This window comes from Chenopodium quinoa, unplaced genomic scaffold (assembly GCF_001683475.1).
Source record: "Chenopodium quinoa cultivar QQ74 unplaced genomic scaffold, ASM168347v1, whole genome shotgun sequence".
In the NCBI taxonomy this organism is placed as follows: domain Eukaryota; kingdom Viridiplantae; phylum Streptophyta; class Magnoliopsida; order Caryophyllales; family Amaranthaceae; genus Chenopodium; species Chenopodium quinoa.
In genome coordinates this window covers 4971282-5043370 of record NW_018743850.1, presented here as the reverse complement: position 1 = coordinate 5043370, position 72089 = coordinate 4971282, and the positions used below count along the sequence as shown (strand labels likewise).

Here is a 72089-nt window from a genome sequence, read left to right as displayed (position 1 = left end):
TTTGGAAGATGGATTATTGTGGATACATGGGCATGGGGATACTTTGACTACTGTTAGTGATTTATACATAAAAAAATTTATAGTCTTGTAGGTAGGGGTGACAGTAATACGGATTAAATCCGCAAGTCGAACCAAACTGAACCGAATTAACAATTCGGTTTGATTTTTTTTTTTATTTTTATAATTCGATTTGGATTGGTTTGAGATTTTGGAAAAATATGAATTGCGGATCGGTTTCGGTTTCGGGCTTCAACAAACCGAAAACCGAAATTTATAACCGAAATTCTAATAAGCCCAATTACCTAGCCCATTTCCCCTTCATATATAAGCCTTTTAAATAGAAACCCGAATCCCTTTTCCCTTTCTCACTCTTTCAAACTCACTTGTGGCAACCCAAAGTCCTAATAATCTCTTCTCCCTCCTTTTCAATTTACCCTTTCTTACCTCCCTTCCATCCACCGGCGTTCATTCTCTGACTTCTCCGGCCACCGATCAGTCTCAGTCTCAAGCGCTCATCCGCTAAGCACCACTAGTCAGTCTTCTCCACCGCTCTCACTACTCTTGGTCTTCTCCACTGCTCTCACTCTCAGTCTTCTCCAACGATCCACCACTCTCGCTCTCAACTTCGATTTAGTTTGTTTTTATTTAAAATTTGGGGTGGTGGTGTTAGATTATATAGAAAATCTGTTAAGGGATGAATGTGCTTATTATAGTTTGATTTTTCTTGAATTTGGATTAAATTTCCCAAATTTTGTTCACATTCTTTATAATTTGGTAATTGCTCTTTGTTTTGCTGGAATTAAACTAATTATATTTTGAATTTGCTTCTTTGCTTGAATTTGCTTGAATTTCTCTAACAAAGTTCGGTTCTGTTTGGATTCAATTTTCAAAACCGAATCAATACGGTTTGGATTGGATTTGACTGAATCCAAATTCGATTGGATTCGGTTTCAAAAATCCAAAACCGCATTAATTCAGTTTGGATTCGGATTGGTGTAAAATCCAAACCGCAAACCGAACTTTCACCCCTACTTGTAGTTACTTGTTGGACTCGTCTCACAAAATAGTTTATTAATATTTAATTTTTATAATTTTTACTTATTATTATTTAAAGATATTATTAGTCAAAAGCATAAATACCTAGAGAAAATGATTCACTTAGTAAATAGGGAGGGAGTAAATGTTGACGTCGTGAGCATTGACAAATACTTTATTTGTAAACCATAGAGAAAGAAGCATAGGAAATAAAGCATAAGAGGGGGAATGGCGGGCAAATGGGCAGTTGATTCGAATGAATGCATAAAAAAATTAAGCTCAAGAGCAATACAAATACAAATGCTATATGTAGCCCTTAGCTAGGGCTAAGAATAAACATTTAATTTCTTTCACAATTTGGTATTAATTTAAGAATTAATGTTAAAATCACGCGCAAATCAGTATAAATAAAGTTATATTTTCATTTTTTTTTCTTCCATTTTTAGCTTCTTATATCTAACCCTAAGGGTTGTATATAACATTTTCATTTATATTTTATTTGAACTCCATGGGAAATTGTATAGTTAGTCAATTTAATCATGAGCATCCACAATGGTTGATAAAAGGATCTAGCAATTTAATTATAAATAATTGGAGCTAGTAGTTTACCAATTTGGAGCTACAATGGTCGTTGCTTCGTTGAAACAACATAGCTCTACAAAGTTATGTAGTTTTACAAAGACCAATGCTTGTGCTGTTCAATTTTTAGCGTGTGATTAACTTTTTTGCGTTTGATTGATGTAGCTTGTCATTGTGGAGGTTGTAGCTTAAATTGATGTAGCTTGGGAATAATGATGTGGCAAACCAAAGTTATATCTCTTGTAGCTATCCATTGTGGATACCCTAAAATCTTTTTAAAAAATTGTACAATTATTTTACCATTTCCAATTTTTTTTTAAAAAAAGTAAAAAATGATGTCACTAATAGTTTAGACGGGAAAACTTTTTATGTGAAGTTAACTAACCATGGATCGGACGATAATAATGTCAGCTATAAATACTTAAATTATAGTTATAGATTATAGCTAATAAGTTATGTAAATGACTATAGGTTATATGTATGGGGTTCAATTGCACATGGATGGTCCAATCCAAAGAATTTTCCGTTTTCACTTGGGGTTTGGTGGAATAAGGGTTTTTTTTTTTTTTTTTTTTTTTCTAATTAGAACTAATCTTTATTAGTTGAACTACTTTTTTATGAATAAATTAAAAGTTGTAGACACCTACTTTTTGCCTCCTATCCCGATGGGAAGTGCAATGATGTTACAAAAATCTATTCTTCATGCTAGATCAAAGTTGAAGCATTTATGGACTCTAAAATACATTATGAAGTAAGTTAAAATCTGTATTTGAGACCAAATTATCTTAGAGCCTAGTCCTATTTCTAATTAGGCCTAAAACGTGCTCATACATGCTTAATCTTGATTAATAACGGACCTAAATGCGTTAAATGCAATGATAGGATCAAATGATCTTACATTGTTGAAAACCGAGCCAATAAAAATAATTAACCACCTAATGTCTGTTCAAAGCCTATACAAATGGATATACCTTTCAAAGAGCTTTCCAATGGTATATTATAATCCCAATTCCGAGTTAAAACGAAGAAGTTATCATCAAAATACTAAATCGGGCCCTAAAACCGACATCCTTGCACTAAAACGGCCATGTCTTTTGGTCCACAATAAATTTTAACCTAATTCCAATGGAATTAAAAATTAGAAATTTAGAGCTTTCCAATGATATCTCATTTCCCTTAATTTGACTTCGTAATTAAAAGTTATGGAAGTTTTCAAAACGCGTTTTCATATAAGGCAAATCGCGCTGCGCGCAACTTTCAATGTTGCGCGCGACAGCCGCGTGCAAGTCTTAAAGTTGCGTTCGGCACTCCAGTGCAATTTTGAGAGTTGGGCGCACCCCCTGATGCCGCGATTCTAAAATCTAAACCTAGATTCCTGCGTCTATAAATAGGGGTCTTTACTTAGACCTAAACACAACAGAAAAATCAGAAATCAAACCCTAGCTAGCATTTTGAAAACGCTAATCTCTCAAACCCTCTTACTATCATACTACTTTTCTCCTCTCTTCCCAAATACTCTCCAACCCTAATTTGTTCAATCGAAGTCCTTGGAGGTACGAAGAAGAAGGAAGGTCCATAAACATCCAAAACAAAGATCTAGCAAACAAAGGAGAATATTTATTTTAATTTCCTGAGCACTTAGATCAATAATTTTTTCTTCTTGTTTTAAATAACTTTAATCAATTAATTAGTGTTGTTTGATCACTTTAAATAAACTCTAATTAACTTATTCACATAGCATTCTTACGTTAATCAAAGACTAGAAATTGAATAATTAAATTGTTGTTTTATCACTTAAGTCAAAGCGAATCTTGTTTTATTTCTCGTTCCTTTCACGAATTTGAATTAAATATGAATAACGACATTCGTTGCAATGTAGACTTTTTGTGATTAATGTTTGTAAATAAAATCAACTAACTTAGGTTATAGGAATCGCGCTGCACATATTATTTGGTAATGAACTTGTGAAAAAGGAAGAGCTAGTAGAGGCCGTACTCATTTCTGGTTTAGTAGACCAATTTGGGCATGGGTAAACTTATGATTTGTGTTAAATATCCCTTGAACTTTAGTTAAGAGAAAGGCATGAACGAGGTTTATGAGTTTTCCTAAAACTCATTGACGACTCTCTATTGGCTACTTATAAAAAAAATTAAAATAAGTAATGACAGACTTAATTTTAACTCATGGTCTCCCAACACATTCAAGAATTCAAATTCTAACACACCCTAAAAGGTGTAAAGTCCTAGGCTTTTTAAGGACCAAGGGCATAGAGGAAATGAGATTTCCAACGACGAGCTACCCCCTCACAAAAGTATAATAATTCAAATTTTTGTTTGAAAGAAAACTACCAATTAATTTTAAGCATCAAAGTTGTTTATTGTTTATTCATGAAAAAAAATCCAATTAATGATAGATTTATATGATTCGAGTAAACCCTACTTTTCTTTTTGAAATTAAAAAAAAAAAAAAAACCTACTCTTTCTTAATTGAATTTGAATCCAACAACTAATTATATTGGTAAATTTTGTTCCTACATAAACCCGTATGTTTTTTTAATTTATGTAAGGAGAATGACCTTACTAAGTCGACACATCTCACATGTTAGTCGTCAGCTACACCGATCAATGCTTGAGAATATATTGAAGATTTGAAGCCCTAACTGTAATGATCGATATTGATTGCCAAGCTAGGGAGGATAGATGAATCCTATACTTCTAGACAAAAGTAGGTAGTGGGGATGTGGGACTTAAACTTGTATTTTTACCGTCACAAAATGAGTTCCCAGTTTCCCACCATCTCCACTAAGCACCTGTATTAGACTTATAACCTGTATATATGACCGTATCTTAAAGGTTTTAAGGTGTCTAAGCCAAGATAGTACGCTTGTCCAGTTGACTCGTGGTGTATGAATCCGTTAAAGAAAGGAGCGGCCGTACTGAAGTTGTCGAAGACCGGAAATAAATTGAAAAAGAAAAGAGCAGCTTAATAAATAAGACTCCTAAATACGAGAATTATTAAATTTAATAAAAATCTTAATATTAATTCTAAACTTAATGGACTGTCGTTGCTCTCTTTCTCTCATGTCATTATTAGTTGGCCTTGGGACTTGAAGTCACGTCACAGTTACCCAGACCCTTATAGAATTATGGAATCTATTCCACACTTCTCCTTTCCTATTAATTACACCTTACCATAAATACGAGTAACAATTAAATTAAATAATTGCACTTTAAATTCAATATTTTCCTTGTATCTTGCGAAAATCATTTGCTTTGATTGGTTTAGTTTCACTAGGTACTAAAGTTTATGGGAAATATTTATTTAAATAATGGGTGGATAACCTTTAATTATTTTTTTATTTTTAAAAAAAAATCTTTTATTTTTTCAAGTAAAATTATTAAAAGGTAAAAGCTAACGAGTGCCCTCAGGACATGAGATAAGAGATTTAAAAGTGAAAATATTAAAGTAAAATTAATACTCCCTCCGTCCCCGAAATTTCGACCCTTATGGCCTAATTTTAGTCCCAAATTGTTCATCCCATTTGCATTTTAATACCGTTTAATTTGCAATAATATTTGTGCAAAATTAGCTTCCCCATGCAAATTTTGCTTTTTCTATATACTTTTATTATTTTCTCTCTACTTTTTTGCAATTCCAATGTAAATTTCCCTTTTCAATATACTTTTCTTAGTTTCCCCATATACTCTTACACTTCCAATTTAACTTCTTAATACCCGCGAAATCAACCCAAAAGGGTCGAAGTTTCGGGGACGGAGGGAGTATAAATTATATACACCGATCGACGCGTGACTTTGTCATGCATTTTTGTTTAATAATGATGTTCTAAAGGTGATCATAAATTCGGGCCGGGCCATTGTTGATCACCTCTATGATGTTCATGTTTACATAAATTGATGCAAATATCTTTTTTCTCATACTAGCAAAAACTATACTCCCTCCGTCCCTTATCTACATATCTATTTCTATTACTCCCTCCGTTTTTGAAAGTTTGAGTCACTTTGCATTTGCGCGATCTCCAATGAACCATTTTGACCATGAATATCTTCGGCTATGTATAAATGAAAATTATAAAATGTTGATATTTGAAAATAATATAATAAGGGCAATTTAATAAGACCCCTCATACTAATTTGTTTCTATTGTATAAATCATAATATGTGGTCAAAGTTATTTTATTTTGACCAGATTAATAGTAAGTGAGTTGAACTTTCAGCAATGGAGGTAGTATTTATTACTCACATAATAAAGAGAAATAGGCATGTAGATAAGTGACGGAGGGAGTAAAATTTATACTCTGTACTACGCATATTAATAATATATTCACCAAAACGAATCAAATTAGACCCCATATGACTTTGTTTGTTCTTATAGATTGAGAGATATTTAGAAGATTACCTCTCATTTTTAATAGTTAAAAGATTCCAAACGAAAATATCATTATAAAATAGAGAGAGTATAATAATAATAATAATAATAATAATAATAATAATAATAATAATAATAATAATAATAATAATAATAATAATAATAATAATAATAATAATAATAATTACGGAGTATAATAATTAATATAATAATAGATACTATTATATATAAAAAATTATTATTAATAATAATAATAATAATAACAATAATAATAATAATAATAATAATAATAATAATAAACTAGAATAGGTTTTGGTATATCTAGAGGAGTGGGGGCCAGATTGTATCTCAGCTTCTCACTAATTTTTTTGTAGGTTGTATGACTTTGTCTATAATAATAATAATAATAATAATAATAGAATTAAGTTGAATTGAATTGAAAAGTTTTGTAGTGAAGTCCAAAAAATCAAGGTCGCCTTAGATGGTTATAAAGTTGTGCATGCATGGGATAGGTTGGCAACTTGGCATGCGAGCCACTTAATTACACGACATTTTTATCATTGTTATAAACTTATATCAGAGTACTTTGCATTGTATTTATATATACCATTTGTATTTCGATCGCTATTTATAATACTTACAGAAAAGCTTCTAATTAAATTATATCTTTATAATAATTATAGAAAATCTTATAATTAAATGATATATTGCAATAACAGGGAATAGGGAAAATATTGCATTTATACATGTGAACATTTGTCCAAAAATCAGTTTTATTATCTACATATGGAAACGTTTTTTCTCTTCGGACTAAGTAGAAAGGCCTTGCTCGATTAGGATCTTACATACTTCAGCATTAATCCTAAGGTCGCATCACATATCATTATATAGGCTTCTAGTTTTTGGTTTCAAGAACATATGGTGATACATCAACCGATATAATGCTCAATTTCATATCCTAATGCTTAATAGAGAAGATCCACTCTAATATTGGAGCATGCACTAGCTACTTTAACTTATAATACTAGAAAAGTAAAGAATCCACTACTTCGCCTGTACATGTACATGTCTTCCTCACAACAAACTCGAGAATATACCAACAAATCTAAGACTTTTTAGCAAAACATGATGACATGAGAATATGCCTTTGATACGTAAATGGTATCTTCTGCCTTGGAATGCTTGCCTATATTGCTTTAAAAGTCATCAGTCATGCATGTAGTATATGTTTTAAAACCAAATAAGGTTCTTATGCCTCTTAATTTTACAAATTTAGGGTTCAAATCTTTTTAATTAATGATTGAACTTTAATTTTTGTACATGATCAGAATCAATTTGTAGGATTATAATAGATGCACTTAGCGGAATTTCAAGAAACAGTTTCTTAGCATCTAAAACAGGATCTCATGCATATAAATAATACGAATCACATAAAGTAGTTAGATATACCTTTGATGCGTGTACTCCTCGTTAGCCTTAGATTACCCTCCTTTGGAGATCCAAAACCTCAATTGTGATTCCTCTACTTGGTCCACAAAACCCGAGATGAATCCCACGTATGCTAGTACGGAAGAAGGAGGAAGACATTTTTCACTCTTCTCACTTTTAGGGAAGCAGTTATATGAGAAATTGTGTATCTCATACACAGTAATAGCCCCAATATATAGAAGTTATTAGGCTACAAGAGCAGAAAACCTAACTGATTAATGACTCCTCATATAACCGCCCACTTAACCTTTATTGGGCTTAGTGTGTTTTTCATCTCGTGCTTTTATGTGTGACCTTATAGGATCCGATTAAATTAGCAGCAAGCCCACTAAATAATAGGCCTGCAAATCGTAATTGGTTTCTAGCAAAACATTACGATTCCTAAAATAACCGAATTAATAATCTCCTTAATTAATCCTATATTATATTTAGTAATTGCTATACTTGATCGAGGACACTCCTTCACAATTTACTTAGGAGCTATGTATTTACGTGTCCCGGCCTATTCCATTACTATCAAGATAGTTTAACAACATTGTTAATAACTTACAAACGTAAAAATTAATTTTGAACGAAGAGATCGAGTCTATTGGATAAGAGTATTTTTACAGTAGACATAATAGAAAAAAAAACCATGCATGAAAAGAATGCAAATGCTAGTATAGTCCAAGAAAGAAGACAATAAAAGAAGACACCTACCACTCTTGTAGTCCTGTCCTTAGTTTATAAAAAAATATAATAGAGAGATGGGGGGGTGGATCCAAATTCTTGGTTTACATCTGATATATTAGATTAGATTTTATGAAGCCAAAGATATGGGCAAATGGGGATGTGCCACGTATCAAAATTGTGCTTTTTGTAAGAGTTCATATTGATTGGAGTACTATTTCTATATTATCATAGTGATGGCTGGTTTATGGTTGGCATGGCACTTCTTTTGGGAAAGCTAAAAGGAAAAAGATAAAATTAAATTAATTAAAGAAATTAATCATAATATTAATACATTAATTAGCAACATTTTAACCATATCTTTCTCTGATGCAAAAGCAACATGGGATAAGGAGTTGGGGATTCGAGATCTCTTAGACAGAGTTTTGATTTGTTTATTCATGGGTTTTTACTAGCTTCTATCTTTCTTGCTAAATACATTGGTCTATATTGTGGCTTGTAATTTAATATAACAATCCAAATTCTCTAATATGAACGCTTTTACATACATGAGGATAGAAGAATACAAGACATAAGCTTAGAAGAAATAATAAGCGGAAAGGACAGTAATATAACAATCAAATGAATCGCAATTATATATAATAAGGATGTGTATCTGTTGGATTCTCTTTGTCTACCTTGTGAATATTGCACCATTTGAAGTTCTTGCTTGCTTGTTTGAACCTGGACTGTGGATACTACCTATAGTAGATGAATAATCGAACATTAATCATGCCTTCACCCTTAGTCTTTTTTTTTTTTTTTTTTTTTTTTTTTTAATTCCTTCTTTTTATGGTTTAAGATCTGTTACTAAATATAGGTCAAATACTTTGTATAATTACTCACTATAATCAATGAGGGAGCCCCATTTCCTCATCATGCGGAACACTTTTGTTCCTCATAATGGCATTTTGGAAAATAATGTGGTGTTTTTCACTAATGGGGACCGCCTATGTGTTATGAGTGGAATTATGTGATCTTGACACATACTCCATAAAGAACAAAACTTGTTCCTCATAGTGAGGAATAGGGAATTACCCATAATCAAGTTATCAAGGTAACATAACAATAAAGTGGTATACCGGTATGCTTACTATACCTACTTTTAGGTGTTTCTAGCTCAAAACCTAAGCTAATTGTGATGATGTTAAACGGAAGAAGAATATATTACCAATACCCGTTGCATTTGGACCAAACTCAACTTGAAAAGGATATTTAATTTACAAATTAGTTATTGGTCCGGACGATACTCCGGGTTATTATAAGTTTATTACTTTAATCAAATTATACTTTGGCATGGTTTATCACTATGAGCTTAAGTAGTAGTAAGTTTATTTATTTTTTTTAATTTTTATTTTTTTTAAAAAATTAAGATGAGAGCTTATTAAGTAGTCGTTAGTTATGTGATGAAAAATTAAATTAGAAGGAAAAAAATCTCTCACCTCACCTCTCCTCTCCTCTCTTCTAGGGTTTCTCCAAAATTAAATATTGGTCGTTTAGGCCGGAAATAGTCTAATTTCTTCGGAAATTAGACTGTTTCCGACCCTTTTTCCTTAGTTTTCTTTAGTTTTGCAATTTAAGTTTCAATAAATTTACACGAGTAGTGTAGAATTCGTCCGTCTCCCTATGGCGGAGTCGTTAGTTTTTTTGTTGTTTAGTTGTTTGTTTATGTTTAGGGTTTGTTTGTGTGTTAGGGTTTATCAAAAAGGTAAATCATCTTTTGCCCTATTATCAATTCGTTAGTAAAGATTTTTTCGCGATCGCAACTGTTGTCGAGTTTTCATATGTGTTCAAGTGAATCAGATGAAAATCCTCCTTAAGGCTACAACAAATCGTTAGACCGTCTCTCCAAAAAGGCTGAATATTCAGGCGATGTATGCGAGAGATGTACCACAGTGCAAGATCTATTCAACGATTGTAGCTTTTATGAAGGAAACCCTAAGTTGATTCAATTTTATGTATTTGTTAATTTATATTTCATTTGTAGATGTCGTATGACTTTTTATTAATGAATTGATTTGTTTAAAAAAAACAAAAAAAATAAATAGTACATTAGTTGTTTGTATAAGTTAATTTGAATATAAGAATACTTTTTTGCATTAATATGTAAAGGATAAATGATAAAACAAATCTTTATATTTTGATGTCAATATATAGACATATAGTATTAATCTATTACTGCAATTTTATGGATTAATGCACAAATAATTAAAGAGTAATAATTGATTTCTTACAAACTATATTTTTTTTTTTGAAAACCTTACAAACTACTGTGCAATTATTATGAAGTTACATTTCAAGGATAATTTAAATAGGGGTGATTATACATATGAAGAATTTTTCAATTAAACTAAACATTAATATATGGAGGTTAGACCAATGAAGAGTTTTTCATGAAAACTAAACTTTACTACAATCTGATTATGTGGCATGCTTCAAATATAATGTGACGGAATAACATAAAAAAAGTGACACATGGCGATATGATATTCCTTGCCTTAGAGTTATAATAATAAAAAATATAAATTGATATCATTTACTTGTGAGTTGTGCTTGTGACACCCTTCTCAAATAAGCATATGCGGGTTCTACAAACAATCTACTTACATAAGTACATAGCTCATACCATCTAGATATTGATGGTTACTCATGTAAGATACTTAATTAAGTTACTCACACTCCCACCTTACTAAGCTAATTAAATACTTGTAGTACCAAGTAAAAATTAATATACCCAAAAGATTTACTTGTATATCTAATAACTTTGAGTTTGTGAGATCAAATTTTAATATACTTACAAGTTTTGCAACGCTGATAAATTGATAGTTTTGGGTAGAGATCATTAATTGCATAGTTTGTTTTAGTAATGATGCTTTACTATAAAGTTTTCATCCAATACTATCAATTCATTGATTTATTTTAATCAAACCCAATTTATATTGTGTTTTTAATTTTGATTATTGTCCTTCGTTCTCCAAATATATTTCTAAAGACAAAATATTATTTACCTGTAATTAGGCGTGACAATTAAAATGGTATACTTGTATATAATTATGTAAGTGTGCAAAAACCCTCAAATGGAAGTGGATCATCAATTATCTTAGACAATTAAACCAATAATTGAAAGTAAGTTTCATCTAGGTGGGATGTCAGCCGAAGCTCCAAAAAGCAATATAATGATCATAAGTTAGTCACACGTATAAATTTTATGAAATTTATGCAACTTTTTTTTTTTTTTATAAATTGCATTGAACCTTCAAACATCATTATGATATTTATGTTCTTAGAGCAGTGAATTATTATTTTGGTGCTCTTTGTCATTCTTTCTGTTAACTTTTTCTTATAAAAAACCCAAAAGTTTCATACTAGTAATTTTGGACTATAAATCCTAACTTTTTCATAAGAAGATACTTGACTTCTGAATTTGGATTCTCTTTCTTGTAACATATTTTCTCTAGTGTGTGTTTTTGAGAAAGTTGCTGAACATGCGGGACCCCGTTTTTTGGAGCACTTTTTCACACACACAAAAAAAAAAAAAAAAAAAAACAGACTACAACATGCTCAAATTTTATTAGGGCTCATTGAGTTGAATGAGGTGAATTTAATGAAGCTTAATAAATTGAACGAAACTAAAATAGTAATAAAACAAAATAAATGAAGCTATATTGAACTAAATTGACCTAGCTAAATTGATAATCTGAAAAAAAAAAAATACTCTCTCCGTTTTTCAATACTTGCTCCACTTTTTATTTTCGGCCGTTTTTAAATACTTGCTTCATTTCCTTATATGAAAAGCTTTTATAACATTTAATTAATTTCTCTCAACATGTGGACCCAACATAAATTATATTTTATTAATTTCATATTCTCTCTCCTTTAATTTTCCCCACTACTTTTGCTTTTTACAATTGTTTTATTCTCCCACATACCCTACTACCTCTATATTTTATTACTTTCTCTAATTTCTCCTACAACTCCGCACATGGAGAAATAGAGCAAGTATTTAAAACTGGAGGAAGTAGAACCTAAATAAGAAATTTTATGATAAATATATGTACTTTAGTACTATTTTGGTGTACAACTATACTTAGTGATTGTTTGATAGATTATAGAGAAATTATACTTTTCAAAAATTATTGATAGTTTTTCCCGTATATATGTATTTCCTAAGGAGTGAAAAATGTCGTTTGGTTGAACATGAAAAATAGCATTTCCCTGAGAAGGTTTTCACTTCTCTAGGAAACTTGGTAAACAATTAACTTTCTTTAATTTATTTTTCACTTATTTAAGAGCAGGAAATTAAACATTATTAATTTCCTAGAACCATAACTTCCTATGTTTTTGTCAACCAAATAACATTGTAATATTCCAATATATAAAAAGTTCTATACCGCTTTCAATGATTCTTTTTTATAATGATAGTCAAGCACTAAGAGTTATATATCAACCCCTAACCTTTTTCCAAAAGAAAATAAAAAAGTAAAGGTATAGGCATGTCTCTAATTATAGTCCCTCCACACCTATGTGCATTTGTTTTGAGACATTGAAAAGGAGAAACCTATTTTGATGGTACTTGACTACTATTGCATTCCCTTATTTGCATCAATTTAGTAGATGGAGAAAACATACATGAGTACAGTAATACCAAAGGTGAGAGGTCCTAGGCATAGTTTAGCTCATTGATGTATCTTTTGTTTTTAGTCTTGATTTATACATTAAAGATTCAACTATCCACCAAAGCCCGAGAGAAATTTCAAACCAAACTAATCATTGATGTATATGTTTTGTTTCTTTTTATTGTTTTATTACCTTTTTTTTTTTTTTTTTTTTTTGACAACCACTAATAGTCATAAAAAATTTCGATATTTGCATGAAGAACTTTTGAATTTTTTTTTTTTTTTTTTCAAAATTAATAATTGTTTTCTTTATTACTAACTCATTCAAACACTCTTTTCTCCCCTTGAGCCTCTATTTGAGCTTTTATTGGAAATGCTTAACAAATCAACAACCTTATTAATTTCGGACAAATAAGAAACTCATAGGGTGACTTGCTTCTAGTTTTCTTACATAAGATCATGTCACGAATTAATTTTCCATAGTTGTATTAGTGTATGAATAGGTGTATATATATATATACAGCCTAAAAGAGATTAGGGCTTTATAACATTGGCCCATAAGCTGTATACTACATAAGGCTTAACACCCCCCCTCAAGTTGGAGCATGCAAATCACAAATCCCCAACTTGCCAAGTAAATACAAGAATTGGTTTTTGCTCAATACTTTAGTGAAAATATCCGCTAGTTGATCCGTTGTCTTCACATATGATGGACTAATAACCCCTTCCTGTATTGCGTCCCTAACATAATGACAATCAACTTCAATATGCTTAGTGCGTTCATGGAAGACCGGATTTTGCGCAATATATAACGCTGATTGACTATCACAAAACAAGCTCATCGCACGTGGATGCGAAATTCCCAAACTGTTGAGTAGAGCCTTCAACCATTTTAACTCATCAGTTATTTTAGACATCAAACGATACTTTGCCTCTGCAGAAGACTTAGAGACAGTATGTTGTTTCTTAGTCTTCCAAGAAATAGGGGAACCACCAAAAACACCAACCAACCAGAAATCGTTCGTCTCGTTAAAGAGCAACTAGCCTAATTCGAGTCACACCAACCTGTCAAATGTAAATAGCAATCTGAACTCAAAAGGATTCCTTGACTTGGACATCCTTTCAAGTAGCGAACCGTACGAAGTGCTGCCTCCCAATGGTCTTGTCGAGGTTGTTGCATAAATTGAGACAAGATATGAACTGTATAAGCCAAATCGGGTCTAGTGAAAGACAAATAAATCAAACAACCCACAAGACGTCGATACATTTTGGGGTCTGCAATAAGAGGAGTCTCTGATTTAGCCAAAGTATGATTTTGCTCAATAGGGGTACCTGCCGGACGTGCCCCTAGCAAACCAGACTCTACAATAATATCAAGAGTATATTTCCGTTGACATAAAAATAAGCCTTTCGGGCTCTGAGCAACCTCAATACCAAGAAAGTACTTCAACACACCCAAATCTTTCATATGAAAACAGTCACTCAAATATGATTTGAATGTTGAAATTGCAGAAGAACCATTCCCTGAAATTATTAAATCATCAACATACACCATAACACTAAGATGAATAGCCCCATGATTCAGAGTAAAGAGAGAGTAATCAGAGTACGATTGCGAAAATCCTTACCTTTTCAGAGAGGTGGCCAATTTTGAAAACCAACAACGAGGTGCTTGTCGTAGTCCACACAAAGATTTCTGAAGACGGCACACCATGCCAGATTAAGAACCATGAAACCCGGGAGGAGGCTTCATATAAACCTCCTCATCAAGATTGCCATGTTGAAAAGCCTTGTGGACATCCATTTGGTGTAATTCCCAATTTTTCGCAGTAGCAACAGCAAGAACTGCATGAACAGTAACCATTTTAGCAACGAGACCAAATGTCTCGTTATAATCGGTACCCTCAACCTGATGGTTACCAAAAATCACGAGACGAGCCTTCAATCTTTCAATCGAGCCATCTGAGATAAGCTTGACCTTGTAAACCCATTAGCATCCAAGAGCTTTCTTACCTAGAGGTAATTTTTCCATCACCCATGTACCATTATTTTCCAAGGCAGATATTTCGTTTTGCACCGCCTTTCTCCACCCCTCATCTTGCATAGCCTCCTTGAAATTACGTGGCTCAACCACCGTGTCGACAACTGCAATAAATACACGGTGTCGCACAAAAAATGCATCACAATTCACAAAATGTGCTAAAGGATAAGGAGTACTTGAGGATCATGGAGTAGACGATGAACGTTGAGAGATATATGGACCGGGGAGAGAAACAGTATGTGCCACATAATCACGGTGCCAGCCCGGAGGATGCTTTGGACGTTGACCACGTCCCAAATCAAGAGTAGAAGAGCTCGGATCATCCACTGTGCTACTACCTGTACCGCTAGTAGTAGCAGCGGTAGTAGATACAACAAGTGATCTGCGGTCAGCATTGGTCGCCGTAAGGGTGTCACGAACCAGGCTGCTAGCAGCATCGAGAAGCGGGGTAGCAGCAGATGTAGGGGTAGCAGTAGGACTCGGGCTAGGGGTGTCAAGCAAGGTGCGATCACTGCTTTCCCGTGAACCCAGCTCAGTAGAGGTTTCACCAACCTCAAGCACATGCTCAAGATCATCCAAGAAATCAAAGTCAATCTCACCATCAACATTAGATACTCCTTTGACACTTACATGAGAATGTGTCGAGTCACTACTAGTCACAAATGGGAATTCATTTTCATGAAATTTAACATCACGAGAGACAAAAATATCACCCGTTTCTAAGTCATACAACTTCCAACCCTTCTGACCATGAGGATAACCCACAAACACACACTTTCGACTTCGAGGAGCAAATTTGTCACCCTTAGATTTTTTTATTATGAGCAAAACAGAGACACCCAAACACCCGTAATTCATTAAAATTAGGTTGTTTGCCAAAAATAATTTCATATGGGGTTTTATTAGCTAGCAAGCAGGATGGAGTACGATTAATCAAATAAACCGCCCTAAGGACATATTCTCCCCAAAAAGTAATTGACAAATTACCTTGGAACATCAAAGCACGAATAACATTTAGAATATATCGGTGTTTACGCTCTACCCGACCATTTTTTTAAGGTGTACCAACACAAGAAGTTTGAAAAACAATGCCATGTTCATTAAAATAGGGTAGCATGGGTTTGAATTCCGTACCATTATCACTCCGTACACATTTCACAGTGACATCAAATTGACATTTTATCATAGCAAAGAAAGAACAAAAAGAAGAATAAATTTTAGTTTTGCCATTCAACAAAAAAACTCAAACACCTAGAATAGTCATCAACAATAGTAAAAAAAATAGTGAGCACCACAAGTAGAAGGTGTCTTATACAAATCCCATAAATCACAATGTATCATTTCAAAAATATGACTAGCTCTACTATCACTATCAGGGAAACTATCCAGTGATTGTTTAGCTTGAGGACAAATTTCACAAGCTTTATTCAAAAATTTACTACTAGAACTAGCACTAATAGCAGGCACTAACTTGACAATTTTGTCTGACGGATGTCCCATACGACGATGCCACAACTCAAATGTAGAAACCTCTGGATTCGTCACGGCACATACTATAGGAATTCGGCGGAATTAGTAGAGTTCATCTATCTGTTCATCGGCTCCAATCAGGCTCCTCGAGTGTTGGTCTTGTATAGCACATAAAGAGTCAGTGAATCGGACAAAACAATGTGAATCATCAATCATTTTTGACACCGATATTAAGTTGCAATTTAATTTTGGTACAAATAAAACATTTTCAAGAATAATGCCATCCGCCAAACACACTCGACCCTCCTTTGTAGTCATAGCATGGGCACCATCCGGAAGACCTACGGGGCATGGAGATATAGAATGCACATCCATTAAACAAGAGTCGTCACCGGTAACATGATGAGAGGTGCCGATGTCGACTATCCAAGACAAGGAAAAACACTCACCGGTCATCTTATCTTGTTGCCTATTATTAACCATATTCAAAAATACGAACATGCTTAGGTTGGAGCTTAGACAAAGTCGAAGAGTGTCCGGGGAAGGCACGGAAGAGGCAACACCAAGAGGGCTGCCCACGGCATGAGCTCTGACCGTGGGCTTGCTGTGATCCACAGCAGCCGCAATAGAAGACGAGGCAGAAGCAGCGGCAATAGCAGGTGGTCTGCTACCAGGCACCGAGGCAGCCTGACCAGAAAACGCGGCACCCTCCCTTTTTACCATATTTTTCCAGCCACCATGGGGGGTAGCCATGGAGTATAAAACAACTAGAGTTGTCATGACTAGTATGTTTGCAATGAGAGCAGAAGAGCCGCAATTTATCCACACGAGGCGTTGACTGAGCTGCCTTTCGATCAGGGGGAAGAGCGAACACGTGAGATTCGTCCTTCGCCGTTTGAGCCTTGACCTTAGCAATACCCCGATATCTTTTTTCTTGAAGAAATGCTTGAAATGCTCGGTCGAGAGTAGTGGGAGGTTGTTGAGAAAGCAAATTAGTTCGTACCATAGCGTAGCGATCATCATCAACACCAATTAAAATTGATGCAATTTTTCTTCCTCCTTTTCTAACTTATACTTGGCAGCCACGTTACAAGTGCAGAGGCCGCACTCACACCTGTGGGGAGGTTTGAGGCGATTGAGATCATCAAACAGCCCCATCAGAGTATTGTAATAGTCCTTGATTCTCATGGTGGTCGATTGCTTACAACGTAACCGGTGATAACCACATGTAATTGTTGCAAGCGAGGGCCATTAGCTTCACAGAAACGCTTCTCCAAGTATACCCAAAGTTTCTTTGCTTCCTCAAAATACGGTATAGAGGCTGCTAATTTCGGTTCAATAGCTTTCAAAATCCAAAAAACCAACATCGAATTCACGGTTTCACAGTCTAACATCTTCTTCTTCTCAGTTGGTTTGGAGATGGTGCCATCAACAAACCTAATTATCACCCTTCAAGATCACTTGAGTAATCAAATTGCCGGGTTGATCACCAGAACCAAGATAAAAGGGGAAGCGGGATCAATTTTATTATTCGCCATTATCGATCAAGCAGTATGGTAGAGAAATTTAGGGGAAAAAAATATTTAGTGCGTTAGAGTGTAGAATTGTGTTTAGGGTTTAGAGTATAGAGGCTCCGATACCACGTCACCTTCAAGATCACGTGAGTAATCAAATTGTCGGGTTGATCACCAGAACCAAGATAAAAAGGGGAAGCGGGATCAATTTTATTATTCGCCATTATTGATCAAGCAGTATGGTAGAGAAATTTAGGGAAAAAAAATATTTAGTGCGTTAGAGTGTAGAATTGTGTTTAGGGTTTAGAGTATAGAGGCTCCGATACCACGTCACCAATTAATTTTCCATAGTTGTATTAGAGTATGAACAGGTATATATATACAACCTAAAAGAGATTAGGACTTTATAACATTGACCCATAAGCTATACATTATATAAGGCTTAACAGATCATGTCCATTGTTGGTAGTATACTGAATTTAATCTCTAAAATGATGAGACTCAAAATATGCGAAGTAGATGGTTTCTAAAAGTTCAAAAGTCCAACACTAAAACTCTTTTTTTAATTAAAGAAAAATTATCTCGGTTTTAAAACTTATCTAATGAAATTTAAAAAAAAAAAAAAAAACTGTCACTCTCGATTACTTTGAGGCCGAATCGAAGATGCTATCATTCAATTTTGCATATTGCAAACCAAGGAATCAATCAGAACAACCGAATTGAGTCGATTCAAGTCAGTTTTAGGTCATATTTTACATAATGATGTAGTAGGGGTGGCCTTGTCACGTTTTATCCCTCCGTAATATTTTATTAATTTTGTTTCTTTTTGGGGCCTAGCCCTTCGTGAGCACCAAAAAAAAATTAATTTCTTTTTTTTTTTTTTTTTTTTTTTTGCATATTGCTACTACGTGGTAATGTGGTATGATCGTATGAACAATGTTCCTAACACAACAAATCAATGAAGTGAAGTCTATGAAGTTGGAAAATACTTCAAAAAAAAAAAATTCGAAAAAACAAGTGCTCCGTATTTGGTTACTTAGGTCCTTCCGTCTTTGCGCAGTTGGGCTTAGATAGGCCATATGAGCTATAGTACAACATAGTAGGGTCAAGATCTTGGGCTTTGTTAGACTCCAAGTTATGTTTAGTGGGCTAATATCAAATGATCTTACTCTCAGTGTAAATACTAACATGGTTGCATGACTTGCATCAAAAAGGGCTCGATTTATGTCATATAAACCCCTTTTTTTAGTTGTCATAAGGAAGTGATTAAAACAGGTGAATGAACAAATGTAACTAAAATAACTCAAGCAACGTTAAGTCAATTCACCAACAACATTATCTGTGATAATAATACTTAGAAGGAATTATGCCGATCATTCTGATAAGTACTTCCATAAGCAATTCATGTTGCAAACTTCATGACATATTGACATACTTATAAAACGGGTGGTGTGTGTGATTGGGAAAAGTTTAGAGCTTATAGAGGTATTTGACAAATCCAAATTTCTAGCGGGAGTTCTGGTTCAGAGTGGATTGTGATTTGTGAGAAAGGTTTGAGCCCAAAATGTTAGTTTGAAGAGCTATTTGAAAGTGTAGTTTGTGTATGTAATGTTACAATGGTGATACGTCTATTCTATGATTCTTATCCTAGACTTTGTCAAACACTACACTTTATCAAGATTCCACCAAATGTTATTCCAATGACATCCTCATTGTTCATTATATTAATAAAGTAGGTAATAATTAACATATACTCCTTGTGTTTCCAATTGTTTGTCCCATAGCCATGTTTTACTTTATGACTACGTAACTTTTGATTGAGATGAGAAAGAAAAATGATGGGATCTAAAATTATTTTTATGACTATAAAATTTCTAGTTGTCATAAATACTTATGATATGAATCATTTAGTAGGAAAATGACTTCAAAAAGAGAATAGGACAATCTTTAAGGGATAGAAGGAGTATTCACTTAACTCATTCACATAATTAACTAATGCTATTAAATTATCAGTTAACAAACTAGACAAATCAGCTACTTGTAATTCAAATAGGACCACAAAAATACACTAGACATTCTTAGAAGTTATATAATGCTTATTATGGAAGGTATAACTTAAAATTAAAATAGGTAAAAGTTATGTCTTAAGACTCTGAACTCTAAATTCCACTACCCCAAGTTTCCCTCCTCAAGAACATAAAGTGAACTCCTTTACCATAATAAAATTAACAACATTCCACAAAAACCATATGATATAAATAGATAATCAATATTAAATTACATTAAAACCATATGATATAATTCATATAAATAATCAAATTTAAATTAAATAACATTAAATTACATACCTTAGGTCGTTTTGTCTTTGTCCACAAGCAAGTTTATACGCTCCACGATCAACCCCACCCGCCACTCGTTGAATCATTCAACTACCCAACGCTTTACACTAACGTGCGCACTTTTCCAACGCTTTCATTGCTGGTCCACTTTCAACTCTCTTAAATATCCTATCCTGCGCACTCTTGGCGCATTTTAGAACTCACCCCCGTGATTGACTCTGACTGATAAACTTAACCAAAAAAACAAAAACAACAACCAAAAAACAGAGCATTCTTGCTACAAAAATTAATTTTTTAAAATAAAAAAAAGAAAAAAAAAGCTTATCAACATTTTCTCTCTCTTAAGGTATGGATTAGTTTTCACTCTTCATGTTTTTTGATTACTAATTCTTGTTAATACTTATTATAATGTTGTGTTACATGTATTTTAATTGCTTTTTTTAGCTCTATTTATGTGTATAATTGGGTTGGCAATTTTTGTTCTTGATTTTTGATGGGTAGTTGACTTTTTCTTTGCTCAAGTTTTTTTGCATGAAGTTTTAATTTTTTTAGATGTATGATTTTAAGGGGTATAATTGGTTATGTAGGCTGAATTATGTATATTGAACTTAGGATTGAGTTAAATTTAATTTAATTTTGAATGTTTTATTCTTGGTGGGTTAAATTAGATGAATTGTGAGAGTTGCATGTCATAATTAATGAATTCAGCTGAAATTAGTAGAGATGATACTTGACTAAAGGATGTAGAATTGGTTAATTTTACTAGTTGGGAGACTAGTTTGAAGAATTGAGCTATTGAATTTGTAGTTGATACTGCTTTTGAATGAGGGTTGTCGAGTTCATAACGGTTATGACTGTGTTTTGGATGACATTCTCTTTTAACTATGGACTCATAGAAGTTGACTAGTCGAGCGTGGCGAAGTTTTATAGCTGTGTGTTGAATTTGGTGCATTGAGTGGTCAATTGGTTTGATGAATTTTGTAATGTGGGAGTATATGGGTAAAGTTTGTGAATGGACTAAGATTTGGGAGATTGGGAATCTTTGTTGAATTCAGCTTGAAGTTTTTAGAGATATTTGACTTGAGGGTAATAGTGGTTGATCTGGCAACATCTTTTGACTAGTTCACTGGTGGATTAAAATTGGCATAATCTTCTACAATAGCGAATCGAGTCATGTATGCTACATTATCTACTATTAGTTGATTGAAGTAGTAAGGTGGAATGGTGGATTAAGCATTTTTATCGTGATGAATTGTTCAATGGTCTTGAAATTGTCATAATCTTCTGCAGTAGCGATATATTGAGTCATGTATGCTACATTATCCACTATTTGATTGAAAATTTAAAGTCGACCCTTCATGTTATTATATTTATTTGATGTTGGAATAGGTAGTGATTCTAGTGAACTTGTTTACTGTCCCTTCTCTTCCTAATCCCCCAAACGATGAAAAGCCACATAAAATAGTGCTGTTGACAAGATTCAGTCCTATTCCTAGGTCTTGAGTACCACCCAAACTTCTTGGCATCCAAAACGTTGTTTGTTGTCATATCTAGATTAGTACAAATATATCATTTTTCCTGGTTTGTGCAATATGACTGAGAAAAATTTTGTACTACTTTATACTTGTACTTCGTAGTTATTACCAATTAGGCTTTTTTTAAACTGCCCTTCTCAGTAGGTGTCTCGTGAAACAGGAAGAATAACCTATTGGAATGGATGCTTGTATATCCAATGGCGTAGATGATGCTGATTCTAAATCTTCCTGTAACTCCCTATCCAACGGAGTTTCAACTAGCGAAAATGGTTTGATAGAACCAACTATGCTCATGGAGTTGCTAACTTCATTGGACTTGGATTTAGCATACTTTTCTGAGAAGCTGGTAAACTTAGATCTTTATATGACAATTGTTTCCCTTGGAGAGATCGGACTTGGAGAGTTGTCCATGCAGAACAGCAAAATCTCGGAAGTAGAAATTGAGAAGGCTCTGATCTTTGATCTTTCTTTTGAATATCTAGATTCCGAGGTCACCAAGTTGGGGAATTTCTTAGAAGTCCTTCAAGCCAAGATCAATGATGCACATCAGAAGATATGTTTATTTAAACTAAGAAGAGATATATTTACTATCTTCCAAGGAAAATTGCAGGATTCTGAAAATTCCTGGAAGCATTTACAGGAGCAACTTTTAGAGTTGAAGAGGCAATTGGCAAAATTTCACAAAACACTCTCATCTTTTCGCGAGAAAAGTAGTAAGTTAGTAAATTTTTATAAACAGAAACTAGAGTCAAACTATAAATTTCTGTACTTACCAAGATCCTCTATTATCTGCAGCATATTCGATTGAACACGAGGATCTGGAGAGGTCACATTATGATTTGCAGAATGCAGGGCAGCAAAGACTTGTGCTAAGCATGTTGGAAAAATCTTTTGCTACAGAACTCAATCTTGAGAAACGATTACTAGAATTGAAAAAACGGGAGGAAGAGCTGGAATCGGAACTCTCACTAACAAATGAAGCTGCCTCGGGCATGGAAGCATTTTTAGGAGTTGCTTTAGAGAGACTGTTAGAAGTAGAACATTCTTCCCAGGTATTTATGGGGATTGCAAAGGAAATGATGTCGAGACTCCAAATCTACGAGTTTAATATGCATTGCTCAGTTCAGAGAGAAGAGGAGTTGAAATCCAAGCTTGAAAATAGCTTAGAACAACTGAAAAAGAAAGATAAGTTGGAGCAGAAAATAGAAGAGCTTGAAAAGAAGCTGCAAGCTTCTGAGTCAAAGTTACAAGAGGTGAATGCCTCTTATGAAGCAAGTCAGGAGCAACTTTCGGAGATGGAAGACGCTACTGAAGCTTTAAGAGAACACGCTATTATGGCAGAAACTAGGGCTCATGATGCAGAAGAGAAATTAGCCACTTTAACAGAAGAGAATGTAGAGCTCAGAGAAGAAGTGGTTTTCCTTAAAGCTGGTGATAGCAACGAAGAGAAGATAACTGTTCTAGAGAAAAAGGTGAGAGAGTTGGAAGTTAAACTGCAAACTTCAAAGACTTTCGCTGATGCCAGTCAAGAGCAGCAAAATATGCTGTACACAGCAATCTGGGATATGGAAACATTGATCGAGGAGCTAAAATCGAAGTTCTCAAAAGCTGAGAGTAAGGCAGAGAATGCAGAAAAGCAGTGCCTAGAATTAGCAGAAACCAACATAGAACTAAACAAAGAAAAAGGCAATCTTAAGTCCGAAAATGAAAAATTGGTGGAAAGTCTGAAAGTTGCTAACAAAATGAAAGTAGCCAGGGCAAAGGAAATTAGTGACGGGGCAAAGCTTATTACTGACATGGTTATGCAGCTGGAAACTGAAAGAACGAGGGTTCAAAAGCAGGTATGCAAATTAATTTCTCTTTTCTGTCGTAAAAGTACAATGCGGACATTTTCCAAACATTACATGAATAATGAAAATCCAAATTTGCAGCTATCTTCTTTAGCAAGAGAAAACACCATATTGTTGGAAGAGTTGCGCAAGATGAGAAGGAACTTACTCAAGGCTAATCAAATCAACAAAGGCGATGTTGACAGAAAAGAGATGGAGTCTAACATATATAAGACTGCTAATGGTATCACCACAACACTCTCAACTACAGAGGAGGTAGTGGAGACTCCAACTTCTACCACTGCCAGTAACCAGGTGCGGAATCATACATCAGATTTTAACTCCTGTTCTTTATTTTGTATTTTCTGGACTGTTAGAAACCTCAGATGTATCTGAAATTTTACTTGTGAGATTCGTCATGATTTTCCAACTTCCCCCTCAGAGCTTGGAGGGTGAGAGTGGGCTTTTTATATCAATATAGGCTCTTTTTTTTATAGGGATTGGATGAGAATAAATGGTCATTATTATGAGACTAGCTACTACAAATGAGTTGGCGAGTGTATATTGTTGAAGCTAGTATATGTCTTGGTATTCCTAGTTTCAGGTTGATGTGGCTAAAGTGCTAGATCATAAGTTTGAGAAACAAAATACATGTAATTTCCAAAGTGTTTGTATCTTGCTGTCCTTAATGAGTATATCAGCATGCCTTCTTTTTTTCTGCCACAGTTAGATGAGCCATCAGAAGAGAACAACACAGATGAAGCTGCAGGTTCTTTCAAATTTGATGCTGTTGCTGCCAATTGCACAAACCATGATGAAGCAGAAACTGCTGGTTCTTCCAAATGTGTTGATGATGCTGCGGTTTCTGTTGCTGTCAATTATAAAGACCGTTACAACGCAGAAGCTGCAGGCTCCTCCAAATATAATGATGATGCTGCAGCTTCTGTTGCTTCTAACCATGAAGATGCCACTGATTGTATTCTCCAAGACAATGGCAGCAAGATGAAGAATAAGTATATTACGAAGAAGTCTTTCTTCTTTACCGCAGTTTTTTTTTCAGTGCTGTCTTATGTAGTTATGTACATCAATTGGCAAGACATGTATTTTATTATTATGAGACTTCAACATCTAAACTTCCAATAGATAAAGTGCATAGTCCTTTTTTATTCTCTGGGTTAGTTTGTTCTGTAACAATTTTGTATGTAATTGTTGAGTGTAGGAGCATGTAGAAGAGATGATCAATTGTGTTTGGAAATTCTTTGAATGTTGTATATTAGATTTTATAAGACCATAGAAATGTATAGACATGTAATGATGTAAATTATAGATAGGTATGTAAAAACACTGAAATTATTATTTGATTGATATGTTATGATGGAAAATTTTTCCTTTTGGGATATTGCCTTTTATTCTGATTTTCTATATTTTTGTTATCGTTGTACATCATTTTTGAAGGGAAAGTATAGACACCTAATTGTGTCTCCTAATCGTTCAATTATTGGACTATACGCCTTTCCCATTTAAGTTTCTTTTTATTTCATATGTAAGCTTTTGCTACATAAATATGCAGACTGAAGGAGAAGAAATGTAACTCCATATATTATGCTCAAATCGACTGGAGCATTGTGTTGGGTCGAAAACCCAAAGGCGAGCAAGAACGTAGCCAAGGTAAAGTGCACCACTTGAAGACCAAAGGACGTTAAAGGGCACCATTTTGACCAGTGGCATATCCAGGATTTTCGAGCCTGTGAGTCACACTGAATTATTGATCCTACGCCACCGATGCCTACTTCTCTGCCTAAAAGCCTCACTAACATAATAAGGTGATTTCCTCCTAACAACATTTTTCGATTTGCCTAGGATTTCTGAGCCTGTGAGTCACCCTGAATTATTGATCCAACGCCACCGTTGCCTATTTCTCTGCCTAAGAGCCTCACTAACATAATAAGGTGATTCCCACCCAACAATGTTTTCCGATTCGCCTGATGACGGCTCCGTTCCCAGGCCTATCACGGGTGACGGGGGAGACCTAGGTCCTAAATTAAGTCCAAATTCATCAAATCTTCCGTTCGATCAACCATCATTTCTCAAATAAACACCAATTGGGAAAAATTATAAATCCTACTCTAACTCCCTAATTGTACCCAAAATTCAATCAAAAATCTCAATTAATTTCAACAACATAGCATCTCAAATCTCCTACCAATTTAGGTGAAAACCAAAATTCGATAGAAACCCTAATTTTTTTTCCATCAATCAAGAATGACCCAAAAATCCAAATTACGACCAATCAAGAAAACCCCAGATAGATAAAGACCATGGTACGTAAATGCGGTGTCGGGCACGGTTTCGATCGCGATCGCTATAATGGTTACGGTGTTATGTAACGGAATGCGGTTATCGCGGATATGGTAACCAAATTTTAGTTTTATAATTTTATATATTTATTAATATAATTATTCGTGAATTTTAGAAATTAAATTCTTTTTCATTTTCTTATAGTAAAAAGTTTATTTTTTAACTTTAAATACTATTAGTTTGACTGTAAAAAATACAACTGGTTAGTAGTAGTGAAAAGGACAAAAGAAAAAACTAATGGTATATAAAACGACACTTATACCAACTTCCCTTACCCCCACCTTCCTGACATCTCACACCCCACTCAATATATCAACTATCACGACTGCTAATACCAGCTACCCTTTCTCTTTCTTCTCCGTGCCACTCTCTCTCTCCTTCGTGCCACTCTCTCTCTCCTTCTCTTTTCTTTACCCTCTCTGTATTTCAATAGAGTCCAAGAAAAAATCGCAAAGTCATGCAATGGAGTCTAAGAAAAGTCAGTGACTCAGTGGTTTGCTTCGTCGCTTCACGTGTTTTCCGTTTTTTTTTTAAATGCTAAGTCACGTGCACCACTATGCACCAATGTAGATCCGCCCCTAATTTCGACGAACTCCTATTTAGTTCATTAGTTGTGAATTGATGTAGATTAAGCCTATATTTGGTTCACCTTATTTTTTTCTTATCTAATCTGATCTGAACTTTTTTTTTAATTTGATCTAATTATCTGATTTGACTAAATTTTGATATTGCATTTACGCTAACCTATTGGGAAAAAATATCAAATATGGTCTTGTTGGATATCTAATAAATGTTATTTTACTATTTTGTAATTTTTTATAATTTTTTCATTACGAAATTAAAGATATGTATTCCTTAATAAACTAGAAACTACACATATATTTCAGAACTTATTTTTTTTTAATCTGAATAAAAATAAGATGAACTAAACATAGCCTAAGTATTGCAGTCTGGCGTATCTCGAGTTTTCATATTCCCTCCGTGTTTAAATAAATGAAACGTTTTGATTTTCATGAAATTTTAGGAAGATTGGTTGAATTTATTAAAATAATAGGTGGTAGGGTATAAGTTTAAGGAGAGAGAATAAATTAAGGTATTTGTGGGGATATTATTAAAAAATACATAGAATGTACTAAAAAAAAGTTTTATTTATTTAAACACGACCATCAAAGAAAAACGTTTCATTTATTTAAACACGAAGGGAGAATATTTTTTTTAGAATTGAGGAATGCCTTAAAACCGGGAAAAAAAAATAAGGAAAGAGTAGACTTTCATAAGACTAGAAAAAAACTTAGTTTGAGGAAAACAACCAAATGTAGATAATATAACATTATGATATGGATCGAGTTCACACCTTACTACCTTAGCTTTAAATGACAAATACTTCCTTTTTTTTTTTTAAATTAAACTATTTTTTTTTTGGGAAGTTGCATATTTTTTTTTTTGAAAGTAAGCAGTGGATTTCAGTAATTAAAGAAGATCAATTTCTGCCAAAGTTGATAAACTTTGTGGAAAAGGACCGAGAGATACAAATTCATCACAACCCCTAGCATTCCACCTTGCCACACTATGAGATAGGGTATTACCTGACCGCTTAACATTAGAAAAAACAAAAGAACTAAAATTGGAAGAAAGACTAATAATGTCATCATACAGAAGGAAGACAGGAGAAAATCCTTTAACTTTGCCCTTGAGAGACCTCACCACGTTAATGGCATCACTTTCCAATTGGACATGAGCAAACCCCAAACGTCCAGCCACTCTCAAACCAAAGCAACAAGCAGCGGCTTCAGCACAATCGACATCCCATCCCGCATTTTCAACTCGCACAGCAGCAGCAATTACAGCACCATGTTCATCTCTGATAACTACTCCCAGCCCGGTTTTAACCCCCAAGTGTGCGTCACAGTTCACCTTAACGCACCCCTGGTTTGGGCAGCTCCATGAACCTGCAGATGGGCAGCCCACATGACATGGTCTATTAAGTACTTTACCAGCATACACATTGCATTCACGCACTAAATTCATAAAACCCTTAGCTACCTCCACTGCATTGAACGAGCCTTGATAAAAAATCACCTTGTTCCTGCAGTACCACGTAGCCCAAGCCAGAGTAGCCATGGTCACAAGGTCATCACGTGAGACATTTTCCGAGAGCCACAAAAATCGTTCCAGAAAACTGGACGAAGGGGCCTGCTGTAATTTTTGAGTGAACGAACTCACGTCCCAAATTTTGGTAGCTGCTGTGCAATCAAAACAGGTATGCATAATCGTTTCCTCCATAGCACTGCAAATTGAACATACCTTATCAGAAGCAATATGGCAATAGACAAGGCGCTCTTCTACCGCAAGAAAACCTTTACAGGCTCTCCAAAGAAAGTGCTTTAGCTTCGGTGGGCCTATAAGGGACCATATTAATTTCTAGACTGCATCCATATCCACTTGAGGTGCTGAGTTTGCTTTCTTACCAAGCCAGTAACCCGATTTGACGCTATAGGCACCATCCTTTGACGGCCACCAAAACATTCTATCTTTCGGTCTACTTGGAGATAAAGGGATGGTGAGAATCAATGCCATCTCCGCTTCATTGAAGTTATTAGAAATGACATTAGTATCCCAAGTATTAGAGGCATGATCAATCAAATCAATTACACGTAACTCCATATCACTATTAGCCATCGGGGTCGGGACAAGCGTCGATGTTTTCCCAGGCAGCCAAGCATCACTCCATACACTTATCTCACTACCATTTCCACTCTCCATTTGAGACCCTCCAGAAGCAATTCTCTAGCACCCCACATACTCCTCCAAACGTAGCTCGGATTGTAACCCCTACTAGCCGCAAGCACATCACAATTCTTGAAATATTTTGCCTTCAATACAGAGTGAATAAACGTACCCGGGTTATGATGCAAGCGCCAAGTCTGCTTAGCAAGGAGGGCTTGATAAAAAACTTTCACATCCCGGAACCCCATTCCACCTTCAGCTTTAGGCCAGCATAGAAGCTCCCACCGTTGCCAATGTAGCTTATTAGCAGTATCCGTGGACCCCCACCAAAATCGAGCTAGCATTGCATGAATCACTTCTATAAGGCCATCAGGGAGCTTAAAGATACTCATCATATACGTTGGTATTGCTTGAGCCACAACCTTAATAAGCACTTCCTTGCCTGGAGTAGATAGAAGTTTTCCTTCCATCATTGCAATTTTTTTAATAATCTTTCCTTCAAACCTACAAATATTGCTTTTTTCGATCTCCCAATAATAGTCGGCAATCTAAGGTACTTCTCATGTCTTTCAACCTCACGGACACCCAAAATATCAATAATTTCCTGCCTTCGACTAGAGCATACCTTTTTGCTAAAGAACACCTCAGTCTTGCTTAAGTTGACATTCTGACTCGAAGCTCTTTCATATATGCTAATAATGTTAGCTATAGTCGAGCATTCTAGCGTACTGTCTTTGGCAAAAAGAATACTGTCATCGGCTAAAAACAGATGAGACACTCTGGGAGCACTCCTGCAAATCCTATCCCCATGGATGAGATTACCATTAGCAGCCTTAGTAATCAAAGTCGAAAAGCATCTGCACATAACAGGAATAAGTACGGAGAAATAGGGTCACCCTGTCGAAGTTTTATAAATTTATCATTGTTTTTTTCTTGATTTGAAATGTATTGATTGGAGATAGTAATAAAATTGTATGCACTATTTAGGTTATGGATTTTCCCGATGATTACAGAGAACAAGTCGCCGAAGATAGAATTTTCATTAGTCGTGGTGATAATGTACTGCAATACAAGCAAATAAGATTAACTGAATGGGAATCAATGGAGTCTCTCAATCATTGTTTGAGAGGAATGGAGAGCAATGAGTGGTTTCCTACTATTCTTTTTCCATTTACTTTTGAGAGTTCTAACAACCCGGATATAGTAATGGTTAAGGTAGTTGATAGCAAACCAATTTCAGAATTTGATGCAACTTTGTTTATTTCCAACACTGAACGTTCGCACAGACTTCAGTTTGGCGAACAAATCCTTCATTACCTTCAATACGCGTTTGTATGCTTGTGTGAGTTTTAAAAAACTTATGTTAAGTATTGTCAAGAATGTTGTAACATTCAAGGACAAAGCTTTTAGGCCAATAGTAGATTATCAGCACATGTACATTAATGCAGACAATAAAGTTGTTTTCACTCATTATGAAAAAAGAGGTACATATTAGTACATCTTTCTTTCTTTTAGATTCAACAATATAATATGAGATTGATTTATTTTTTCATTCATTTTTAATTTGTTTTTTTAGAAGCACATCATGATTGGATGTTTGAAGCAAGTGAGTTGTCCAAATTTTTCAAAAGCATAGGGCAATATAAGGTGTGGATTTCAAAATTTGTTAGTTAGGCAGGCTTTGAGTTATAATTTAAGCTGTTGGATTTCATCTAATCTATCAGCTGAGATTTGTCCTCACATAAAGGGTGGTTTTCACCGGATCCCAACCCTATATATATATATATATATATATATATATATATTTTCACGTAATTTGTTAATTTATAAATAATTTTAATATAATTTGTTTTTATGTTGATTTGAATTCACTAATAAAAAATGCTAAATTTGCACTAGTATTGGAGATCATTATCTAATAATGAACTCATTATCACGGTTCCGATTACTCAAAAGCTGTATGAATTAAAACAATTTCATAATTAAACAAAGCTAAAATTGTTAAACAAAGCTATAACTGTTGAATGACATTTATATACACTTGATTTTGATTCTAAGTCTAGTTGATTTAATTTGTCTTTTTGTTTATTTACAGCTAGAGACGCTAATATGGTTTTCAGAAATGTGATTTTTTGGAATGATAGAATGAGAATTGAGTATATCATTAAGTTGTATGATGCTTTGGAGAGTGGTCGATGTTTAATCTATCCTGATGCTCAAGATGCATTTGCGGATGCTGAAAATTACAAGATGTCAAGGCCAAAAACTAGAAATTTTCGTAATTATTAGTAATTCAAAAAATGCAATCCTAATACATGAGCAAATGAAGGCTGACGATGACTTTTTGGAAAAATGTGACAAATTTTTTCAAGGATTTCGGACTACATATCCTAGTTGGCGGCGTTCAAATTTAATGGGAGTAACTCCTCAGTTGAGATTAGAGCAGTTGATATTAGAGCAAGGATTGACTCGTTTACGAGACATGTATATACACGCCTTTCAACTCACAAATGTAAGGGAATTTTTACTTTTCATTTAATTATTGTTATCAATATTAAGACTATATAATTATAGATTTGTAACGATAGAATATATATTTTTTTCCTCTATAATATAGGTACAATGTCCACTTGAAGAAGTGCAACATATGTATCAATATGTTTTTCCTATACATATGATTGCTTTTGCAAAATTGCAAAATCAGATTCAGTTTGATGCTGAAAGCAATGTTTAATCATTAGGGATGCTCAATGAAGAAGATAAATGAAAGGGACCAAGGGAGAACAACAAAGGCGGTTTAGCAAACTAGATTAGGAAAGAATTTGTCAATTTTCATCTATTCTAATTCTTTTTGTAATGGACTTGATGTGTGTTTGGGAGTAATATGTAATTGTCAAACCTTAGGAGTTAGTTGTGGTTAGTAATATTAGAACTTAACTAATTTCGGTTGGCTTATCTTGCCTTTCATTCAAACAATGAACGAGCTTACTATGGAGATGATGAATATATGGAAGATGAACCAATGGTGATAAGGAAGTGTTCAAACCATGTCATGTAACATTTATAAATCCAGTGGAGCAATTGGTTATTGATGGTTGTGGTTTTACCAGAAAAAGCTTATAGCTAGGCCTGAGTTCGATGACATGGTATGCAAAATAGTTTACATGATTTATACCGGTAACTAACATTGCTTCAAACTCACTAAGAAAGCATAGTTATGTGATTGAAGATTTGCAAGATAATAACTTTCAAAAGGAGTGCAAGTGAAGAAGGTAGAAAATGTTCTTTAGTTGCGGAATACTTACACACAAATGGTAAGGTTGTTTCATTTGACTGGTTCACTGTCCACAATTGTCAACTGTCTTAGGAATTAAATTTTGCTGATTCATGATAGTCAATTCCTCGTTGGACAGAATGTATTGTAGTTGGTTGGCTTTCTTCCATTGCCATTGCAGGATCAGAGTTGCTAAGCCATTTAGTTTAATAGTTGTCATTTGCCAAGCTATAAATTATAAAGAATCAATCGATTGCTCATTGGGAATGATTTCATAGGCAGCAGTGGCATGTCTTAAATGGTTTTGTATCAGTGTAACTATGCTCTTTTGTGCACTAGGAAAATGAACATGGTGATAATCTGGGGTATTTGATCATTTTTTATGGTTTAAGAATGCTTATAAGGGATATTTGGTCTCTGTTTCTGGAACTAACTTAAGTGGTTGTCAGTTTTAGACTTGATGTGGAGTGTAGTTTTTTTTTGGGTATGCAGGTCCACTTATGTGTTGTAACCCTTTTAATGGTATATGTAGACATGTAACTTTAGTTTCCAATTGACATATCTAACCATGCTCCTATCCTACCGAAGTGTTGCTCCTTATGTTTGCTATTAACTTTTGACATCTGAGGAAGGCAGGGGGTTGCAATTGTAAAAACTGCTTACCCCAAAAAAAACAAAACCATTGGTCTTGGATCCGGAGAGGTCTAAACTATTGGTTGGGTCTAGTAAGAGACTGGGGTTTATTGGAGTTCTAAACTCGACCAAATAGAATTGTAGGGAGATCAACATGTGCCCTATGTGTGCGTAACTGACTATTAGATTATTAGATTAGTATGCTTCATGAGGATACATTGAAATTATAGTCTTCGCATTTCATTGTATCCAGGTCATAAAGTGTTGACAGGAAAATAGGCAAAGTTGTCATTAGGAAAGGACTGTAATGTGGGGGACTTGAGCGAGTATTACAGTTTAGATGATATGAGAAAAGCAATAGGTGCACTGAAGATCAATGTGTGCCACAGGATGATTTTGAAATTCTATTCTTAAACTGAAATTTGAATGCTTGGACATTGCTTATGGGCAGGCTGACCTTCATGAAGATTTCATCATGTGTTGTACAGTTTATGAAGAGATGACTAGTATGGATTTTCAACGGACTGTCAGTTGAGGATAGCATGGTGGAAAGGGAATTAATGAAACCATTCTTTGGCAGGAAGTGATTTCATTTTATTTGTCTTTTATATCTGCTACAGATAGACATAGCAAAAGAAAAATCGTTATCAATCTTCATGATCCTGAATCAAAAAATACAAATTATTAAATGTTAATTAATATAGAATTAATAAATAATATTCAAGATGAATATACATACAAATAATTAAAAATGACTTTACAAACTAATTTTAAAATGACATGTGCTATAACAGAAAATGTGCATCACTCAATACCTCAAAGAACATAAGAACCAAAATCAAAGAACATAAGAACCAAAATCAAAGAACATTAGGAATACAAAAAAGAACAAAACACCTTAGAAATGAATACCCAAAAGAACATAAAGTTAAAACAAAGAACATGAACATAGAAGAACGTATTATTGAAATAGAAAAAAAAAACATATTTCGTAGTATTGAAACTCTAAGAACATTATACCTTAAATAACATTGTTTGTAATGTAAAGAATATATAATTTAGATTTAAAGAACAAATTAATTAGACTTAAAAGCATATTTCATTACAATTAACAAAATGAATATAGATCGTATAAGTGATAAAAGAACATTCATCATAATTAGAAAAACATCATCTTCAACCTCATAGAATAATACAAAAACAATAATAAAAAAATATTCTTTGATTACGAAATCCATAAATTATGAAATTTAATTTTAAAAATTTATCTCATTTGATTAGGAAACCACAATTTATGAAATTTAATAATTTAAAGAGCATTATCATTATCATCAACATCATAACTATAATTAAATTTAAATACAAAAAAAAAAAAAAACCTTCTCAATTGATTATGAAATCCTCAAATTCACCATCATTATTATCAAATCGTCATTCTCATATGTATTATCCACAAATCTACAATTTTGGAATCATGTTGAAATTTAAAATACACTACCATTAATTCTCTCTGCTAAAAAAATTCTCTCTCTAAAAATTCTCTTTGTATTTCGAAATTGTAATTATATCCCTTAAAAAATATCAAATATAATTTTGAAAACTATTAATATGGAAAATAACTAACAAATTCCTTAAATTAAGGAGAGAATTATTTTGATAATTTTTTTTTATTAAAAGTCAAAGAATATTGTTATTTTCAGCAGATGGTACACCCTGGGTTGGACTTATATGTAGTTGCTCATTGAAATGACATAATCTCTAGTACTTGCACCTAATGCCATAGTGTGTCTCTAGTAATAATTATGTTGCTCCTTCATGAACTAAAACTAAAAGTAATTACTGTAGCACATACTCCTGCCGTCCGTAAATATTGCTTAATCTATTTCGTTTTTGGAGCCAAAGTTCTCAAATTTGACCGTGAATTCCCAATGCTTTATCTATTTCTTGTGAAGTCATGCAATACCTTATTATATTTATAAACATATATTTTGAACATATGTATAATTTTTTTAATAATTTTTACTAACACACAATTATTAAATATCAAATTATTACCGATGACTTAATTTGTTAGTAAGAGCTGTATATTATTTTTTTTTCGATATTTTGAGTCGGTACTATATTACCAGCAACTTAATTTTAATTAAAGTCGTCGGTAATTTGCGATGGCTATCTAAATCATAGGTAATTCTAAAATTACTGACGGTTATACTTTGCCTTTGCTAAAAAAAAACCTCAATAAATACTCATTTTGTAGTGAGCTTTTTATAGACCGGGAAAAAAGCATAAGGTGAAGATAATAAGGGGACAGAAGAAGTACGTGTTTTTCTCGCTTTCTTCTAAACTTAGCTCTTTTCTATACGGACTTACACCATAGTTTCATAGCTACATAACAAAATATCCCTTCATCGCTTTGTTTTTTTTTTGTTGTAACTTTTTTAATTTGTTTCTGAAACATAATCTAGTTATAAAGAAAAATAGAGACAAAAGGAGTAAAAAAATGCAAAATACGAGTATCAATCTTCACTGATATTTGGAGGGCTAATAATTATATTACATAACAAACATCACATGTAAAAAGTTTCAAATAAAAGATTCAATTGTTCACCTACATATATAGTATTTGATTCCATAAACTTAAAAAAGAGATAAGAAGATATGAAAAATTGAATCATTATTATTTGGGAAATGCTTGTTACAATAATATTGTGCTGATTTTATTAAATTTATTATGTTGATGGAGGGCCGCAGCCACAAACGCACCAAGTACTGAGGCATGAAACATGTATGCAATGAGGGCAATTTGGGATACAGTCTGTTGGTTTCGTACAACGTGGTGATATTAAACTTCTTGAGCTTTCAGCTCTCCAAAATCCACCTGAAAATGATCGAGACAAAAAGACAGATTTAAATAGTCGAGTAAAATTCCTCTCAATAACGTAACTTGAATCATCTTTTCCAATGAAATACAACACTTCTTGTACAACAAGCATTAAGAAGTTTTCTATATTAATTTATTATCAACTTATAGGGTACATTTTTTTTTTTTTGAGGGAACTTTTAGGGTACATCTTACTATAATAATATTTTATACTTCGTATCATTTTACCATGTAATGTAATAATAGACTTACGCACAGATCAATTTATGATACATTAATAACTAGTTGTAGAGACATAATTTATAATAGCTTAGTGAAAAGAAAATCATCTAGATCTAGTCATCTAGAGAAGTGAAATTATTCATTTTTGCATTTATTAAAAATAATAAATAGTGGGTATCATTTTATAGTACAGATATATTTACTACTACTACATGCATTTATACGTTAAAACCATTGTAACAAAGTTTAATCGTATCATGAATTAAAGTATAATGTTTTCATTGTGATCACGTTAAAATAGGTGTAGATTGAAATAATAATAATATATATGTAAATACTATATCTCGATGACAAGAGAAATTATTAAGGATTTTATAACGAGGAAGGGAATCAGAGAGAGAACCCGCTATTACGAGGAGCCATAGCGCAAGGAAAAGACCAATCTTGAAAGAAGAAACTGATGACATTGCTGCTGAAGCTCAGAAATTGTGTAGTTTGTAATTTGAAAAAGAAGAGTGAACTATTGATAAAAGACTATAGAATATGCACTCAAAGTGTCACTATTATTTATAGCACCAAGAATATGCGCAACAAAGAATAATGGTTTAGTGGTGGGAATTAAATTTGATATAAATAGTTAGTACTACTATAAAGTTTACCTCGAAAATAAATATGTAGATAAATCGTATACATGCACTACTAAAAGGTATTTATAATTTGAGGACGTGTCTAATTTTGAGATGTTGGGCAAAAGAAATAATTTTACTTTCCGCACTTAGAAAGAAATTGATATGGTATTAGCCTATCAAAAATGATATTTGCATGCACCAAGCAACGCCAAGCAAATAGAATGAGTCTATAATGGAAACATGCATATAGGCAATATAGCACTTAAAAATAAAAAGTATACTGTATGTACAAAAATTATATACTTCCTCTAATCCGTTCATTGATTCGTTTCAAAACGCTCGCCATAGAACAAACTTAATGGTGGTAGTGCCTAATCTTGGCCGAATACATAAGAGGTTTGTATTTTTAACCTCTCGCTCCAAACAAATCACTATGTCCGGTCCAAATATTATTGAAGTAAAATAGTGTTTATTCAGAATAGTACAAGTCTAGAGGTGGGCATGGGCCATGCCGGCACGCGAGTGGCACAGGCACGACACGGCGGCAACACGGCCCGACATGAGCCTGCCTTAGGCACGGCACGACACGGTGGCCCAACCGTGGGCCGTGAACAATATTTTTGGAAATCGGCACGGCACGACACGGGTAGGCGGCACGACTTTTGGCCCGTAGGCCGGCCCACAAGCACGGGCCGCAAGCACGGCCCGACACGATTTTGTCATCAATTATTGTACGATTTTATCATTATAAATTATTGTATTATCAATTTATCGTACCGACTTATAATAAAATTAAATAAGTTATTCATTAATTTTTGTGTTATCGCACTCGTAAATTTTTAAATTATGTGCATTGTTACTTTTTGCTAAATAATAATAAATATGTATAATAATAAAAAAAATAACATAAATAATAAAGAGTAAAAGAACTATAATAAATTAATAATAAAAAGCACATTAACAATATAATAATACAAAAACATAAACATAAATTAATAAAATTATTTAAATATACTTATTTTACAAGTTGTTCAAAAATATATATATATCAATTTTTTTAAAAAAAATAATAAGTGACGGCCCGCTGCCCGGCATGGCAGGCGTGGGCTGGGGTGTGCCAAAATGTGGCCCGGCCCGGCCCGGCCCGGTGCCCATCTCTAAGTACAACACATGTATTACTTGGTTAATTACATACTTTTTTAGTCATAATCATGTTTAAAATTTATAATTCTCAAAACAATACAAATTGATTATTGATTTATGTTAACCGGTCTAAACAATACGGCTAAGGGTGGCAATTCGGGTCAGCAGGTCGGGTTCGGGTCAGATTTCGGGTCGATTTCGGGTTATACTTAGAAACTATTAAAAATAGTGTAAAACTTAATATTATTACGAAATATGAAATTTGGGTCAAATCGGGTCGAATTCGAGTTATTCGGGTTCGGTTCAGGTCGGGTTCGGGTCTCTCTCAGTAACTTCAGGTCGGGTTCGGGTCGGGTTTTCGTGTCGGGTCAGGGTTTGCCAGCCCTAAATACGGCTATGATTCACACAAACATCGAACCAAGACATCAGCCAAAACGTTTTTTCCGAACGGCTAACCACTTATGAACAACCCTGCTCTAGTGCATTCATTGTTAAAAAGTGTCACATCTACATATTGTATAACAATTAATTTTAGGAAAAAAATGTAGTGTTAAGAGTTCATTAGTAGAAATTATATTTTCACTATCAAAAGTTGCCAATATTTAAATAAAATTCAGCTAACATGTCCCTAATAGATGAAAACTAAAGCCATTTATGTATGAGTTTATAGTTTATTACATGTTGAAGAGGAAAGTTAAATAGAAGGGCCATTTAACTATATACTTGTATAAATGGAAGACATTTTCGGGGGAGGGGAGGGGCGGCAAGGGTGGGGGAGGTGCGATGAGGGGCGGCGAGTTCTGGCGAGGTGGTGGCTTGGTGGTGGGATGGCTGGGTTGTGGCTGGAAAAGTGGGAAAGTGAAGAAAGAGGGGGTGTGTGGTAGTGGTGGTGATTCCCTTTATTTTTTTTAAAACAAATAGCATACTACATGTAAAGGGTTTCATTTTATTCTCTTTCATTCCCTTTGTTCATTCCATTCCGTTTACCCTGTGCAAACCAAATGGCCCCTAAGTATATTACGGCAGCATGCATCTCATCTCTCAAATGTTTTATTGTCCTTAAATACTACTATATGTTCTTTCTTTCTTTCTAATCAAATGTTAAACCTGTACATAGGGAGGGGTGGGGGGTGGGGGGGGGGTAGATTAAACACGAAAAGGAGATGGAATAAAAGAACAAAAACAAAGGGTGAATGATGGAGATGTTACAGAGTGAATAATCCAATGAGACACCATGAAGAAAACAAATGAGATGTCTTTATCGAAAGAAAGATAAACTTTTTATCCTACACCCGGGTGTACTTGACACACACTCGCATTTTCCTCTTGTGCTATGAAGAAAGGTAAAGGGAAAAGGGTAAAAGAAGGCAAGTATAAAAGGGGCTTGTGCGTTGTGCGTCAGATTTTTAAATTATGGGAGAGATGTGATTGTGAAGGTACTCAGCATATAAAGTCATCCAAAGCTACACATACAATCAATCAATCATACAAACATACTATCAGAAAATTAGTGTAATTTGTCACATAGAATCATGCTTGCACATAAAATGGTGATGGCAATCTACACCTCAACTTTCCCATATATGAACATGGTAAATAGCAGATAGCAAATTGATTTTGGCAAAACCATTGCCCTCGAAATACGGTTATTGCAAAAATAAATGTGGTTCGCATATAATATAAAATAAAATTCTGACATACATCATAGTCTATCCTTAAAAACTTTATCCTACCTAGGCAGCGAAAAATTAACTGTGATTCTGTGGTTTAATTAAATGAAATTTATTTGAAACTGAAGATGGGAACATACAAGGCCTTCACTGAGATATAGCTCCCTTCTGCACAAGCATATCATACACTCGATCGACTTTGCTAGGATCGACCTTGAACAAATTATGAGCATCAGATTTCTTGGTAATATTCCCCTTGAATGCTTCCATAGTCAGAGTTTGCGACATGTTAAGATAATGTGAAGGTAGAATCCTAATCTCCGCACAAAGCTTTTTCTCCTGCAAACGAGTAAAAATGTCACAACCAAAATAGAGTAATATGCCAATTGGAGCATAAGATAATATATACTATGGAGTAGATATAAATTCTTTTGAACTTTCGTATTTCCTGTTAAGGTTTCCTGCCTCTTTTTTTTCTCATACTTTTTGCAGTGGGAGGAATTCGGAGTTGAAGCAGGTAGTAAAATGTTGACATGTTACAGGATTAACTCCCAAAAATTATGAACTATTTCTCTATAGTGATATATAAGCTACCTTGAACCAGTCAACAGAGTTCGCATGAAAAATCGTACTAAATTTATATATATTGAAGCATATCAAAGAGCACTTGAAAACTTGTATGTTGGGACAGATGGAAATTTATGAATAGAGCTTACCTTGTCTGAGAGCAGATCAGCCCCTGGGAACCCAGTGATATCCCACTCGTCAAGGGAGTTCGTCTTAAACTGTCCTGTAGTCGTTGAAGCTGAGTCCTTGCTGACAAAATCTCTATTACTCCTCAGCAACACTTTACCCCCTGCACCAGCCTCAATACTCTCTCTCTGTTTGCGGGCATTCTCCTCAGCTTCCATCCTCCTTTGCCTCCCTATGTATATATCTGCCTCAGCAGAGGTGCGGCAACCAGCAGCCTTAGCTTCCTGCGAAGGAACAAATCTTACTATAAATTCCACAGCAAGATATAAAATTTACAGAGAAATTTGAGGAACTAATTCAGCGAAATTCCCTGGTTTCAAAGCTTCTACAATCTATCAGGTTTAGACATGATTTGGTGAAGAAATTCAGTGAAACAAGCCAACTATAAATCCTTTATTGGAAAATATTCAGAAAGAATTTTGACTCACTAAAACTAGAAACTCATTCAAGAACCAATAAAATTAAATTAAATCTGCCTACTTAGTTTGGCCACTAAATAAAGCATAAATGTGTATATGTTCAAACTTCGAAAAAAATTAAAATTTTAGCTTTGACCTGTAGATCCTGTAATCTTTTGCGAATTCGATGTTCATTAACGACAGACGTCAACAGCTCCTCGTGCTCTTTCTTTGAGTGATAACGCATGAATGCCCTGTAACGCTGGCATAATTCCTTCTCTTCAGGTGTCAAAGTTTTCTCGAAAGGATCTGGGTACAGTAAATTCCTCTCAAGTACAAAATCCTTCCTACGCTTCCTCTCATCAAGCCTGATATGAAAGATCAACCCATGCCACTTATAAGTTATATGCTGATTGGGTACTAGTTCAAATAGATTATCAACAACAAAATTTAACGTCTAGAAAAAAGTGCTAACAAAGCTGTTCAATATAACCAATAATAATCTTTATCTAACTAGACGTGAGAGAAACTAGGGAAAGGCAAAAATGCGGGGATGCTTTAGTGATTTGGTAAAGTTGATTGCTCAAGGAAGGTCAGCTAAGGCAGACTCATTTACATTCACATTTTGTTTGCACTAGCCATCAGGCAACAGCCAATATAAAAACTTCCATGACTTCACTAAAATCACAGCTTACTTTAATGATAAGAATGTCATAGATGAAACGTGAAAAGCCATACCAGAGGACAAGAACTACAACTCTATAAGTACGCAAACCAATCAGACAGAACATCTATAAGCAAATAAGTAGGGAAAGCACCGGGTGCCACAGACTACAATGATGCTAGAAACAGACACATTCACTTAACACCTTTACCTTGTTAGCGCCTTAGCACACATAATAAATATGTGCAAATTCCTAGCGCCTCATACATTCATTAAGAAATCTTAAATTTGGGTTATATATTGCAAGTATACTCATACTTCCCAAAATAAGGCAGCTTATTCCAAAATTTTGGATGAGAATGATTTTACCACTGATAAATGCATACAAAAAATAAAATAAAAAAGGGGATATGTGACAACCTCCGATTGTAGATTCGCAAAACTTTTAGCTTTAAGTCACGTTCAGCTTCTGTGTCAGTGTCTTTGAATTCCATATCTGCCAGTAATTGTTCAGCATCATTATCATATTCTACCTCAAATTCCTCTCTTTTGGGATTGTACCCGCATAAATCTGTAACTGGAGGTCCTTCATCAGCTGACGCTTTAGGTTTCTTTTCTCCAACACTCCGGTTGAGGTGAGAGTCTGCACAACCAATCAATTATATCAAAGAACATGTCTAAGAACTGTCAAGTATAACAGTGATAAATATTACTTATTCTGTAATCAGACCTTCAACTTTGATGACGTCACTCCCATCTTGGACTGAAAGGACATTTGTTGGCTTCTCAACTGCCCATATCATTGCAGAATCCACACCAGAAGCAAAATTAAAATCAAACTCATACATATAAAGCAGTGCAAAGATTCAAATATTAACAAGGAACAGCAATTTGAGATCTACATACCAGCCTGAGAAGAGTGGCTACCTGAAGCCTCTTTCTGCGGTTCTTCAATCCTTTACAGACATTAAAAGTAAGAAGATAGACAGTATCCTAAAGCCGGTATTAAAGAAACTTAAGGGAAACAGGCCATACTTTACTGTTGCAGGATTTATAGACTCTTCTTTTGATAATTCTTCTTTCAGAGCTGGACCAGTAGCTATCAGAAATACAAACACAAAGAATGTTTAACACAAGAAACTTCGAAAAGAACAACACAAAAAAGGATAAAAACTTTCAGTACTCCCAAAATATGTCAGAATTTTAATAGCGTATTATTTACTTCAGAAGTTGCTTTGTCCTATCTCCTTTAAGTACTATTCAATCCTGAATTTACAATTTCTGAAAACACACACATCATCAAGTAATAATTAATCACAAACCTTTAGGGTTACTATGTTCCTTGGCCATAGCAAAAAGTTCCTCTCTATTCTTTCCAGCAACATGAGACAGGTCCTACAAAGACATAATATTGAGGTTGTAGTCAAATGTTTAAAGAAAGGAAAGAACTTTAGTTGAAGAAAGTTATACTACCGGAAGCGGAAAGCAAGGAGAGTTCATGTATATATTATCATAGTGATCAATACATTCTGATTTGCTTTTTGTTCCTACATGCTCCGCCACTTCAGCCCAATTACCGAGCCCATACATTTCAATCCCCTGCACATATGAAGAAGCAATGTTTAGTAACGAGGCAACCAGATGACAACTCTCACATTGCAAAGATCACATTAAAGAATTACAATATAATTCATATTACCAGCATAGTAAAAGAAAAAGTTTTAGGGAAGAAAACAGTATTTCTAAAACTTGATGCAATAGAATAACCTCAGTAATAATATTACCTCTAGGAGCAATGACTCTTCATCTGCATTCCAATCAGGACATATTAAAGGGAATGACAGGCTATCCTGTAAAAGTAAAATAATTACAGTGAAAAGAATAAAATAAATGATAAATTTCTAGCTAAATTTAAAAATAAAAACTACGAAGTATATATGAAGCAAAAATAAAATAAATAATAAAAAAAATATATCTTTTACCATAACCCTATATGGATGGTTGCTTTTGTGAGGATTAACCTCAGCACCAACAGAAAAGCACTCAATACAGAGGTCAAAATCTGGACACACTACACACTTAATGCGAATCAATCCTGAAATATCTTTATTGCAATAATTACAGTGATAGAGTGCCTTCTTCCCATCACTTGAGCCCTGACCTGATGATGGAGGATGAGGATTAGCAAGAGAAATAATATGTTTTTTTCCTGAAGAGATGATACATATTATTCTGGTATCAAGCAGCCAGAAAGTAGGATCTTGATACCTGCCGTTACAGACTCGGTGTTCTCTACACTTGAGACAGCCTTTTTCCTCTTTGATCTACCAGAGATAAGCGCACAGTTCTCAATATATAATGGATATAAAGAAGTGTTTGTATGAAGGGAACAGGTACAATTGATAGGCATCCAAGTAGAATAAAGGAAATGGAAGACTAGCAATGAAAAAAAATCACATGTCAATAAAAGAACAGAAGTAGCGAGCTTGAAATTGATGGAAGCGATTAAATAAGGTTATCCTTAAAAAGGCACTGTACAGCGCGTGCGCGCACACACACACACACACGCACGCACGCACGCACACACTGGCCTCATTTTCTTTCTCTCCAATAACACCATCAATGTTGCTACAATATATTGAGTGTTTCTAGTTCCACATTGCCAAACTTGCCTTTTCTCTATATTTGAATACTACATGAGCTCATGGAACTGGTTTTATCTTCACATGGGCTCACAAATTTAATCCCTAAATCCACCATTATTCTTGACCCTTTTTCTTTCCCCTCTTCTTCCTCAATCTCCAAGAGCCTGAATCAATATTAGTAGACAACATGATATTCAGTCTTCCCTAGAGCTCCAAATCTCTCATCCTCGCCTGTTGCACTGATTAGCAAATCCAAAGGAAAATAATTTAACTCTCTATCTAGTTTTAGGTCATCCACTGTGCCAGATTTTACCAGTGTGACAGGTTTTTGCATGCTTGTACAAGTTTTACTACTAGAGTGTACCTGTGCTAGTGCACGAGAATAAAAAAGTAAAAGTGGAAGTTATTTAAGGGGGGGGAGGGGGTTGTTAATTTTGGAGGGTGGAAGTTATTCCAAAAAAAAAAAGTGTAACAAATTCAAGGAATGCGGTTTTGGAGAGTTGTGGTGAGAAGTTAAAAAAAATTGTTAAGTTATAATATAGATTCCTGACAGGCCTTGTTCAACTCTTACATGCTGACCAAAAAGTATCATAATTAGTTCTAAATTATAGCCAGCATCAGTAGTACACTTCTTCACCCAAGGTACTACATATCTTTAAACCAGAAAGGTTTTCCACCTTACAAAATTCTAAAAACAAAATGCACATCAAAGAAAGATAGCACGTATAATTTCAAAGCTCTTAATTAAGATAGATCCAGGCATGTTTATCTAATCCTCCAAGACTCGCCCTCCATGCCACCCCCTTGCCCCTCAGGAAATATTTGCGGGATATGTGGAAGTGGATGCTTAAAATTCGAACCTAGGATCATAAGATCCTACAGAGTTGCAACAAGTATCATAATGACACTTCAAATATTAGTACAGACCTCATTCTTATAGTACATCAATTAAAACTAAGAAAACCTGTGTTACTCAGACTCTTCATTTCAACACAAGTATCCGTGTCGGACTCCACATGGGTATGACACTTGGACACTTCACTTTTAATTCAAAATCATGGAATTTTTTCACATATTAGCCAAGTCGGACGCTTGGACACGTACCCGTATCGGACATGGGTTCTTAAGTCCAAGTAACATAGAAGATGGGCCCAAATTTGAGGGTCCACCGTTTTTGGGGCAATGAACATCATGGTGAAGTCGGATTTTCAAGGTAGGGCCCGGAAATGTCCAGATTGCACTAAGAGGTTTGGTTGACGTCCGGAAGCTTCTAAAACTTTCTAGGGCGATCTTGTACAAACTCTATGAGCTAGAAGTGTGTAGAGTTCTCTAGATTCTTGTACATAAGAGAGATGAACTTAGAATAGAGTAGAAGTCTCTAGGACTTAAGTGTGTAGAATCCTCCATTTGAGGAGGTTATGAACATTCTAGATAGGAAGGCTCTAGGTAGTAAGGAGGGTTATAAATAAGGATCATCCCCCTCGGTTTTTTATGATCCACACAATTGTAAACTCTCTCAAGCATAATACAAAGCATCCTTTGAGAAATCTCTTTCTTAAATACTTTCTTACTTGTGCCTTTAAACCTTCCACATTTAACTTTGAAGCATCATCACTTAGCCTTGCTAAGTACTTTGGGAGCCTTGACTAGAGTCTAACGGGTGGTGACTCTAGTAGGTTGCGAGCAAAAAGACTAAGGCAAATAGTCAGCACGTGACATGTGGTATCAAGCCAAGTTTTGATGTGTAGTAATAGTCTCACAAAGACAACAACAAACAATGTCATTACAATAAATAAATTTTTATAATAAAAAAATTTTAATTAATATTTTAAATATGAAAGCACTTATCTCATTCCCTCCGCCCACTTTAATAGGCCTAGATTCGATTTCGAAACAGTAAATTAAATTATTAATTATCTCATATTACTGTATCTATTGTTAGAGTTTAATGTGTAAAGTCAAATTTAGATGTTTATATCTTAACAATTCCACTCCATATAAATTATCAAGGTTATTATTGTATACGTAGCCATTTTTTTTTTTTTAAGAAGACTTCTAATGTGGCCAATTAAAGTGAAACGGAGTGATAATGTAATTTAAAACTACACAGCATGTATATAAAATATAAAAGTGCAATATAACTAATTAAACGGTTTATTAGTTAACATGTTGGAAACAATATCATATAGTCTAAAGATTGTGGAATTATATTATGGCCCTATTGCTCTAGATTTTAGGTAGAATTTGAAGATATTAAGACATGAATTTCTACTACAGATCGAAACTCACATTTTGATTGTAAGATCATATTGAAATTTTGTCAATCATGTCAAGGTCTAATGAAGTCAAGAAACATCATTAATTCCAATCCAAATCCCTTCCTCTCCACTCTCTACTAAGAGAAAAAGAGAGTGAGGTTGCAAATCTCTATAAATAGCTAAGTACTTTACCATTCTTCATAAAGAATGATATCATAATGAAGAGAAAAGAATTCTCATAACACGAAAGTAAACACATGAGCTAAGGATCAAATAAAAAAGATTACATGTAAAAAGTTAATGTGTAATAGATATCAAAAACAAACCTTAAAATGGGACCATCATCGTGGTGGAGATTCTGCATATTATTTTCTTGCATTGGATTATCACAATGAAATATTGAGGGTGAATAAAGAGAAGATGATTTTTCAAAGGTCATTATTCTAAGAGATGCGCCTAGCAAATATACTAGTACTTATATTTGTGCTCAACCCTAATTAGGCCAACCAATTATTGGGTGAAATATCAATAATTGAAACCAAATGGGAAAAAAATCAAGGAATAGGAGACCAATATGGAAAAAATCAAATGTGATTTCATATACCAACTCCAATAATAATTGAGAGAAAAGGAAATATAAGATATGAAAATCATGATGGTGAAAAAGCTAAACAAAGGTAACTAGTCATCTTCATATACCCTAGGAAAAGTAAGGCACTTGGACCTAAATCAAAAGATTAACCATTAACAAGAAGTATAAAACACTCTTACCACCACCTCCATGGCTCCATCAGACCATCACCCTTTGAAAGGATTAGAGAGCCAATATGGAAAAAATCAAATGTGATACTCCAATAATAATTGAGAAAAGGGAAGATAAGATATGCAAACGATTAGAGAGCCAATATAGAAAAAATCAAATGTGATACTCCAATAATAATTGAGAAAAGGGAAGATAAGATATGTAGAGAGCCCATATGGAAAAAATCAAATGTGATACTCCAATAATAATTGAGAAAAGGGAAGATAAGATATGCAAAGGATTAGAGAGCCAATATAGAAAAAATCAAATGTGATACTCCAATAATAATTGAGAAAAGGGAAGATAAGATATGTAGAGAGCCCATATGGAAAAAATCAAATGTGATACTCCAATAATAATTGAGAAAAGGGAAGATAAGATATGAAAAGGATTAGAGAGCCAATATAGAAAAAAACAAATGTGATACTCCAATAATAATTGAGAAAAGGGAAGATAAGATATGAAAATCATGATGCTGAACAGGCTAAACAAAGGTAAAGCAACACATTTCGTCACAACACCACCTTTTACTAAACATCTTCATATATCCTAGGAAAAGTAAGGCACTTAAGCCTAAATCAAAAGATAAACCACTAACAAGAAGTACAAAGTTCTCTTTCCATTACCTTTTGAAAGGATTAGGGAACCAATATGGAAAAAATCAAATGTGATACTCCAATAATAATTGAAAAAAAGGGAAGATAAAATATGAAAATCATGATGCTAAAAAAGGCTAAACAAAGGTAAGGCAACACATTTTGTGATAACACCACCCTTTACTAACCATCTTCATATATCCTAGGAAAAGTAAAGCACTTTGACCTAAATCAAAAGATGAACCACTAACAAGAAGTATAAAACTTCTTTCCACCACCCCTATCACCCTTGGAAGTAAGCCAACATACTTGCTCACCGTGATACAAGTCCAAAGTCCAAAAATTAAAAATACTATAGTAGAAAAAAGTGATACTGAGTAATAAAATGTTCATTAATTAGACAAAAACAAGTACTTATTCAACATCGAACTACTAGTAAAGGTTTACGAAGGATACAATAAAAAATACTACGAGCAAGTAGGAGAGTATAGTTTCAAAACAGTCGAAAAAACACAAGAAAATTTTGTAGGATATTTCAATGGAATTTCACCTAAAAAGGTGGGGGGGGGGGGGAGGGGAGAGGTAGGTTACTAATTACCAACGCTATTTATGCAAAAAGACTAGTGATACTTGCATTGTGCTACACTTTCCTTCAAAACACGGGCAACGAATGACCCTAATAGTAAATATTGTTTACATTATCAATGGCTTCGAGTTGTTATGCAAGGGCAACCAATGCTACATGAATTGTCGGTCATCTGACTATTTAACAAATCACAGCATTACCTCAAATTGAGGGGTAATCAAGCCAAAACATGACTCAGCATGTCTAGCTCGAACTTGCCTTTAATATCTTCACCAAGTCATTGTGTAATAATTAATTCAAATAGTGCGACGATAAGTGTGGCAAATGAAGGCCTTTGAGTTCTAGAATTAGAGAACTACAAATCTAGATATGCTAGTCAACAAGGAATCAGCTAAAACAAGAATCAGGATATCGGGGCTTTTATCTAGAAAATTGTGAGCTAAATGCATGTGTTTTTTTTTTTGCCATCGATTATGATGGATTAATGTTCCAAGTTCCATAAAATTGGTTTCTTTCCAGTAAATCCAAAATGCAACCAAATACAAATTTCCAATATTTCTTCTACTTAGGAGTAATTTCTTAATGGTGTTCTGATGACTATTTTTTTAACTAACTAACCCCTCTCAAGGAAAAAAGAAAAAAAAAAAACTAGGTTCAAGAAAAGAGAAATTCATTTATCCAAAGTCCCAAACACATTCTGATGGCTATTTTTTTTTAACTAAACCCTCTCAGGGAAAAAAATAATAACTAGGTTCAAGAAAAGAGAAATTCATTTATCCAAAGTCCCAAACACATGCAGTCACCAATAGCACTAAATTCACAACATGAAGCAGCCGATATTCCTATTTCTGTACAGCGTATGGCATATAACTAAATACCACGTACCACACATGCATACTCACAACAAAAGACTTAAAAATCTAAAATGATGGGATTAATAATACTAGTGTTAGAGAATTCTCAGATCTTCTGTAAAGTATAAACTAGAAGCTCATGTAAAAAATATCAATATGAAAGAGTGAAAGACGAAAATGAGCTGCCGAATATGGAACAGGCTATCTTGCTCCAACGCAAGTTGTTTGTAAACAAAATCTTGCAATAAAAAATCACTCTTCAAAATTAAAGCAACAAAGCTATCAAAAAATTCTATACATGTTCAGTTAAAAGAATAATTGTGTGATTAGATGACGAAGAAAGGGAAGAAAATTAAACATGACATTAACAGCTTGTTTGAATAAAAGGGGTTGAAGTGAAAAGGAAGAGAGGGAGAGGAAGGGACCCTTATTTCTTAAATAACAATTGGGTATGGGGTATGGCTAAGAAAAGGGAGGGAAAGCAATGGAAAATCGTTTAAATCTGTTGTTGCCACAACTAAGCTTTTGAAATGTCATACCACCTTAAGCAACATTACAATGCATCCACGAATTTTTTCTATAGTTATGAGTAGAAGCTATTGTCCATTTTCTTCACATTCCCACACTTATTTACTTTCAATCCTGTCATCAAATTAGGCAACCCAGCCAAGTCCCAAAAATCAAGTTTGACTGCGCCCAACACAATGATACCTTCTATATCTGATCCTATCTTTTCCATTTTCCAAAAATAACATTATAAGGAAACATTAACGACATTTACGACAACGTATTTTACACATACCCTTCAATCCAAACATCATTTATGTATTTATATCACTCACAATTTCAATTGCAAGTTCACTTATATATACCAAATTACCAAGTAATCAAAAACAGAAAAGAAAAAAAAAACTTTCACTTAACTCAGAACTTTAAAAACATTCAATCATCAAAACACATTAGAAAAACACACAATTTAATCAAAAAAATGCCTTAAACATTCAATTATCAAAATAAAATAGAAAATCACAATTTAATCAAACAAATGCCTTAAACATTCAGCTATCATAATAACAATTTTTAAAAAAAAACACACACACACACACACACACAATTTAATCAACCAAATGTCTAATACCTTCGATAATCATACAGAGTAATAACAAAAAAAATGGACACAATTTCATCAAGCAAATGCTTAAACCAACTATAAAAAATTTAAAAAATCCCACACAAATTTATGGAAGAAGCAAGGCCTAAACATTCAATCATCACAAAAACAGTAATAAAAAACAAACAAACACTTTCATCAAACAAATGGTAAACCCAACATTAACAAAAGTAAGGGTAATAGAAAATAAAAACGAATATAAAATAAATATAGCTTAAAAATTTTAAGTTACTTTTGGTTGGGATCATCATCACTGGGGCAAGGAACAACTGCTCGAGAACGACCCATTGATTACCAATGGCGTAATTTCTGAGGATTTTCACTGGGTTCAACTCAACACCAAAAATCTGCAAAAACAAATTAGAAAAATTTGAGCTTTCTTTTGCAACAATGAAAGATATTCAATTTGAATTCCAAAGAAAACTAAGATAACCATTGAATTCACCTGAATAGCGAGTAAGCCAGAACTCGAAATTCTGGAAAAGTTTTGCAGAATTCTCAAATTCAAGGTTTCAATTTGGTAGAAGGAAGTATTCGAAGAAATAGGAGGGTATTTTTTTAGAGGGAGAAAGTGTCTGAAATTGTTAAGACAGACAAATTGTGAATGACTTAAATATAAAATAGTGAAATTGCTTTAAAACCTAACGGTATTAAGGAGTGACTAGAGAGGATGAGAATTGTGACATCAAACATTTTCATGTGTATTTTCCATTTCCTAAAATGTAGATTATGTTCTATGATTCGATTTTTTACCATGATTATTTATTGATATATATGGAAAAAAAAAAATTCAATTAGGTAAAAATAAGTAAATTTTTATAATCGACAAAATTGATTAAAATTCAGCAAAGATAATTTAATTTAAGTTTCTAAATGTTTATACAATGAAAACTATAGAAAAATATCAATGGAATAAGCATTAAGGAATGAAGAAAAAAGTAATTATTATAGATCTTCAACCGTTCTTGCTTCTTCTTACTCAAAAGGAATAGGAGAAATTTAAAACGACATGTGTTCTTTGGATTTGTTTCTTAATAGATTATTTGTATATATAGATAGTAATTAATTATCTTTTTGTTAAACGTGATAAATAAATGGTACTTCAAATCACTTTGAATCACTGCTGATGTCATGCGCTGCTACGATTCCGATGACATTAAGAAGCTCACACTATTGGTTAATTGTATAGTTTCTTAGATTCGACACGTATCTTGAAATTAATCGAGTTGTTATATAATTTTCCTAATTGAACTTGTTAACCATGAAAAAGAATCAAAAGCTAAATAAAGGCTTAGTGGAGTTAACTTTTAATAGTTAAAACTGGTCAATATGGCCTATCAAATTTGTTATTGTGTATAGAATAATCCTTTATTATCTATTCAATAGAAGTAGCAATCCGATTTTGGCAACTCGACAACACCTTACTTTGAGATAAACTGATATATTTGTGTAATTCATCTCACTGTTTGTTTATAAGAGATGGTTTTACATTGTAACATCATCTAAACTTGTTTTGTTTAGTAACAATTTGGTATGCTCGATTAATTATATTGAAACCAAAAGTTACACCTTGTAATCTAATATTATGATTATTCGCGAGTAGAATCACCTTGTATAATAATACTACATTTAATTGTTATTTTATACTCGTTGTTTAATTTCCTTTTTTCTAAACATTAATACGAAGTAACTTAAAATTTATTATTCATTAATTACCAATTGTTACTATTAGTTACAATTTATTCTTATTAGTACTTTCGACATTTGTATGTAATTAATTTAACTATATTATAAAGGTTAAGTATCTTGATATACTCATTTTATACAACATATTTACCCCATATTTCCTATCTATTTGTTTGCATGATTGAGCTACTCGGAGTTATCTTCTATGTAATTACTATCAATCTCCTCTTACAGTGTGGTTTGGTTTTTATTTGAGTATATATGTAGGATTCGTTGAATTTTCAATTATTTTCTACTACTAAGGACTACCATAAGAGGTTGTATCATATTATGCATGGTTTGGTTCATTCAGAAAGCCTTAAATGTTGATTTTGGATGTTAATATTGTCCACCATGTTAGGCGAAGTTGCCTTGTGAGGTGAGGTGAGGTGTGTTTAGTGGCCAACGTATTTTTTTTTCCTACCGATCTGGCCACAAGATTGAAGTACTTAGTTGAAGCATGAGATTTATATTATCCCAATAAAAAAGACAACTTAAGCTCGTACCCGACTGGACAAGCGATGTTATTTCTAAAGCACCTCCATGTTTTTAATGGAAGAATTATTGGAATTAGGTTTGCGTGCACAATTAGATTGGGTGAACTTTTATGGAGGCCCGGTCATACTATGCTTTGGATTTCTTAGTTTTAGACTATCGATATATACCCTAAGCAAAAGTTACACAAACTTAATTTAAAATTTTCTTAGATTTAGAACCGTAATACCCTCTCTAACAATATTTAAATCGTAGTTTCATGTTGTAAGATTAGGTCCTAAATAAGATTTCCGGTCGAGTTTGTTCTAGCGTATATAATATTCTTAATTCTTAATTATTGGAAGGTGTGTTTAGTATGCGATTAAGTAAATATCTAATATAATTAATGCATAACTAGTTTTTCTATATTCCAATCAATGACCTAAATTTATCTAATGCTATGTTAGGGATGGTTGGTATTGCTATCATTTCATTTTCTCAATTATAGTCGGAGTTGGGTTTTAAATATATTGAATATATCAAATAAGGATCGGATATGAAGTTCTCCACAAGATTAGCGAGGTAGAGTGGATTATTATGAAGGTAAAAGCCTACTTTAAATCTTTAATTTGCATGATCTCACAGCAGGAGTGGCCATGAAATAATTAGGGAATCAATGGTGCTCAAAGAGGTTAATTTGTCATACTATTGACATACTATCAAACTTATTTTGTTACAATAAGTTAATTGAGTTCAACAAAAATAAGTTAAGTTTAACAAAAATAAGTGTTGTTTAGTATAAACAAGTTTTAATCAGTAAATTTAAATTTTCCGAAAGAAATGTAACAGTAAATTAATAAAAATAAGTTTTAGGGAAAAAAAATAATTTTAATAAAAATAAGTCATTTTATTTTTTTTTTAATAGAATTTTTTTTTACTGAATTGTAACTATTTTTGCTAATATTAAATATTTTTATTGGACTTTTACCAAACTGAAATTATTTGTATTGATTAAAACTAATTTTCACTGAGGCCCTATTCTCTTCACCCTCTTTTTTCTGAACTAAAATTAGTTTTACAGAATTAAAATTCTTAATTTTACTAATTCTCTATTATATTTCTTCTTTAAAGTTGATTTTTATTGAACTAGAATTAGTTTTACTAAACTGAAATCATTTTTACTAAACTGAAATTATTTTACTGAATATTTTTTATTTTAAGGTGAAGAGATCAGGGCCTAATTCTTTGTTATATTTGTTCTTTAAAGTTAATGATCAATTATAACTCAATTTTGCTAAAATGAAATTATTTTTTCTTAATTTATACTAAAATGAAATTACTTTTTCTTACGTGAATTATATTTACTCATAATTATTTTAATTCAATAGAAATTAGTTTACTAAACTGAATTATTTTTACTGAATATTTTTTGTTTAATGTGAAGAGAATAGAGCTTAATTAAGGTTTAGAAAAATAAATTTAAGTGTATTAATGCCTTGTTCTCTTCGCATAATTCAAATATTAATTAGTAAAATTTAATTTAAGTTTATTATAAATAATTTCAATTCAACCTAAATAAACTAAGTTTAGCAAAAATAAGTTTATTCAGTAAGATAGATAATTGAAGCTCGAAAAAATAAGTTTAGTTTAGTAAAAATTAGTTTTAATTAGTAACTATAAAGAACTAGGTTATGTGTTCTTCACCTTATTTGAAAAATTATTTAGTAAAAATCATTTTTTAAGTTTAGTAAAAATATTTAATTTTATTAAGTTTAGTAAAAATATTTAATTTTAGTAAAAATAAATTAAGTCCGGCAAAAATAAGTTCAGTTAAGTAAAGGTTAATGCTAAAAAATTAATTAAAAATAAATCATATTAAAAAACATATATAATAGAGAATTAGTAAAGATAGATAATTTAAGTTTAGTAAAAAATTATTTACGTTCGGCAAAAATATTTAATCTCAGTAAAAATAGTTTTAGTTCAGTAAAAATAGTTTTAGTTCAGTAAAAATAATTTCAGTTTAGCAAAATATATAAGGTGAAGAGAATAGGGCCCAAATATAATTGAGAATCATTTTATACACTCTAAAATTGGTAAAAAAATAATTTAATTTTAATAAAATCAGTAGAACAAAATAATTCCCAATTCAGCAAATGTAAAATAACATAGCCTAAATATTTGGTGAAGAGAGCATAACCGTAGTTGTGAGGATTTGGAAGGTCTTTTTTTCTTTACTTAAATTTTCTAAACTTATATTTCCTGAATTTATTTATTTAAACATTATATAAAATAATTCATTATTCGTCAATCGATTTTGAAGGCTAAGTTTTTTACTTATTTGGAGTTTCCTAAATCAAAAACCAAGCAAATGCTTAGTTGTACAATAGATTGTCCCACATGAAACATAAAATCTGAATACTTTGAAAAACTTATCATGAAATATGAAATTAACAAAACATAAAAGATTATACCAAATTATATGTTTCCTTTTTGTATTTATAATATAGTCTTATGTATTTGATGTGCTATTTATATAGATGAATTCAAACATATAGATAATTACCCATATAAATACATATTATATTCACATATAAAATAGAAAATATATCATTATTATAAAAATTAAGTGAAAGGAAATATTATGTCATTATTAACATCATAATCACACACATAATTAAGGCTACACAATTTTTGTATGCGGCCTGTTGTACCGTGCGGCAGGGGTTACTTGAATTACTCGATCAGGGGTTACTCGACTTGCCAGGGTTACTCGAGTTACTCGGTCAGGGGGTTACTCGAGTTGCCGAGGTTACTCAAGTTACTCGGTCAGGGGTTACTTGAGTTACTCTTGATCGAGTAACCCCTTAAGTAACCCCTGACCGAGTAACCTTTCGAGTAATCCATGACCAAACCCCTCGAGTAACCCTAGACTGAGTAACCCCTCAAGTAACCCTTGACTGAACCCTCAAGTAACCCTTGACCGAGTAACCCCTAACCGAACTCCTTAAGTAACCCCTGACTGAATTACTCGAGTAACCCTTGACCGAACTCCTTAAATAACTCTTAACCGAGTAACTCGAGTAACCCATGTCCGAGTAACTCCTCGAGTAACCCTTGACCGAGTAACTCGATTAACCCCTAACCAAACCCCTTAAGTAACCCTTGACCGAGTGAACCCCTCGAGTAACCCCTGTCCGAACCCATCAAGTAACCCCTGATCGAGTAACTCGAGTAACCCCTGTTGGGTTTTGCGGTGTCCGACACCGCGCGGAAACAAAACTCGAAAATCGGATCGAATGCATAATAATTACAACATAAACAAAAGTATGCAAATGAACAAAACACGAACACATGAAGAGAAGAGAGAGAAAGAAACTCACCCGAGACGCGTGCTTCGCTCCCTCAATGAGCTCGGACTTGAAAGCTTCAAGCTCCGCAAGTGAGAAACCTCCGACGGCTCACACCCTCGCTCACCAAACCGAAACCGACCCCTACCCCGTAGCTTAGACGGGGCTAGACCAAAAATAACTTAGAGTTTATGAACTAAGGTTTTCTCGCTTTTGGTGATCTCTTAGGGTTAACCAACTCAAGTGAATTTCCCAATACCCAATGATGGGTATTTATAGGGAATTGTTCCCAAGAATTCCCATCATCTTTCAATGTGGGATAGTTGGTAAAATGCCAAAAGAAAGAATTAATTTAATTCTAAATTAAATTAAAATGGCAACGCAATCATCAAACAACAAATGTCACAAGGAGAACAAGAGGTTAGGTGAGGACCACAAGGGAAGGACCACCTTCCCCTTGCTCCCTAAGAAAATCGCCCCTCACAAACCGACACCACTCACAGCACGCCAGCTGGCGCCCAGCCTTGGGCACCAAGGCACGCCTTGCTGGCGGCCTGGTGCTTGGATGGGCCTGCCAGCTTGCTCGCGTGCGTCCTCGACCCAAGCAGCAACACAGCCCACACTAGCAAGCCTCGTTAGCATACGCGAGCTGCTAGTGTTAGGTGCTTCTCTCACTTGCGAGGCCTGCTGCTAGCCCGCATGTGCTAGCTTGGCAGCACAAGCCCATCCAAGCAATGCGATGCTTGTTGGGCTTGCGGCCAAGCTTGCGCCATGCGGCAGCAACTTGGATAGGCATCCTAGCTCGCGCTAGCCTTCGCATGGCTAGGCCAGTGCGAGGCTAGGGCTTTGGTGCATGTTTACTTGTTGTTTGACTGATTTTTCCGTCTTGTTGATTCCTGAATTCGAATCGACCTACAACGCTTGGCTTCGACTCTTTATGCTCGTAATCCGACGTCTTAGTTTGTAAAATCTCCATCGACTCATTTAATCCTTCGGATTAATTCGTCGCTTTGGTTCGGTTACACGACTGGGTGTGACCCAAAGGGCTTAGTCAAGAGCAAGCTGTAATATTAATTATACATTAATATTACTGATCGGAAGCGGCCTCCAGCTAGGCATTCCGATCACTTGACCTTACTAAATAATTAGCTTTCCTAATTAATTCCAAACCCTCTGTCGTTATAATACACTTGTTCGAAGGATACAATTCCTTTCAATCTCCCACTTGTCTTTCCGGACAAGTGCGTTGTTTGTGTACAGCCTGTTTCCTATGTCACTTAATGTCTCTTGATGAACAATAAGGTAAGATTCTTCCTCATCCTTATTACGTCCATAAGTGTAAAATCGTTTTCTGAGTTTGATTGTCAATAAGCAGATAATTTCTAAAATCCATCTGAGCACGACCATGCATTTTCACAGTCTCGCTCTTTGAGTGGCCTTGTAAACAACAAAGACATATTCCCTATTTGTCAATAGAGGAACATTCCCAGTCTTGCATTGTTAGCTTCCCTTACTAAAAGGCCCTAGCCGCCCGAGTGTTGCCTTTATAATCCCCTTGTACGGCAAACGTTTGACAACATCAAAACAGACTAGTACTCAAACAAGAGAACTTACAATACTCATGGTTGAGGAAAGAGGTTCCGATGGCCATAATGAGTAATACACTTATGACGATCGTTAAATCTCTTAAAGTATTCTTATAGGTCGATCCGGTATAGTTCCAAACTAATACCTGTATAAATGATTTATGACATTCTTGTCCTTGTAGCACAAGAAACGATGCTATAAACCATACTACAAACTAATCTCACGTGGTCATTAGTCGTCCAACTTTCAAATGACCTTGATTAGGGATAATTTTCGATATGATATTCAACGTTCACTTAATAGGTGTTTCTTTTTCCAAGACATTGTCTTGATACCCCATTTTTAATATTCTCAAATCGAATGGACTCATTATTTAATTCTAAACCACAATTAAATAGAAATGGAATAATAATTTATAGAAAAATAAAATTACTCCATAAATGGATGGTTTAACATAGTGTTTTACATTAAGATCTCCACAACTTAATTAAAACACATAAACAGGGAAATCAAAGCCAATCTCTAATATGTTTGATTCCCTTGAGGCAAAGGTTTAGTGAGTGGATCGGCTACATTGTCGCTCGTTCCAATCTTGCAAATTCTGATTTCACCCTCGGACTTCCATTCCCTTATCATGTGAAATCGCCTCATGACATGTTTGACTTTCTGATGCTCCCTTGGCTTTCTGGCCTGAGCAATAGCCCCACTATTATCACAGTAGAGGTCTATCGGTCCCTTTATTGAGGGGACAACACCAAGTTCACCAACGAACTTACAAATCCAAACTGCCTCCTTAGCTGCTTCTGAAGCTGCCAAGTATTCGGCTTCTGTTGCAAAATCTGCAGTCGTGCTTTGCTTAGCATTCTTCCAACTGAACGCTCCTCCATTAAGACAGAACACGTATCCTGATTGCAACTTGAAGTCGTCTCTGTTAGTCCGGAAGCTTGTGTCGGTATAACCTTTAACAACCAAATCCTTACTCCCACCATAGACCAAAAAGTTATCCTTGTTCCTTTTCAAGTACTTTAGGATATTCTTGGTCGCAGTCCAATACGCCTATCTTGGGTCTAATTGGTATCGGCTCGTAGCACTCAAGGCATACGATACATCTGGCCTTGTACATATCATGGCGTACATGATTGATCCAATAAGCGAAGCATATGGAATCTTACTCATTCTCTCTCGCTCATCAGGTGTCTTTGGACACTATTTCTTACTGAGAGTTATGCCATGAGACATGAGTAAGTGGCCTCTCTTGGCTTCCACCATAGTGAATCGTGCCAATACCTTATCAATATAAGTACTTTGGCTCAATCCAATCATCCTATTAGATCTATCCCTGTAGATATTGATGCCCAATATGTATTGTGCCTCTCCTAAGTCCTTCATTGAGAAACACTTTCCAAGACAAGTCTTTATAGACTCCAGCATTGGAATGTTGTTTCCAATGAGCAATATGTCATCGACATATAAGACAAGGAATGCAATGTCACTCCCACTGAACTTCTTGTAAACACAAGACTCATCTGGATTCTTGATAAAACCAAACTTGCTAATGGCTTCATCGAATCGTAGATTCCAGCTTCTGCTTGCCTGCTTTAATCCATAAATGGACTTCTTTAGCTTGCATATCTTCCCAGCATTGTTTGGATGAAGGACTTAGGAGAGGCATAGTACATATTGGAAATCATAATCAAACGCCGTGAATTAGCCTGTAACCTTTTTCCACCAGTCTAGCTTTGTATACATATACAACTCCATCTTTGTCGGTTTTCAACTTGAAAATCCATTTGCAACCGATAGGTGTATAACCTTCGGGCAAATCAACCAAGTCCCAGACTTGATTTTCAAACATGGAGTCCATCTCGGATTTCATGGCTTCTTGCCATTTTGCAGAGTCGGGGCTCATCATAGCTTGTTTGTATGTCGTTAGCTCATCTTCATCCATAACTAGGATGTCTTGATTCTTGGTTAAGACAATACCGGGGTATATGTCTGGTTGAGATCTTGGCCTTTGCGACCTACACAGAATAATAGATTGAGCGCTTGCATTGTCATTTTGACTTTGAACATTGTCGATTTGACTTTGACCATTTTCAACAGCTGCTTCCAAAGCACTTTGATTGTCAGTTTTGTTAAGTTGACTTTGTTGCTCATCTTCTTGAACTTCATCAAGTTCGATTTTCCTCCCACTTGTCATTTTGGAAAGATGCTCCTTTTCCAAAAAGACATCATCTCGAGCAACAAATACTTTGTTCTCAGATTGGTTGTAGAAGTAATACCCCTTTGTTTCTTTTGGATACCCCACAAAGAAACATTTGTCTGATTTTGGTGCAAGCTTGTCAGACATGAGTCTTTTGACATATGCTTCGCAACCCCAAATCTTAAGAAAAGACAACCGTGGAGGTTTCTTCATCCATACTTAATATGGAGTCTTTTCGACAGCTTTTAATGGAGCGCGGTTCAATGTTAGTGCCGCGGTTTGAAGTGTGTGTCCCCAAAAAGAGATAGGAAGATCAGTAAGACCCATCATGGATCGAACCATGTCTAACAGAGTTCGATTTCTCCTCTCGGACAACACTCCATTCCATTGTGGAGTTCCAGGAGACATTGTGGCCAACATGATGCATTTGACAGCAACGTGCCATTGGTTTAGGGCAGCCTGAGTGACCTCTTCATTAGGAGTGTCGGGCATTTCCTCGTCAAGGACGTATTCCTTTAGCTCTTGCATGAGAACAATTCGCAAATTCCTTTGCTAATCAAGGAAGTTTGTCCCATTCAATTTCTCCTTATTGAGAATTGAGCATAACGAAAATTGGTTGTTGTTGGTGTTAGTTGCAAACGTTTTTCTACAATTGAAAGAATTTGTAATGAAAAACCATTCATAAAACAATATGAAAGAAATTTAAAGCATACATGCAAACTTTCAATCTTATTAAATGTTTTATCCACACATTTAAAATTGTCTCTTTTAGGCAAGAATAAAACGATTCCAAGACCCAAAAAACTAAACGTGATTAAGCATGCTTTGGCTTGTCTTAACACTTAATATTTTAAAGTAAGTAATCCAATTGCTAATAGCTCTAAGCTATTCTTGGTTCGATAAAACGTCGCATCTAATGCTTTCTTGACGTTTATCTCCATTGCCACGACATCTAAGGACTCCTTAATGATATCGTTGATTTTAACCAAAACTAACGCATATACCTTGTATACCTTACGTCCCTAGGAAAGTAGTAAAACCTTGCTTTAGCATAGCCCATTACTATTCTCATTAGTTCGATAAGTGTCATTTTGGAATGACAAATTTTAACTCAATTTTATAGGGACTTAAGGTTTCTATGTGGGTTGATTTAAGTGAACTAAATTAATCATTCAACATTCAAAATCCTAAACATGCATCTAATATTGCAACTATATATAAGCAAAATATATAAGGCATAAATAGAGATGCATTTGGCAACTAGCATTGCCCTTTGAAACTTGAATCTTCAAATCTTCAAGGGCCTCCATTGCATCTTCTTGGGTTCGTCTTCTTAGAAACGCCGTCTTCGAGATATCACCACCAATTATGCAACTACTAGAAAAAACTAGGACTAATCTAAATAACTTAAGTATAAAAATACTTAACGGCACGCAGTCCGTATTTAGATTTACAAAAATACAAAACGAAACGTAGTCCGTATTTACTATCCTAGTCGGGCCCCACTAGTTGTCATTTTTTAAAACTTGCATTAGAATAACTATTCCATTCATCCATTCACTTCTAAAGTGAATGGCCCATGCATATTACAAATAATTTAAGCAACAATTCAAAATGAGTGCAAAACTAGTTACTAACTTAGGTGGTTAATCCGCTTAACGGGCCTAATTAAAACTAGTCAAAGTAATTATCCGATTATGTGAATTAATGCAATAATAATAGCTCAAAACAATTAATGAAGCTCCCACTAAATTCCACATCCAACTTAATTAAAATTAATGCAATTAAAATTAATTAAGCCAATTAATCCAAAATTTTGCCAAATAATTTTGCAAGTGTCGGGAAAAACCGAGGCTTAGCCTCGTTTTAATTAAAACACAAAACCGCAAAAGAAAACAAGAAAAATATGCCACGAGCTGCTCAAGCCTAGCAACCCCAGCCCTCGTACGCACGCAAGTGCTGGGCGCTAATTAGCAGCCCCGGGCTTGCGTGCCGAGCTGCTGCCGGGCGCTGCCTAGCAGCATGCACGCCCATGGCACGCGCCTAGCTGCTGCTGCTGCGCCATGGTGCTGTGTCGCACGCTTTCCCGCACCAAGTGCTGCTCGCTCGCACACACTCATGCACCAGCACGCCCGCACTCCCTCGGCTGCAACATGCGAGTTGCGCATGCAACCCTGCTAGCCGAGGGTGGTGCTCGAGGCTTGGGGCCTCATTTCACATGCTCATGCCTCGAAATTTTATTCCGATTTTTTCGTGTGACTTTAAAATTAATTCTAAATTGATTTTAGAATTAATATTGAGCAATATAAAAATAAAACAAGTCCAACTTAATTAAATTCAATTTTAGTGCAAAAACCAAAATTAATTCAAGAACCTTTCTTTAAATTATTTTTGGCTCAACTTGATGCTACAAAAATTGAGGGCTATTCTCACAATTAATTTAACCAACATAAATTAACAATGAGATTTGACAAAATAGTTGAATAAATAACCAATCATCCAATTAAATAATTTATCCAATAATTACTTATGCATATTTGAATATTGTAATCTTCCAATATGAAGAACAATAACATCTCAAGCACAAGTATGAACATTTAAGATTTTAATCAACTTGAAATGATTAAAATCAAAAATTAGTTCATTATGGACTTTAGTAAGTTAAGACCAAACAAATAAACAATTAAAGTTAGAATCTTTGACATTTTAGGGGCTTCAAAAATCATATTCACCATAAATTTCCACACTCCAAGCAATTAATTTGCAAAAATGTGAAATTTCAAGTTTATGTGAAATTAATAGCTCACCAAATTAAGTACCAATATGACTTCATAAACATGCTTAATAAGGGTTAAAATTGCAGAAGATTAATGGTATAATCAAACACATAATCCAACAATTGCATGCCATAATTAATCAAGGTTTAAAGATTTAAAAATTTTCGATCCAAACGAAAAACCCCTCGAAAAACCACTTTCTAGGGGGATTTTGGCTTCTGAAAGGTCATTTTTAAACACTCTGTGGGTAAAGAATGATTTAGAACATCGATTCCACCCAAAATTCACTATTTTTGAGTCGAAATTGGGGTTCGTAGGCCAAAATTAGCATAAATACGATTTTAATCTAATTAAAAACGAGGTCCTAATCTAATTAGGATGCTAAACCAGAAATTTAAATCCATTTAAATCACCTTAATTAATTTTTAGTTGTAAAAATTAAATTCAAAAGGCTCTTATACCGCTGTTGGGTTTTGCGGTGTCCGACACCGCATGAAAACAATATCCGAAAACCGGATCGCATGCATAATAATTACAACATAAACAAAAGCATGCAAATGAACAAAACACGAACACATAAAGAGAAGAGAGAGAAATAAACTCACCCTAGACGCGTGCTTCGCTCACTCAATGAGCTCGGACTTGAAAGTTTCAAGCTCCGCATGTGCAAAACCTCCAACGGCTCCCACCCTCGCTCACCGAACCGGAACCGGCCTCTACCCCGTAGCTTAGATGAGGCTAGACCAAAAATAACTTAGACTTTACAAACTAAGGTTTTCTCGCTATTGGAGATCCCTTAGAGTTCACCAACTCAAGTGAATTTCCCAATACCAATGATTGGTATTTATAGGGAATTGTTCCGAAGAATTCCTATCATCTTTCAATGTGGGATAGTTAGTAAAATGCCAAAAGAAAGAATTAATTTAATTCTAAATTAAATTAAAATGGCAAGACAATCATCAAACAACAAGTGTCACAAGGGGAGCAAGGGGTTAGGTGAGGACCATAGGGGGAGGACCACCTTCCCCTTGCTCCCCAAGAAAACCCCTCCTCACATACCGGCACCACTCACAGCGCGCCAGCTGGCGCCTAGTCTTGGGCACCAAGGCACGCCTTGTTGGCGTCTTGGTGCTCGGCTGGGCCTCCAGCTTGCTCGCATGCGTCCTTGGCCTAAGCAGCACCACATCCCACACTAGCATACTTGGGCTGCTAGCGTTGGGCGCTGCTTTCACTTGCGAGGCCTGCTGTTAGCCTGCATGTGCTAGCTCGGCAGCACATGCCCAGCCAAGCAATGCGATGCTTGCTGAGCTTGCAGCCAAGCATGCGCCATGCGGCACCAGCCCAGCTAGGCATCCTAGCCCGTCTAGCCTTCGCATGGCTAGGCCATTGCGAGGCTAGGGCTTTGGTGCACGTTTACTTATTGTTTGATTGATTTTTCCGCCTCGTCGATTCCTAAATTTGACTCGACTTACGACGCTCTAAGCTTGGAATCCGACGTCTTAGTTCGTAAAATCTCCATTGACTCATTTAATCCTTCGGATTAATTCGTCGCTTTGGTTCGGTTACACGATTGGGTATGACCAGAAGGGTTCATTCAAGAGCAAGCTGTAATATAAATTATACATTAATAATACTGATCGGAAGCGACCTCCAGCTAGGCATTCCGATCACTTGACCTTAGTGAATAATTAGCTTTCCTAATTAATTCCGAACCCTCTATCGAAATAATACACTTGTTCGAAGGACACCATTCCTTTCAACCCCTAACTGAATAATTCGGGTAACCCCTAACAAAACAACTCAGGTAACCCCTGCCACACAGTGTGGCCTGCTGCACCAAAAAGTTGTTGTTAAGGCTAACTATTGTAAATTGGTAAGAAATCAAGAGATAACAAACCTTATTAGAAGCCATTAAAATATGATTTTTATAAAAAGAAATAGATGAAGCCCGTGCGATGCACGGTTTATTTGTATTTTTCAAATAAAATGTTTTACTACATATATATTTATCTAATAAACTTTGTGATATTCGCTTGCTTACTACTTGAATTTTTTTTATTATAAATGAATTATTAATTTTTTTTTCTTCTCATATTTAGATAAAATTCGTAATATAAATAGATAATATTTTATTTTACAAAGCTTCGTATGTGGTTGGTTACACCGTGTGGTCAAGATTACTTGGTCAGGAGTTACTTGGTTGATTAAAGGTTACTTAATCGATCAAGGGTTATTCGGTCAGTGTTTGGGTGTATCTCATCCAGCCACGCGATATGACCAGCCACACAAAAAACGTGCTGATTTTATTTTTATAATTAATATAAAATTTTTAATCTAAAATAAATTTAAATTCCTTTTTTTTTATTAGCTAAAATATAACATTTTCCTATGTGACGCTCTAAAATTAATCTTATGTGGCATAATCCTATTGTAGCATTTTAAATTATTAATCCTACATGGCGCTTTTTTTTTTATAATCCTACGTAGCGCTTTAAAAAAAATAATCTTACGTGGCATAATCTGATTGTAGCATTTTAAAAATATTAATCCTAAGTGACACTCTAATAATTTTTAAAATAAAATCCTACGTGGCTCTCTAAAAACTCGGAAAAAAATTCCCCTTTATTTATATACTAATTTTGTACCCGGGCGATACCGCGGATTGTTCATAAAATTTTAGGATAAACTTTTTGACTTGAATGTTAAATACAGTCATATAATCCCTTTTGATAATGTCGAATACTTAGATGTATAATATAATATCACTTATTTATATAATAGTGTACTTTTTGTAGTTTTGTTTTGTAAATAAATATCTATGTTATTATTATTGAACTAAAATTATTTTTACTGAAATGAAAGTATTTTTACTAAACTAAAATTAATTTTACTAGTCAAAACTTGTTTTTTCCGATTCTCTATTATTTTTTTAATAAATTTTATATTATAAATGGATCTTATTTTAAAGAACTTTTTAAAACGAATTTTAAGATGAAATAAAATCGAGTTCTAGGATATTTATTAAAAATTATGATTAATTTTGTATATATGTAATATTAAAAGTATACCGATAATAAAACTCTATACAATATTTTTATCTTAATAAATTTATCCAAAATTCGCTTACTTGGCATCATATAGGTCATAGTAATATCTATTTAATTTTTCCAAATGTGGCGCGGCACTTGGCAAAAAACTGGAATGCCAAGTGTCGCTGTCTCGTGACCTGGCTGCGAGACCGGCTTTATTTATTAGTGGCTAGTTTTGTGCATAGGCGATGCCTAGATGGTTGATAAAATTTTAAGATAACATTTTTACTTAAATGTTAAATACGGTCAAAGATAACATTTTTACTTAAATGTTAAATATGGTTAAATAATTCGTTCTGGTAATGTAGATATTTAGAGATACGATATCATATGGAGTGTGCTTTGTATAGTTTTGTTTGTAAATAAATATCTATGTTATTATTGACTTGAAATTATCTGTATTGAACTTAAATTATTTTCACTGAACTGAAAGTATTTTTATCAAACTAAAATTATTTTTACTAATTAAAACTTATTTAATGTTTTTTAAAATAAATTAAATAAAAATGCATTTCGTATGTGTCTAACTACACCATATGGCCGGACAAAGTAGCCCCTATAAAATTGATCGAGTAATCCCTGTAATACTAACTGAGTAACCTCTAACACTGACTAAGTAACCCATATCTATAACACTGATTGAGTAACCATTATAACACTGACCAAGTAACCCCTATAGCACCCTAACAAAGTAACTTTGATCTTGTAACAGTTGGTGACACGGTTTGGCCAGCTACGTATAAAAGTTTGTGATTAAATATATTATAAATGGATCTTATTTTAAAGAAGTTTTTAAAACGAATTTGATGATGGAAATAAAATTGAGTTATGGGATATTTATTAAAAGTTATGATTAATTTTTTATATACTCCCTTCGATCCTGAAAGTTCAACTCACTTTGCATTTGCACGGTTTTCAATGTGCTTCTTTGACCATTGATATCTTTGGCATAATTTATATAAAATTGATATTTGGAAAATATAAACTAAGACGAATCTAATAAGATCCTCCATGATAATTTATTTCTTTTGTGTAAATCATAAAAGTTGGTCAAAGTTATTTTATTTTGACAACATGAATAGTAAGTGAGTCGAACTTTCGGAAACGGTGGTAGTATATAAAACTGATTGAGTAACCCTTGTAATACTAACTGAGTAACCTCTAACACTGATTAAGTAACCCCTATCTATAATACTGATTGAGGAATCACTATAACACTGACCAAGTAACCCCTATAGCACTAACGAAGTAACTCTGATCTTGTAATAGTTGGTGACACGGTTTGGCCAGCTACGTATAAAAGTTTATGATTAAATATATTATAAATGGATCTTATTTTAAAAAACTTGTTAAAACGAATTTGATGATGGAAATAGATTTGAGTTATTGGATATTTATTAAAAGTTATGATTAATTTTTTATATACAAAATATTAGAATTCTATCGATAATAAAACTCTATGCAACAATTTTATCTTAAAAAATTTATCCAAAAATCACTTACTTAGCATCATATGTGTCACAATAATACCTATTTATCTCCTACGTGGCGCGATACTAGGCGAAAAACTGGAATGCTAAGTGTCGTTGTCTCGTGGCCTGGCTGCGAGACCGGCTTTATTTATTAGTAACTAGTTTTGAGCCCGGGCGATGTCCAGATGGTTGATAAGATTTAGGATAAACTTTTGGCATGAATATTAAATACGGTCATATAATTCGTTTTGATAATTTATATAGTAGTGTACTTTTTGTAGTTTTGTTTGTAAATAGATATTTATGTTATAATTAACTTGAAATTATTTTTGTTGAACTGAAATTATTTTTACTGAACTGAAAGTATTTTTAGCAAATAAAAATTATTTTTACTAATTAGAACTTATTTTTACATATTCTCTATTTTTTTCGAATAAATTAAATATATCTACGTTATTTTTAACTTGAAATTATTTTTATTGAACTTAAATTACTTTTACTAAACTAAAAGTATTTTTACCAATATTCACTATTAATTATTAAAATAAATTTTTAAAATAAATTAATGTATTATAAATGGATCTTATTTTTAAAAACTTTTTCAAATGAATTTTATGATGGAAATAGAACCGAGTTGTAGGATATTATTTATTAAAAGTTATGATTAACTTTGTATATATGAAATATTAGAAATATATCAACAATAAAACTCTATACAACAATTTTATCTTAAAAAATTTATCCAAAATTTGTTTACTTAGCATCATATGTGTCATAATAATACCTTGTTTTCGCCAACGTGGCGTGACACTTGATGAAAAACTAGAATGCCAAATGTTGTTGTCTCGTGGCCTGGTTGCGAGACCGACTTTATTTATTAGTGACTAGTTTGGTGCCCTGTGCGATGCCTGGGTTGTTTATTGAATTAGAAAATAAACTTTTTATTTATGCACCAAGTTTTAAAATATATCAATAATACAAAATCAGTTAGGAACTAATTAATGTGATTTTTTGACGATTTAAATTATGTAGTAGGTATGTAATGACTAATAATAATATTGGTGAAAATGTTCGATTATAAAAATAATAGCAAAATAAGCTTGAAATATTAGAAATTTCTAAGCCTGTTGGGTTGACCCGAGCCTGAAACTTTGGGCTACCATTGAACATTTAATTTCTTAACCCGTGACATGAAGTGACTCGACCCGAAATGACCCGTGACTGACCCGATTGATAGGTCTACATACAGTAATAAAATCATACTTCTTCTGTTCTTTTTTACTTGACCTGTTTCTTTTATCACGCTTGCCAATAGAAAACTTTGACGATCAGTAACTTTAATTCTACATAAGTAAAAAAATATAAAAGTTATATATTATGATGGTACTTATATAGACGAATTCAAAAAGATCCAATATGAATATGTTTTTCCTTACATATTATTCACAAAACACGGTCAAAGGAGATGTGGTGAATAGTACAAAAGTCAAAGCGGGTTAAGTAAAAAAAAACGGAGGAAGTATTAGATTGTGAAGTATTTTATTTCAATCGATTAGAATATATTATAAATGAATGTTGTACATTTTGAACTATTTCCTTCGCTCCAAAAAAAATTATGATATAAAATAAATTTATATGATAAATTATTTGTGTTGTCTACGTGGTGCGACATTTGGTGAAAAGTTGAAACGCCAAGTGACGCTGTCTCGTGATTTGGCTAAACTTATAATTTATTTTGTATCTATGAAATATTGATATTTTATTGGAATTTAACCTCTAAACCAATAATTTTATCCTATAAATCTATCCAAATTTTATTGAAAATAAAACTCTAAACTAACTTTTTTATCCTACAAAATCTATCCAAGTTTGTATCCAAATAAAAAATATACAATTTATTTATTCATAAAAAATATATCCAAATGAATCCTACATGTCATACTAATATTTAATTGTTGCCTACGTGGCGTGACACTTGGCGAAAATTTAGAACGTCAATTCAAGTGTCGCTGTCTCGTGGCCTAGCTAAAAGTTTAGCTTTATATATTAGTTAAATACGATCAAATAATCCCTATTGATAATGCAGGATATTTAGACATACTGAATTGAAATATATTTTATTAAACCGAAATTATTTTTACTGAACTAAAAGTATTTTTACCAGAACAAAAATTATTTTTCGTGATTAAAACTTATTTTCACTAATTCTATTCTTTTTGTAAATAAATGAAATATATTATAAATGGATCTTATTTTAAATAACTTTTTAAAACGAATTTTATGATGGAAATAGTACCGAATTATAAGATATTTATTAAAAGCTATGATTAATTTTGTATATATGAAATATTAGAAGTATATCGATAATAAAACTCAATACAACTTTTTTATCTTTAAAAATCTATTCAAACTTCGCTTACTTAGCATCATATGTGTCACAATAATACCTATTTGTCGCCTACGTGGCGTGACACTTGGTGAAAAACTGGTTGTTGTTGTCTCGTGACCTGGCTGCGAAACCGGCTGTATTTATTAGTGATATGATATGATACTAGATTTGATGTGTTATGTACATATTAATTCACACATACAAATAATTAGCAATAAATATATTTGCTATACTCACATATAAAATAGGAAATATATCACCATTATTATCACTAAAAAAAAAAAGGGAAAAAATCATTATCATCATGATCACGCTTAATTAAGGCTAATTATTGTAAATTGGTAACAAATCACGATATTTCGAACATTATTAGAAGCCGTTGAATTTATGATTATAACAAGAGGATTTGATGTTCTATGTACATAGATTAATTCACACAGTCAAAAAAATTAGCCTTATTATATTTTACATATAATATAGGAAATATATCACCACTATTATCATTAAAAAAAAAAGGAAATATATCATTATTATTAACACAATCATATAATTTTCTATGATTTTACTAAAATAAAAAAAATCATAAATGATCAATTACAAAATAATATTGAAATCATTTTAGATTTTAATACGTAAAAAGTTACCTCAATTTTACTTTACGTAGAACCAAGCTAGACATATATGCATCATTATAGTGTACATATATATGCATAAAATAAACAACCTTTGCCGCGCCACCATTCACTTTCAAACTTAGCTTAAAGTGTTTTTTTCACAATTTCTTCATCATAAGCTAAAAAGAGCTATTACGAGTACTTTAAAAGCAATTAACATTATTCCAATAATGAAGCCTACCCTTATTACTCTCTTTGTCGATACTTCATGTTAGTTCTCTCTCTTTCTCTCACACACACGCAAATTATATGCTCTTTTTCCCCTTATATTCCTTTTTTTAGTCCTGCATTTTAAAATACTACGAAGCAATATTTTATAACTCTCTACTCCATTTATTATAGTACTAGGCTACTAGCCTTATATACACGCACCGAGTAGACGTAGATATTAATATTACTCCGTAATATAAATTTTGAGCCCTTAATTAGTACTCCCTCTTTCCCTTTATAATGTGTCTGTTTTTCTTTTTTGGTGTCCCAAAATAATGTTGTTTGTTTATAAAAATAGCACATAAGCATTACTTACTTTTTATTTTTCCTATACAAAATACACATATATCCAAAATATCATTACTTAATTTTTTTAATCTTTTCCATACAATATTCTCTACTTTTTATTATCCCCATACAACATTATCTATTTTTTTTATCTTTCCATACAATTATATTCCCCTATTATCTCAACTAGATGAAGCCCGTGCAATGCACGATTTGTTTGTATTTTTTTACAACTAATATTTTTTTTCGTATGTTTGTGAAAAAAATTGTTAGTTTATTTATTCGTTGTACTATATCATATTATTATTTTATTTATTTAAAATAAATTGCGAATTTTCTCTCATTCGTTATATATTTAGATGAAATTCCTAATATCAAAAGATAATAGTTTATATTTAATTAATTTAAACTTTAAAATCTCATTCGCTAATTTTACTTATGACATTTGAATTATTTAATTCTAAAAGAAATTACAAATCTCTTATTTAATTGGAATTAATAGCTATTTATAATAATAACAAATCATAAGATGAAATCAATTCATTGAATAAATGATGAACTTTTTTTTTTGCTAGAAAAAGAGAAAGGATATACTTTTAATTTCAAATTTTTTTTTCTTATTTTTTGTATCTAATCCAAAACTGTTTTTTTTTTCGAGAGAGAGAACTGATATTTTTTTTTTAATTGAACGTGATTTCATTTTTTTTATTAGTATATTTTTATAAAATATTTTATTATAATCAATTTTCATATTTTCATTATTTTTTTATCTAATCCAATTTTTTTAAAATATCAATGAACGTGATTTTCATTTTTTTAAGTTTATTTTTTTTTTACATATACGAAATTATATATACAAAATAAAATAAAATATTTCTTTTCACTTAAACAAAATTTCCAATTTAAAAAGATAATACTCCCTCTATTTCATAATGTTAGTCCCATACACTATTTTGGGAATTTCAAAAAAAATCTACTCATATTGAATATGTTCCATTTTTTACTTAATTTTTTGGAATTAATTGGTTGTGGATAGATGACATGGCTCTAAGTAAAGAAATCTCTACCTTGAATTATGCATTATGACTTATGTTTTTCCAATAAAAAAAAATCAAAAAACTTAAATAAGGTAAACTAAGAATGAATTATTTTGTACTTTAATGTTAGATTCCAAATATTCTTCTTTTCTTATTTTATGTGATTAATTCTATATGTGACTAACATTATGAAACGTAGGGAGTATTTTAATTTTTATAATAAATTTTAATTTTTAATTTTAATCTTACGTAGCGCTTAAAAATAACAATCCTACGTGGCATAATCCTATATGTAACGCTCTAAAAATACTAATCCTACATGGCGCTCTAATAATTTTTTAAAAATCAAAATTCTAGGTGGCTCTCTAAAAACTTGGGGAAAACTCTCCTTTATATAATTGAAAGTGATTTCATTTTTTTTATCAGTATATTTTTATAAAATATTTTATTATAATCACTTGTCATATTTTCATTCCAATTTTTTTTTTAAATATCAATTGAATATGAATTTCATTTTCTTTAAGTTTAATAGTATTTTTTTTATGTATACGAAATAATATAAATTGTTTCTATTCTCTTAGATAAAATTTTCAATTTAAAAAGATAGTAATTTATTTTATAATAAATTTAATTTTTTAATTTTAATCTTACGTGACGCTTTAAAATAACAATCCTACGTGGCATAATTCTATACGTAACGCTCAAAAATACTAATCCTACATGGCGCTCTAATAATTTTATAAAAATCAAAATCCTAGGTGGCTCTATAAAATCTTGGGAAAAAACTCCCCTTTATATATATACTAGTTTTGTGCCCGGGCGATGCCCGGATTGTCCTAAACTTTTTAGCTTAAATACAATCATATAACCCCTTTTGATAATGTTAAGTATTTAGACATACGATATCATACCGCTTATTTGTATAATAGTGTACTTTTTGTAGTATTATTTGTAAATAGATATTTATGTTATTATTAACTTGATATTTTTTTATTGCACTTAAATTAATT

General features: G+C 33.4%; 5 protein-coding genes and 1 long non-coding RNA gene across 6 annotated transcripts; 1 reads left to right on the top strand and 5 right to left on the bottom strand.

Moving 5' to 3' along the window:
• Window positions 1–17507: 17507 nt before the first annotated feature.
• LOC110685695 lies at window positions 17508–18061 on the bottom strand. The gene is made up of 2 exons (XM_021862222.1): window positions 17964–18061; window positions 17508–17760 (listed from the first exon to the last, which is right to left on the bottom strand). Exons 1-2 carry the CDS (start codon window positions 18059–18061, stop codon window positions 17508–17510), a joined length of 351 nt encoding a protein of 116 aa, XP_021717914.1.
• Window positions 18062–20454: 2393 nt separating this feature from the next.
• On the top strand, window positions 20455–24937 carry LOC110686045 (WPP domain-interacting tail-anchored protein 2-like). The gene is made up of 5 exons (XM_021862616.1): window positions 20455–20522; window positions 21872–22424; window positions 22507–23552; window positions 23643–23855; window positions 24267–24937. Exons 2-5 carry the CDS (start codon window positions 21890–21892, stop codon window positions 24681–24683), a joined length of 2211 nt encoding a protein of 736 aa, XP_021718308.1. The 5' UTR covers window positions 20455–20522; window positions 21872–21889; the 3' UTR covers window positions 24684–24937.
• A 3696-nt stretch (window positions 24938–28633) lies between these two features.
• Window positions 28634–29095, bottom strand: LOC110685694 (uncharacterized mitochondrial protein AtMg00310-like). The gene has a single exon (XM_021862220.1). The coding sequence runs from the start codon at window positions 29093–29095 to the stop codon at window positions 28634–28636; it is 462 nt and encodes a 153-aa protein (XP_021717912.1).
• Window positions 29095–29490, bottom strand: LOC110685693. Its single transcript, XM_021862219.1, has one exon. It carries the CDS (start codon window positions 29488–29490, stop codon window positions 29095–29097), a length of 396 nt encoding a protein of 131 aa, XP_021717911.1.
• A 5543-nt stretch (window positions 29491–35033) lies between these two features.
• LOC110685638 lies at window positions 35034–36238 on the bottom strand. The gene is made up of 2 exons (XR_002504098.1): window positions 36039–36238; window positions 35034–35410 (listed from the first exon to the last, which is right to left on the bottom strand). It is a non-coding gene; the product is annotated as an uncharacterized LOC110685638 (long non-coding RNA).
• A 2716-nt stretch (window positions 36239–38954) lies between these two features.
• On the bottom strand, window positions 38955–50476 carry LOC110686044 (transcriptional adapter ADA2-like). Its single transcript, XM_021862615.1, has 14 exons — window positions 50250–50476; window positions 50037–50151; window positions 43161–43216; window positions 42875–43053; window positions 42677–42742; window positions 42366–42491; window positions 42215–42287; window positions 41928–41991; window positions 41799–41848; window positions 41623–41682; window positions 41313–41535; window positions 40386–40596; window positions 39794–40054; window positions 38955–39416 (listed from the first exon to the last, which is right to left on the bottom strand). The coding sequence occupies exons 2-14, from the start codon at window positions 50090–50092 to the stop codon at window positions 39225–39227; spliced, it is 1617 nt and encodes a 538-aa protein (XP_021718307.1). The 5' UTR covers window positions 50093–50151; window positions 50250–50476; the 3' UTR covers window positions 38955–39224.
• Window positions 50477–72089: the final 21613 nt, after the last annotated feature.

What these genes read in the sequence shown, in the direction of transcription:
- LOC110686044 (XM_021862615.1), bottom strand. Translation starts at nt 50,092, where the DNA reads ATGGGTCGTTCTCGAGCAGTTGTTCCTTGCCCCAGTGATGATGATCCC. An exon ending in GATGATGATCCCAACCAAAA is followed by an intron (nt 43,217 to 50,036) that starts GTAACTTAAAAT and finishes TATCTCTGGTAG; the next exon opens with ATCAAAGAGGAAAAAGGCTG. An exon ending in AAAGATTACAGGATCTACAG is followed by an intron (nt 40,055 to 40,385) that starts GTCAAAGCTAAA and finishes GTTCCTTCGCAG; the next exon opens with GAAGCTAAGGCTGCTGGTTG.
- LOC110685694 (XM_021862220.1), bottom strand. Translation starts at nt 29,095, where the DNA reads ATGGAAGGAAAACTTCTATCTACTCCAGGCAAGGAAGTGCTTATTAAG.
- LOC110685693 (XM_021862219.1), bottom strand. Translation starts at nt 29,490, where the DNA reads ATGTGCAGATGCTTTTCGACTTTGATTACTAAGGCTGCTAATGGTAAT.
- LOC110686045 (XM_021862616.1), top strand. Translation starts at nt 21,890, where the DNA reads ATGGATGCTTGTATATCCAATGGCGTAGATGATGCTGATTCTAAATCT. An exon ending in ATCTTTTCGCGAGAAAAGTA is followed by an intron (nt 22,425 to 22,506) that starts GTAAGTTAGTAA and finishes TATTATCTGCAG; the next exon opens with CATATTCGATTGAACACGAG. An exon ending in CTACCACTGCCAGTAACCAG is followed by an intron (nt 23,856 to 24,266) that starts GTGCGGAATCAT and finishes TTTCTGCCACAG; the next exon opens with TTAGATGAGCCATCAGAAGA.
- LOC110685695 (XM_021862222.1), bottom strand. Translation starts at nt 18,061, where the DNA reads ATGGCGAATAATAAAATTGATCCCGCTTCCCCTTTTTATCTTGGTTCT. An exon ending in GTGATCTTGAAGGTGACGTG is followed by an intron (nt 17,761 to 17,963) that starts GTATCGGAGCCT and finishes GGTGATAATTAG; the next exon opens with GTTTGTTGATGGCACCATCT.